General features: G+C 39.2%; 5 protein-coding genes across 5 annotated transcripts; 2 read left to right on the top strand and 3 right to left on the bottom strand.

The window, feature by feature from the left end:
- The first annotated feature begins 430 nt into the window (after positions 1-430).
- LOC138938440 (uncharacterized) lies at positions 431-2,715 on the top strand. The gene is made up of 4 exons (XM_070305396.1): positions 431-559; positions 779-1,107; positions 1,394-1,948; positions 2,091-2,715. Exons 1-4 carry the CDS (start codon positions 431-433, stop codon positions 2,713-2,715), a joined length of 1,638 nt encoding a protein of 545 aa, XP_070161497.1.
- A 167-nt stretch (positions 2,716-2,882) lies between these two features.
- On the bottom strand, positions 2,883-6,653 carry LOC138938054 (uncharacterized). Its single transcript, XM_070304776.1, has 9 exons — positions 5,617-6,653; positions 5,452-5,536; positions 5,068-5,180; positions 4,922-4,979; positions 4,696-4,796; positions 4,411-4,609; positions 4,180-4,322; positions 3,773-4,013; positions 2,883-3,655 (listed from the first exon to the last, which is right to left on the bottom strand). The coding sequence occupies exons 1-9, from the start codon at positions 5,704-5,706 to the stop codon at positions 3,507-3,509; spliced, it is 1,179 nt and encodes a 392-aa protein (XP_070160877.1). The 5' UTR covers positions 5,707-6,653; the 3' UTR covers positions 2,883-3,506.
- LOC138938394 (uncharacterized) lies at positions 6,189-18,304 on the top strand. Its single transcript, XM_070305309.1, has 22 exons — positions 6,189-6,303; positions 7,582-7,951; positions 8,074-8,178; positions 8,377-8,591; positions 8,757-8,972; positions 9,258-9,422; positions 9,487-9,785; positions 10,143-10,299; positions 10,507-10,690; positions 12,475-12,605; positions 12,981-13,265; positions 13,423-13,638; positions 13,870-14,031; positions 14,108-14,406; positions 14,499-14,655; positions 14,885-15,080; positions 15,241-15,530; positions 15,675-15,887; positions 16,175-16,336; positions 16,401-16,699; positions 17,060-17,207; positions 17,433-18,304. The coding sequence occupies exons 1-22, from the start codon at positions 6,246-6,248 to the stop codon at positions 17,618-17,620; spliced, it is 4,515 nt and encodes a 1,504-aa protein (XP_070161410.1). The 5' UTR covers positions 6,189-6,245; the 3' UTR covers positions 17,621-18,304.
- A 7,774-nt stretch (positions 18,305-26,078) lies between these two features.
- Positions 26,079-28,169, bottom strand: LOC138938393 (NAD kinase 2, mitochondrial). Its single transcript, XM_070305308.1, has 4 exons — positions 28,069-28,169; positions 26,790-26,874; positions 26,470-26,728; positions 26,079-26,302 (listed from the first exon to the last, which is right to left on the bottom strand). Exons 1-4 carry the CDS (start codon positions 28,167-28,169, stop codon positions 26,079-26,081), a joined length of 669 nt encoding a protein of 222 aa, XP_070161409.1.
- Positions 28,170-37,227: 9,058 nt separating this feature from the next.
- Positions 37,228-38,250, bottom strand: LOC138938227 (uncharacterized). Its single transcript, XM_070305060.1, has 2 exons — positions 38,237-38,250; positions 37,228-37,756 (listed from the first exon to the last, which is right to left on the bottom strand). Exons 1-2 carry the CDS (start codon positions 38,248-38,250, stop codon positions 37,228-37,230), a joined length of 543 nt encoding a protein of 180 aa, XP_070161161.1.
- Positions 38,251-60,948: the final 22,698 nt, after the last annotated feature.

Genomic DNA, 60,948 nt, shown 5'->3' with positions numbered 1-60,948 from the left:
CGATATATTTTTCAATATATAATTCTTGAAATATATATTAATACAATTATTTGAAAATGTAATTTTTATAAAAAAATATATGGTTTGTTAAACGTGGAACATCCCATCGTAGGAATATCGACACGATTATAAGTATCGATCGATAAAAGTCATGGACTGTCAAGGACGAGAGCACGTAGTACATTACATACAACGCGGGCGATTGTAACTCGTGCATGAATTGACAAATTACACGCGTCGATTGCGTTATCGATCGGTAACCTTTTTCTACGTGAGAAATATTTTGTATTCCGTTAGATAACAGGCAACGAAAACCGTATTCCGACTATCCGAATTTCTAGAATCGATCGTTGTAATTAGGGTCATCTCTATCCTGAATCAAATACCACATCACAGAGATGCTCGCAGCGACCATAATCGCTTTTTAGTAATGTCGCTTTGTCCGTCGTCATCTCATCAGCTTGTCGCAGCGGCAATCGCTTTTCGACGTGCTCGTCGTAAATTTCCGAAGGACTTTGGCCTCGAAAGCACAGTCGAACATATATCTGGAAATATAAAGGTCACTATCCCCATCCATCTATAATTTTTTTTTTTTAACTAAAAATATGGTTACAAGGAAAGTTATTAATGAATATGTATAACGACATTAAATTAGCGTTGTTTAATTTAAAGTTTCTCTTATGCTTGAATCATAGACTAAACTCTTTACTATTTTGATGTCATGTCACCTGTATCGAGAGCGAGATTTATCAGTGCATTTCGGATGCTCCTTTTCCAGGCGGAAACCGCGACAAGCTGCGAAGAGTCCATTAATCAAGCGAAATCGAGCTCTATATTAGTGGGACGCGCGTGCAACTCGAGATCCGATCACGTTTGTCCGGCGAGCGTGCGGAATGGTTGCGATTACAACCATTCCTACAGCAAGGAGAATTCGATCAGCTGTAGTTGCTGCCGGGCGAAAAATAACGGTGAGGACATTTCGGAGTTGCAGGACGAATGCAGCGGTGGAGACGCAATTGATACAGTGCCGAGTAGAGAACGCGAGTTGTTCGTAGCTTCGGATGTCGATCAGAAAAATGAATCTGTAAAAGTGGCTGAGCGGGACAGGTTTGTTTGTATTCGCGATTTCTCGGTTTCGCAATTTATTCATTTATAGTTTCGATTTTTTTTATAGAACATTAATTTTTTATCGAATTAATTAATAATAAATGTACTTATCGTCTCTCACTATTAGTCACTCATATACATTATACAATACATATAGTCGTAGGATATATTTCACATGTCACGATCGCATTATAAATAAGACAGTCTTTTAAAGTTCCAAGAAAGATATGATTACAAACTCTTTTCATCAAATATTAATTACGAGCAACTTTCTTTACGAATACAGATGCGATGAAGCATCGAGAACGACGGACGGTGAGGCTGCTAAAGGAACGAAATGGATTCCGCAATCCGCGCGTTCAACATTCTACCATCATCGCAAAGCGCGCTGTCCATCAGCTGTATCCTACTCGAACTCTGATCCCGTCAATCTCCTCTACGATTTGGCGCCTGGTGAGAGGAAGGACAAGGTTGCGTGCGGCGACTTTTCGAAGGACAAGGGTAAGGATTTCGCGTCGACGAGTTGTCACGAGACGTGCATCGATCTTGACGGCGACGCGGAAGATGGTGTCACGAGTGACGCTCGGGGTCGTCCTGGTCCTGGTATGGAAGACACGTGGATGAAATTGCATAACTCAATGCCCCATCGAAAAATCGTGGAATTGGCCTGGCGATGCCGATGCGAGCATCATCCGCGCAAAGAGACCGTTTTGGATTTGTTGAAGTCGTCGCGCGATCGTTGCTGCGACCGATGCCATCGTTGCGTTCATCATTGCGATTGCTTTCGTCGGCATTGCTGTTGTCGACAGCGCGACAGTTCGTTCTCTACGAACGCAAAAGGGTTAATAAAAGAGATTTACTATAATATACATTTTAGAAAAGAGATATAGAGGACGAGAAAATACGTGACTGAAAGGAAATGAAATGACGCCATGGCTGCAATCTATGTTTAATTCACTCTCTTCGCATTATTCATATTGCAGATGCGAGGTGTGCGGATGCGGCGTCCGTGGTGGAAAGGCTCAGCATAAAAGCTGGCACGATCAGATGCGAGGCGAGAATAGTCGATTGTATGTGGGGCAGTGCTGCTCGAAGGAGTATCCTGGAATAATATCAGCCTCTCGTGAGCGAAGCGACGTAAAACGATGGGAGAAAAACGGGAACGAAAACGACGAAAACGACGACAACGATGAGGACGGTAGCGTGGCCGTTATCAATCACAAGGACTCCATGTGCATCCTCGCTGAAAAATATAAAGTCGGCAGGAAGTGCCGCGGCAAGAAATGCGAGGGTAAGGTGCGATCGGACGATAGGACGGGGCGAGAGAGGGACGAGTGTAACAAATCGTTGACTACGAAAATCATCGATCAGCCGGAATCGTCGCTCGAAAATGCTGTTCCGCACGATAGACCGAGCGTGAAACACATTTGCCGAGCACATTGCGAGTGCTGCGGGACCGCTGCAAGGATCGCGAGAAACTCGTGTAGTCGTGGATGTGGTCGACACGCGCCGCCGGAGGGTGAATTCGACCGATTCAAGTCCTCTTTGAACGAGATGTCTGCTACTCACCGCTGTTCAAGTCGAGTGCCTTGTAGACGTGTCTTCTAATTCAATTTCGTTTCGTATACAAACATGTTTACGTATTTTTACATCAATTTTCTCTTTTCTAGTTATTTTTAGTGTTATAAATATTTCTTTCGCATGAGAAGGAGAGAGAGAAAGAGAGACATTGGAATTAAAAATAAATTAAAATTTATTTCAATTTTTCCTTTTTTATCTACATTTTTATTAAAGCGTGAAATACCATAGCGGTGTGCGCAAAAAATTCAAGCACAATCGCTATACTTATACCGCGTTTCTCACACACTTTTAAACCATTGAATTTTTCTCATAATACTTTTACTCGCGCCGTACTAATGCGAAATAATGTGTAGCGGAGTATTAAAACGCTAAATGTCAAGAATAAAAATTATGCAAATCAAATTTGGATGAGCCCCCATGAAACGCTTTAACTCGTATCAGTCGAATTAAATTAAAGTTACGCAGGCGGGACAGCTTTTAATTCATTTTACTCGTAATACATGTGTCGGGACCATTTCCCGTCCGTAGGAATTTTAAAGCTCGCTACGGAAGCGTGGCACGTTAACGAAATTATCGAACGTAAGCATGTCGAATGCGGGCATTAAATGTCGCGATGTCTCCGGCATTTATTGGGCGGCCTCCGGTGGCAGCTTTTTCGCTGGTCGCGTTATTCGCTGTCTCGTTTCTTTCCACGCACCGTTCGTTCCATGTTAATTGGCTCATCCGCCGGCACTTTTGAAAAGGATTCTGACCTGCGATATTTTCCTCCTTTTTCTGTCTCCCTTTTCCCCAGAAGAAGTTTGATTCTCTCGCCGATGTTAGTCTTGCACGTTAGTTTCTTCACGTTCCGTTTCTACTTCGATCTCTTGGGCTTCTTCCTGATCTTCCGTGCCGTTCGAGTACGTATCGTCGTTTTCTAATTTCGGTTCGGACACTTCTGTGCGAACAAACTCTTGTTCGTTGTATTCTATTTACACATCCGGATGAAAAACCAATAGTTTTTGAATTTTGCAACATACAGCCTCTTTGTAAAATATTAAATTTAAAATTGATATTATTTTGGAAGGACAATGAAAATGACCACCTTCCTCCTTTATGCGAGCATGTGTCAACCGGTCTTTAAGAGTACGCTGAAGTTCTTCGCTAGCCTTTGTCAAGTCTTTTCGATTACCAAATTCCGTGGGAATATCCACGCGATTCATAATTTCGTCGAAAACTTTCTGATTCAAGTTTTTGACAATAGCTTCCGCTACCATCGATCTTGTAGATTCTATCCGCGGTGTATTATAGTTATTCTTTTTTTGACGATACCGTCTGTAAGCTTTCTACATGAGATTTATGATTATTGCCATTTAATCCTACATGAATTTGGCATAAAATATGATACGACTAATATAATATTATATAATGTACTATATATATATATATATATATATATATATATATATATATATATATACATAATAATTTTTTATAATTTAATTTATTTACTTGTATAATAAAAGCAGCTTCATTAGCTTTCGTCTGCGTCAGTCCTGATTCCTCGTACATCATATCTAACCAGGCTACTGCTGGAATGGTGTCTCTGGATTCTATCACGTCATCTTCCTTTTCCTCTTGCAATTGCGTAGTCACTGCAAATAATTACAAACGATCTCAAAAATATATTTTTAATATGTCATCAGTCGAAATACAGATATGTCAATGGAGCAATTTTTTTACTCATTTTCATTTTTAGATTTCTCCTCGTATAGTATCCGCGGTAAGTAGCCTGTATCAGAATAGCGGCTTTCGACGCCTCCGCTTGCGAAGCTCCGGCTTTCCTCAGAATCTCCAGGGTTCTTGTTGCCGCTCGTTGCCATTGAATCATGCCCCGAGACTCGTTTAACAACATTCTCTCGTAATGACCGCGGAAAGCGGCCTGATCGATGGCAGCGAAAATGATTCAAGAAGCTGCGATAGCGATTACGAAGGCTCATTAAGAACTTACGTGATATTGATGCATACCTGTATTATTATGGCAGACTTCTCCGCCTGTTCTAGCGGTGTTCCCGTAGCTTGCAGGATACACTGCAGAGATATCCTGGACTGTTCGTCGCAAGTGTCGTCTGCGAAAAGTCGAAAGGAAGGAATTTCTCTCGTTGCGTTTTGTTCTCGTGTACTTTATAGCATACAAAATTCCGCGTCTACCAGCCGCAGAATTGTTTTTCTACATAATTCACCGTGTAATTACCGTCGCACACCTGGTACGCTCGCATGTCTACCGCGTCCAAGTACGCGCGGAATGCCCTCTGAACAAAAAGGAAGGAGAGAACGAGCGAGAAATATTATATTTAACTGCTAGAATTCCTATCCAGCACGCGACAGTAAATTCTATACCTGAATTCTGGGAGCAGCGCAGGCGATCTGCTCTAAACTCAAGCCGCTGCGATAAAGTATGCCCATGATGGCTTGGCTTCCCAGTAAAATATTATTTACGACTTTCACCGCAACTAGAACCATAATTATATGAATTATAGAACGTGATCCGCAATACACGATTATAACCGCTTATGATTATCATACGTAAACGATTATGGTAATCATTTTCTGTAATTTTTTTCAATTTATGTAATAAATTGTGTAATATGAATTATCTCATATGTATGTAAATATATGTAAATATTACTAGTTAATTGGCTTAACGCTGTAATATATGGTTACAATCGAGTGACGTCAAAAAATTTGACATTGTAAAATTGTTATAAACAACACGGAATTCACCTTTCGCATTTTCTCGCGTAATTAGAAGTGTTTCTACGTAATCGGCAACAAAGCAATAGATGTTCCTCGGTTGCGAGCGTAGAACCTTTACGGATCAAATAATAATTTAATCGTCCTTTGACAAGACGGCAGTAAGAAGTTAAATAATAATTTCGTAGGGCAAACCTCTCGTGCGATGTCGGCGCATAATTCACGCAATCCTTCCGGGACTTTGTATATATGTTTAGCTCCATGTTTCTGAAGTAAAACGTTCATTTTCGTGATTATTGCTTCGACCGAGTTGCTTGAATTTATCGACTCTCGTTTTTATCGCAGATAATACGATATGCGAGAGTTGCTAACTTTTGATAATAACGAGCACATGCTCTTTGATGATGATGAGCTATGTAAGGCGACATAAAATCCAAGTAGCCAAAATCAGGCAACGTGAGCTATTAAAAACATGTTGAGATAAAAATAATAAAAATATAAACACAAAGAAAAAATAGTCCCATTCGTTATCGTATCTGCTACTAGCGGTTAAAGATGTTAAAAGTTCACAAATGAGATCATGTTATCATTATTTCATAAAATATTTTTCGATAATATGTATATTTGTATTTATTTCGATGAATGTCGTCACTATCAATATGTCGTCACTATCATTCCTTTCTCTCTGCCATGTTACCACTCGTCGAAATAATATGTAGATTATCGTGGGGTATTCCGAGTGTCGATTGGGCCTGGCTTAGATCCCACCAAGATCAGTTCCTTGTTGACTATGATCGTACCATGTCGGCGACGCGGCTGCAGATATGAATGTACGCGTTGTATTCTCGGTGATTCTGTCGTTGTTGGCTTTATTGCCATCGTGTGAGTAACTTATATAACGTTCTCATGTAAAACCTTGTTGTCGTTTCTGACAAAATCGCGTTCCACGGAGTTTTGTGTGAAAAACGACCGCGGTTGCTTGTGATTTTGCATAGTGACATGATTTAATTGCAAAATTAAAAGATCATATTTTTATTCAATGCGTTGTATCGTTGTGCAAATAATTGGGCGAGTTATGGAATTTATATAAAATCTAAATCGAATAATTATAACCGAATAATTATTTATAATCAAATATATCGCGCGTACAACGTGCAACCAAAATATTTAACATCATTAAACATGTTTTTAAATAATTCGTTTGTATTAAATATTATACATAATAAATTTAAAACATGCGAAAGAAACCAAGAAACATGATTTCTATCTATGTTGAATGACGATTGAATATTTATAAACTGGAGCGGGGCCACAAATACCCATACTAGCTTACATTGAGAGGCTATAATTAAGATTCGAAGTGATCGTACACTGTATTCATGCATTATTAAACCTTGAATCATACACATATGTGTAAAAGTCATTCTCTTTTTTGTATACATATATCTTCTTTTTTATGAAAGATACGATCAATCAGATTATTAATCAATTTTTTACTCGATTAAACATTATCCAACATTGTTTTCAACAAAATTAAAAAAATAATAAATTATTTATGATCAGACTCTCTTATTTCAAATAAATAATAAAGGACGAATACAATAAGCTAAAGAGCTATACGATCTCTATGCTGAATTCATATATTAATACATTAAATACATAAAAAGCATTTTTAGTCGTTTATCTACCGAAAAGCAAACGCTAGTATCCAGTTTTAACATTCTTGATTTACGCATCATTTAACAGAGACTTATCCTCTGAAAGATCAAGGTGTCACATTTTTATATTAAATAATCGACTATATATGACGTATTAGACATAGGTTTATATTATTGTTTGTCTTTACATATAAAATGTGATATTGCGTGCGGTATATTTTTGATTTTGGGAATACGGAGAATGGCCAAAACCAATGCACCGAAACATATGTTTTTTATGCATTTAATGTATATAATATACGAATTCAGTACAGAACTTTAGCGTATGGCTCTTTAGCTTATTATATGTTATCTAATTGTTTTTGTCTTTCTGTTTTCTTGAAACACGAATAATCGAAGATTTTAATATGGCATTATTTAAATTTTTTCATATATATGTACAATGAAGTATCTTTCGAGAATGTGTAAAAGCATTTACGCAGAAATTATACTTAACTTTTAGCAGCCACTCAAAATGACGGTCGTGTATATGACACTGTGTACAATTCCCCTGATCAATACGTGGCAACCGCAAATGGCCCACCTGGTCATAACAAGAAGGGCGGGGGCGATGATTCTTCCGGACCACCGGGTCATAATAAATGGAAAGGTGGTGGCAGAGGACCACCAGGTGGTCGCGGTCCTCCCGGATTAGCGGGCGGCAGTCCTCCAGGATTAAATAGACATCCTCCGGGCTGGAACGGAGTAAACATCGAAAGACCATCTGAAAATGAGAATACTTATGAACCTCGTCCCAATGAAAGAGATCGTCCTCACGATTCGAATGATCGTATATCCGATCCAAACGGAAACTCGGAAAATCAACGATGCAGGTTCGTTTCAATGAAAAACATTCAATTTCTTATCAATATAAATGGAAAAATAAATGTCTCTTATTCACGTTAAATCACAAATTCAAATATGTGATGAAAAAATTTTAATTATTGTTAAACAGAGACAACGAGTTTCATTGCAAGAGTAACGAATGCCTACCGCAAAGCGTTAGATGCAATCAAAACGTTGATTGTCGCGATGCTAGCGACGAAGCGTTTTGTGTTACGTAAGCTAAATACTTCTTTAATTGCATATGCGTTTTTAATTTGCATGCATCTGATAAACGTACGTACATATGAATTCGATAAAAATAAGATTTTATTTGAACTTTGTTCTCTTTTTAATCGCCTTCTTCATTTTTTCATTTTGTAATATAAATCTCCGACTTGTATTTACGATTAAATGCATATTTGCGGAATTATAGGAATAGATTTAGTGAAAATGGCTGTGTCTTGCCTGAACAACCGGAAAATGGACAATACGAATTGGATGATTGCAATGGTTGCACTAAACGTCCTGGCGATGAAGTTCCCTTAAAAAGCATCCTCACTTACAGTTGTAAAAGCAATTATTTATTGAGCGGAAACAGCATTTCCGTTTGTGTCAATAACAAATGGTCCGAACCACCTTCGTGTTACAGTAAGTTTATTCTGATGATCATATTTATAGTTGAATATATATTGTTGAAGAAAAGTTTATATGATAAAAGTAATTTATTTATTTAATAATAAAAAATTTAAAAATGTATGTTGAATAATATAAAAATTATTATTTCTACCTTCTCTTTATTTATTACTTTCGTAGAAGTCTGTCCACCATTAAACAGCACAAGCGTAGACATTTCCTGCAGCTACAAGGAAGAAACAGTGTCCTGCAGCAAGCGTATACTGCCTGGTACACGAGCTGCACTCGCCTGTAAATCATCTTATAAATTACCTTTAACGAACGATCCGGCTTACAGAGAGATCACGTGTCTTGACGATGGTTTATGGGATCGTCGCCTTTTTCGTTGTCTACCCGGTATTTATCGCATATTTCTAATAAAAGAAGAAAAAATATTGATGAATTAAATATTCTCTTCGCATGCAATTATTAAAAACGTACAGTACAATTTTTTGCTTCAGTAATTAACATTTGTACACATTACAAGATTATAGTTTCGAGATTTTTTCGGTTTGTAATCCGATAGTTTACGTAATCGCTTTATTAAAAAAATATAAAAAGTAAAAATATTTAAAAAATATAAGACATATTTTTTTAGCGAAAGATATAAAAATATATATATTTTTTTTTGTTTACAATTAGAATGCGGAACGACCACTGCACGCGGTAACACTTTAATCGTAAACGGATTCGAAGCTGAAATAGGTAAATTTCCCTGGCACGTTGGTATTTACGCTAAGAATACGGACCAAGAGTACGAACAGATATGCGGCGGCACTATCATTAGTAGCAATCTCATTGTAACAGGTAAATTATCGCGTGTAAAGATGATTAAATTCTTATTGTTCACTCTTTTCGCCTATATTCGCAGCGGCCCACTGCGTTTACGATGAGGTCTACAATAAACTTAGTAGACCACAGAATTATGCTGTGGCCGCCGGCAAAAAATATCGCGATTGGAACGCGAGGGAGAAATACTCTCAGAAGTCGTTGGTAGAGAGTATTCAATTGGGCGGCAGATACATGGGGGCGAGAGGTAATTTCGCCGACGACATAGCTTTATTAAAATTAAGAACATCCTTTGAGCTGACTACTTTAGTGAAGCCAGTTTGTATGGATTGGGACAACGAATACGAAAGGGAACAGCTGCAACTAGGACAACTCGGCAAGGTAACGCTAATCTAATATCAGTCATAAGAGATCGATTGTCGTAATTAATCGCGAGGGTAGCCAAGCGAAAATATATGTATATTTGGTAAACTAAATAGCTATTAATTACATTAACGACATGATTCTGGATTAAACTTTGGTCGCGTGTATGTTGAGACATTGTTTTATCGTGTCTGTGTTAATTGACAAACATACATGCGCACATTTTGGATGGATCTACGTACTATGGAATAGATTATCTAATTTTTGCGGAGTACAGGTTTAGAGAATGGCTTGTTTCGCGTGTTCAGGGAGCGAGGGAGAATCAAACGTAAAGAGAAAATAGAACGGACTCGTGAGCTTACTTCGTGATTTCAGGTGGTCGGCTGGGGCAAAGACATTAGAGGTGAATCCACCAGGAACTTACAGGAAATTGACATGCCGTTCGTGCCGTACCAACAGTGTTTGTCCGCAGTGCCTTTAGATTTCCGAGGATACCTCACGTCCGACAAATTCTGCGCCGGCCGTTTGAACGGTGAGTTCGTGTATGTGAAAATAATTGTAAGATTTATTCATGTAGTTATATATATGAAATTCTTTTGAAATTATCATAATGATTTAATTTGTTGATATAATTTTTGATGATGACAACTCTTTGTTACTTTGAAAGACATATGAATGCATATTTTTTTCATTAGTTTTTCATAACTATACATAATAAAAATAATTATGCAATTGTCAGGTTCGAGTGTTTGCGAAGGAGATAGCGGTGGTGGCTTATGCTTTGAAAAGGATGGTATTTGGTATCTTCGTGGTGTCGTCAGCGTAAGTCCTAACAAAAGAGGTACTTGCGATTACAACTCGTATGTTGGATTTACCTACGTCAGTCGCTTCCGTGATTGGATTCGCGAGGCTTATATCAATGAGTAACAAGATTGTTTTTTGAGGGCAATGAGTTGCTGAATGCATGGAATATGGACATTATCGCATTTAATAATAATGTTAGATGAGTAGATGTGATGTACAAAATAATAGTAAGGAAATATTATATTGGCATAAATAATAATATATCTTCTTTAAAATTTTAATATTGATTGAAAAAATGCAAAAAAGTTACAGTTTTAAAGATTATATGATAAGGGCGGCTTTTTTATTTTGAAAACATGATGTTATGTGAAATTGATACATATATATATATATAAATATCGATTTAAAAAATTATGATATGTATACGAATTACAGAAAGTTTTTGTAATAAAGCGCTGTAATTACTATATTGTGTTGTAACATATATGTTTGCGACGAAATAAATAATACAAATTGTTACTTTTGTTTTTATATTGCTGCATAATTATTTTTTTAATAAGTATTTATCAAAAATGTTAATACCATAAAAATGGAATAATATCAATTTCGTAAAATTTTACACTGTATAGAAAGTTTGAATAATTATTTAATAAATTATAATAATACTTATGTAATTTTATTTTTAAATTTATTTATTATTATTATTTTAAATTCCCTATATAAAAGAAAGCATTGTACGAGTTTATATAATTGTGAAGTTGTCTCAAGTTATTATAATTTTAAAGTTTTTTAATGTCTTTTTTATAAAATAAATCAAACGCTATATACCCTGTGACTTTCCACAATTTATTATAAATTGATTCTTTTAGACATTTTGGTATACAAATCAAAAATAAAATCATCAAAAGATTAATAACTTATAAAATGCATTACAACTTACATATTTAAATATATTGTATTATAAAATATGAAATGTAGAATTATTTAGAGTTAATTAATATTAATTTATCTTAATTTTTCTGCATAATATAAGACAATTGTTTTGCGTCTATAGTAGAATGTGCAGTGTTCAACATGTAACCAGATATTTACATCTTGTTGTTGAGCTGTTTAAATATTTTCAAGTAAACCCTGTGACTTTCCACAATTTATTATAAATTGATTCTTTTAGACATTTTGGTATACAAATCAAAAATAAAATCATCAAAAGATTAATAACTTATAAAATGCATTACAACTTACATATTTAAATATATTGTATTATAAAATATGAAATGTAGAATTATTTAGAGTTAATTAATATTAATTTATCTTAATTTTTCTGCATAATATAAGACAATTGTTTTGCGTCTATAGTAGAATGTGCAGTGTTCAACATGTAACCAGATATTTACATCTTGTTGTTGAGCTGTTTAAATATTTTCAAGTAAATGGTAATGTTGCTCGTAGATTTCGCTGTCGAAATTCATGTTACATAATTAACTTTCAAGAGCATCGAGATAAATCATTAAACATAGGAAAATTCTATTAATCATTATTATATCGATATTAAAATATTAATGTCTTATAGATGATAATTATTTTGCAATTATAGAATTACTCTAAATAATACGCGTAGAATATTGACATTTCTACATTTTACTGTTGTTGTTATCAATTTGCGATGTTGTCATTGGTCGTGTTCAGCAAAACAACTGCTGAGTTGACAGATTGTTGTCTTATCAACACTCTACGTTGATTTATTGGTTCTAAAAATTAATGACGTTCGATTGCTACTAAAACAGTTTGTTCTGCTAAATGCGCCCGTTCTTAATTACATTATGATACTTGACATCGTCGAAGAAGCAATCTGTAGATCATTTGTGTGGATCATTGTGAATATTTATTTGGCTTGACGTATATAAATTCCAGTTCCTTATTATCAATTACAAGAAACGTTTATATATTTATATATTGACAGTGCATTTATAATTATGAACGCATACATTGCATTTTTAGTGACTGTGTCGTTATGGTTAGTTTTGCTGCTATCGCGTAAGTACTTTTATAACATTTTGATTCATATTTTTGCTGTTGTTTCTGGCATGGTTGTGCTTTACGAAATTCGGTTTTAAGAACAATTGTAGAAATTTGCGAGCAAGCATAACAATATATTTTAATTAAAAACTTATATTTTTGTTCAATGCATTTCTCTGTATATTATTGGAAAAAAAGATCGGGCAAATAGTTAAAAATTGACTTATAATATTTATATTTCAAAAATTATACATTTTTACAAGTTTATGTCAAAATGTTTATGTTCAGAAGTAATCGCATTAATAATTTAAATATATATATAGACATACATATGTATACAAATATTTTTTGAGAATGAGTAGAAACATCTACGTAAACATTATGTATTTTTAGCATCTGTATGTCAGGAGACTATTGCCTCGCCAATCCCCTCTATAGAGCCGGAAAGCGTGATACAAATGATTCGAAAATTTTGGAACGTCTGTTTTCTGCCTGAAAAACCAAAAGGTGGACGTTATGAACTGGATGGTTGTGCGAAGCCTTGTGACAAAAGTCCGAATGATGAAGTCCCACACAGCAGTATTCTTATTTATAGTTGTGAAAACAATTATGTACTAAGCGGAAACGAGTTTTCCGTCTGTATTAATCATACATGGTCCCCGTTGCCTTCATGTCTCAGTAAGTTCATTCAGCGATATTCATTATCATAAACATTCATTATCAAAAACATAAGGCAAAGTTAATGTACAAGCAACACTCTTTCCTTGTTTTCATATCATAAAATCAAACAAAATATTAAATTTATCATTTACTTTTGATGTTTCTATTTTTATAGAAGTTTGTCCACCGTTAGGAAGCACAAGCGTAGATATTTCCTGTAGTCGTAAAGGAGAAACAGTGTCCTGCAACAAATTTGTATTGCCTGGTACACAAGCTACACTCGCCTGTAAACCATCTTATAAATTACCTGCAATGTACGATCTAGGTTACAGGGAAATTATATGCCTCGACGATGGTACATGGGATAACAATATCTTTCACTGTTTAGCAGGTATTTGTTATACAGATATATTTGATACAGATTAAAAACAAAAAGAAGTCGTGACAAATTAAACATTTTCCGCGTGTGCATAATAATATTATTTATCAGTAAAGTATGCAAACATCGATTGTTTTTCTCGATTATTGTGATTCGTGATCCATCGGCTTATGTAATCACCGCGATATCACATATCTATCATTAATGTTTTGTTATTAATGTTCTTGTTATTTATTTAATTAGAATGTGGTACATCCATCGCACGCGGTCAACTTTTAATCGTAAATGGATATGAAAATAAAGTAAGAGTACCCTGGCACGTTGGTATTTATGCTAAGCAACAATCGGATAAGTATGAGCAAATATGCGGCGGCACTCTTATTAGCAACAATCTCGTCATATCAGGTAAATCGTCGCGAGAGAGTAATTATTTTACTCTTCATGTTTATTATTCTTTTAAGTTTTTTATGTGCATTCATAGCTGCTCACTGCTTTTATGATGATGGTCTTAATAAAATTAATAACTCATCTAATTATGCCGTTGGAGCCGGCAAATATTTTCGCGATTGGAACGCTATAGATGATCACGCTCAAAAATCATTGGTCGGGAGGATTTGGTTGGGCAAGAGATATATGGGAATGGCAGGTAATTATGCCGACGATATAGCTCTTTTAAAACTAAAAATATCCTTCCGACTCAGTACTTTAGTGAGGCCAGTTTGCATGGACTGGAACAATGAATACGAGAGAGAGCAACTAAATGTACAACAGTCTGGCAAGGTAACACTCATCTAGTGTTGATCATGAAAATTAATTAATTAATTATCTTAACATATTTTAATTAACTCTCATTTCATCAACTTTGTTTTCAGGTTGTCGGTTGGGGTAAAGACATTAACGGCGAATCTACTAAGAATTTGTACGAAATTGATATGCCGTTCGTGCCGTATGATCAGTGTGTATCCAAGGTGCCTAGAAATTTCAAAGGATATATAACGTTAGATAAATTTTGTGCCGGTTATTCGAATGGTGAGTTTATGTATGTATGCATGCGTTGTGAGACATATATTGTGAGATTTAATCGCATTCTTTTTATATAAAACTTGCGACTTCAGATTATCATTGTATTATATAAATAATTGTATTAATTCTTGAATGATATAAATAACACAATTTTGGTGATGATACTATTATGGAACTTCTATATATTTATATTTTATACTTAATACAAATATATATAATCGTATACAATTATCAGGTTCAAGTGTTTGCGATGGGGATAGCGGTGGCGGCATATGCTTCGAGAAAGACGGTATTTGGTATCTTCGTGGCGTCGTGAGCGTAAGCCCACTCAGAAACGGTACTTGCGATTACAATTCTTACGTTGCGTTCACTTCTGTCAGTAACTCCCGTCATTGGATTCGCCAGGCTTATACCAAAGCACTTCGAGACTTGTGAGTCGCCAAAATAGCCTCTTAGAACATTCCGAGTTATTACAATATTGATAATCCAGCTGTATCCGATGCTCGTAATGAGTATTACATATCTTGTAAATAGTTTTCGGCAAGATGCACTTCAAAATACTTTACTAGATCGGAGCAATAATTATTACAGCGTTCCTCAAGAGACAGCCGAAACTGTCTCGTCTACTGGAACTAATATTCGTGTTGAAAACACAAACGCGTATGGATTATCCAATTCGCGTGATTGTATCCTGCCTAAACAACCGGAAGGTGGACATTACGAATTGATTGGTTGCGCTGAATCTTGCAGTAAACGCCCTAATGATCTAGTTCCCGAAATTAGCGTTCTTTCTTATACTTGTGAACACAACTATATACTGAATGGAAATATCTTTTCGGTTTGTATAAATCAGAAATGGACTACACCGCCTTCGTGTCTTAGTAAGTTTATTTTGACAATACATATTTTTGAAAGTATTAACCCATGAATGCAGTAGTTACAAAATATTTTTTTATTTAATAATTTTATAAATTATACAGGATACAATATGTATCATTTATCTTTCTCTATGTTTATTTCCGTAGAAATCTGTTCACCGTTAAGAAGCATAAGTGTAGACATTTCTTGCAGTTATCAGGGAGAAACGGTGTCTTGCACCAAGAATGTATTACCGGGTACAAAAGCTACGTTTGCTTGTAAACCATTTTATACATCTGTAATGGGCGATTCGGCTTATAAGGAGATCACGTGTCTCGACGATGGTCTGTGGGATAACTACATCATTTACTGTATACCAGGTATTTATCATTTACATGGTTCAATATGCGAAGACAAAAATTCGATGAATTAAACATTCTTTGTAGATATTTAAACATTTTATTTATTAGTAACTAGCCATTCTTTCTTATGTTAAAAATCAGTGTTTCTCTGCTCTTCCTCTTTTTCTTTTGGTGTGTATATGTATGTATATAAATAAAAAATTATAATTTTGATTCTGTTTTAGTTTGTAATTTATATAATTGTCAGTTTATGTAGTTGCCATTGTGAAATACAAAAAAATATCAACAGTATTTTGTTTAATTAGAATGCGGGACATCTATCGTACACGGTAACACTTTAAATGGACTCCATACAAAAATCGGGGTATTTCCCTGGTACGTTAGTATTTACTTTAAGCATCCGTATGAAACCAATTTTAGGCTGAAATGCAGTGGCACTCTCATTAGTAGCAATCTTGTCATATCAGGTAAATTGTTGTGCATACGAATGATATTATTCTCGATATTAACTTTCTTCATATATATTCTCAGCGGCTTCCTGCTTTTACGATAACGTTCTCGACAAAATTGAAAATGCGTCCGATTATGCCGTGAGCGTCGGAAAATATTATTACAACTGGGATGTTAGAGAGGATTACGCCCAGAAGTCATTGGTGAAAAGTATCCGAATGGATAATAGATTCTTAGATTTAAGGGATAATTTTATTAATAGCATAGCCCTGTTGAAGCTGAAAAGACCTTTTCAGTTGACTATTTTAGTGAGACCCGTTTGCATAGATTGGAGCAACCAGTACGAAAGAGAACAGCTACAAGAAGGACAAATTGGCAAGGTAATATTATTCAAGTATTACTCGTGAAAATTAATTTATTGATTACTTTAATGCAATTTAATTAATTGCGCAGTTACATGCGGACATTGTAGTTGAGCAAAAGTGCGAACACTTAATTGTTGCTAACTACAATGACGACATAATTTTGAATTAAACTTTGACTGCGCGTTGATACATTCTTTTATCGTGTTTTTATTAATTGCCACGTATATGCGCATTCAAGAATAGATTGTATGAGAAAATGTGTTATCTAACTTTTGTGAAGTACGATTAAAGAATGCTCCGTTTCAGATATTGAAGAATAGAAGAAGAATTATAAAAAAAAAAAAAAAAACGGATATACTCATTTCTTGATTTTAGGTTGTCGATTGGAATAGAAACGACAAATCCATCAATTTTATTTTAGAGGAAGTTAATATGTCATACATATCATATCATCAGTGTTTGTCCAAGATTCCATTATTCCAAAGATCGATCACAAACAACAGTTTCTGTGCTGTGTTGAATGGTGAGTTTATATGAGCAAACAGTTGTAAGATTTATGCATGTTGTTTATGCGTTTTTTTTTTTCAAAATTATCATAATATTATAATGATGGTGCCCATTCGATGATAAATAATTTAACTTTAATAACATAGTAATAATTCTGTCACAAAAAAGAAATGTGTGCACGTTTTCTTTATTAGTAGCTCATCATATTTAAGATAAATATATGTATTTGCACAATTTTCAGGTTCGTGGTCTTGTAATACATATAACGGTAACGGTATATACTTCGAGAATAATGGCATTTGGTACCTTCGTGGTGTCTCGATCTTTCCATCGAATTGCCAAACGTATGTTTTTAGTCATATCAGGGTATCGTTAGACAGTTTTTTTCATAATTCTTTAAATGAATTCGAGATCTATGTAAATGCGTAAATATTTCGAGGAACATGAGTTGTCGAAGGCAAGGAATATATTGCCTTCATCGTCAAGCTGTTATGCTAGGTGAATGGAGTATAAAGCAAGTAGCAGTAATACTATAATATTGCACGAACTCTACATAAAACTATACTCAGAAATTGTTAGTGAAAAGTATTCGGATAAGTGAAGGGTACATAAGGTTGGGAGGAATTTTCGCTCATAACTTAGCTGTATTAAAGCTAGAGATACATTTACAGCTGACTACTTTAGTAAAGCTTGTTTGCATTGACTGGGCTAACCAATACGAGAGACAGCGGCTGTAAGTTGAACAAATTGGCAAGGGAACAATACTAGCCAAGTATCAATCGATTAACTGGTCACTTTAGTGCAGTTTGATTAATTGCGTGACTGCTTTGTAATCGACCAAATGTTTATTCGAGAAACTAATAGTTGTTGACTACATTAATGATTTTGAACTAAACTTTGGCTGCGTGCATATTGCAATATTATTATATCGCGTTTACATTAACTGTGTCATACATTCATATGCATACAATTCCAGATTGGGAAACGACCGAACGAATTATTTAATTCTGTTGAAGTGCAATTATAAAACAATTTGTTTTGCATATTTAAAGAGCACCAAAAAATCAAATAAAAATTTTTGAATGCCATTGGCTAAGTTAAAGACCTTAATGGAAAATTCAACTGAAACTTACACGAAATTGCAATGCCATTCATATCATACTATTTTCTCACCCCTGATAAATTCTATGTCGATTACTTGAACAGTAAATTCGTATGCGCGTATTTTATTGAAGACAAGTTTGTCAGATTCTGATTGTGATGTAGGTATAAATAACATATTGATAAGAATATAAGAAAAAGAGGTTTATAGATTTGTAAGATATAACTAATTTTTATATAAAAAACAACATATTGTATGAGAGCTACGTGAATATGATTTATAAAAGTTTAAGTTTCAAATTTCTTAAATCTACGACATTTGTAGCATATAATAGATAGCTTCAATTATCATATGATTACGACGTATGTTGATGAAAATATAATAATAAAAAATAAACGTGGGAATTATTCTTTTAAATCTTTTCTCACATCGCGTAATTATTTTCAGTTATATAAATAAACATTTTTGTGCATAAAATCCTTTTGAAAGCAACATTGTTTGCACATAGTAACAATTGTATTGCCTTATAATGGCAGTGTCGATCGCGCTTTCATACATTCCAACACGCGTTATACATTTTATTAGTTGCAATCAAAGATGGATCGAACTGTATCGAAACGCAATCGAATGACGAGTGTTGTGATGAATGTTTTACAGGACGGTTTTATCTGACAGAAATCTAAATTAGTAACGTACCGTTTTATTTACAGTAGCATCGCGTCATTCGTAACGCAAAACCCCGCGTCCTCGAGGATTTTCTTTTTTTTTTGTTGTTTCAGTGTGTCGCGTCTCTGTATGCCGCAGAAATTTCCCATTGGTATCAAGATTATCTTCAAATGGCATCGATACCCACATAGACTTTGTTTTGCGAGCTTACTGCCTCCTCGATAAATTGAGTTCCGGAGTTTGATGATGTATCGGTCGCAGCCAGAGAGCTATTCGAGCTTCATATTTCCCACGAATTCAACGAGATCGCGTTTCCATGATGGTTATCCGCACCGTTCGCTAAATAATAAATACTCTGCAACGTTTATTGTTGAAACAATAATTTTGTGTAAATGGATACTTTAATATCTCAGAATCTAACATATATGCAATATGTACATATATGTATAATATTGTACATGTGTGCAATATGTGCGACAGTTTCAATAAGAAAGCGCGTACATATATCTTCCGAGTGCCGTAATATAATACGAAAATGTAGCAAATTCTCATTAGCGGTTAATTATTTAATTAGAACTATCTTAGCGCGCGCATAATATATACTGATATACTCGGTAATATGCAGTAGCGTCAGATACGAACGCGGATACACGTGTTTGTACTTGGGAACCCGCGTTTGGAACTCCCTGCAAGATTCATACATTAACAGGATGTGTTTGTTTGTTCATCGGTAAACTGTGATATGATCATTATACTAAAGGTAGAGGCGGATAATAGAACGCGTACACGCGAACTAGCCCGATAAGGCTCGATCGATATCTCGGAAATCTAGTTTGAGATAGAAGCAGTTTTCGTGCACTTGCGTAATGCAGGCAACATCTAATACAACATCTAATTACTTCGAAATGTTACAATCACGAAGTATTCACACAAAATATTTCGTTATTATCGATTTTATTCTAGAGAGCAGTATCAATTCGTACTTCGATAATTGTTCGTCTTCCTCTTCTTTTCCTCTGGCGAGCGTACCTTTATTAATAAAATCTTATGATATTTCTTGTAAATTTTTTGACGCTTCTTTGAACTCACTTTGTAGAAAACGTTATACAGACCTGGCCAAGGGACGACCAGGTGTCGGAGGTAATTGAAACAGAGCGAACTTATTAGGACGACTCGTTTCCATTTCCTCCTTCGTCGTCACCATCGTCGGCGCGACGCTTTTGTGCATTAACACCGGACGAGCGTTTTAGCGTGGTCCGTTATATCCCGTCCCCGGATCGCGCGCCAGTGTATTTTTCTTTGGGCTTTTAATTAGTCCGGTCATTAATTAAACACATCTCTCTCTCCTTTGGGTACCCGCCGTCGACATCCGGAGCGCGCGCGCGCGCGCTTGTCCTCCTGTTCACCTCTTGCACTTTCAACCCCGTTCACCATCCCTGTTCTTTCGCGGCTATCCATGCATTGCTCTCCCGGCACTACTCTTCCTACCGGGCGTTACCTCGCAACACTTTAGGAATTTTAATTTCGCCCTAACGTGTAAACACGCCGGCGCCAATTTATTTCACCACGGGGAGCGTTTTAAAAGGGAGGTTCGGGCTCGACCTCGCTTCCTCCCACTCGCAGTCTGTTTGCCCTTAACTTTAATTCTCTCTCCCTCTCCTTCTCTGGTCTCCGACAACTAGATGTCCTCCACGATTTATGGTATTGCGGAATAGCCGCGGACTTTGGTGCGAAGGAAATCGAAGGCCATTAAGCATCGGCAGAGGGCATTCGCAAAGATGATTAAAATTTTTAAAAAATTTTGATAGAGATAATGCAAATCTTTCTTATACTAACAATAAGAAGAATTATTATACACAATCATCTTTTTATAAACGTTTCTTTTTCCATTCACGTCAGATAAAGAAAATAATGGCGTACGTACTTTGTAATAATTTGGGGTATAGAAATAAAAAATAATTAAAATATTTGAAACAATTGAATGGCATATGTATAGTATATTAATAAAAATTGATAGTGTCATCACATACATGCCTTTATTGATAAAAAAAAAGAAAATTTTATTACTCTTTACAATAACCGCAGTAATGACCGACCTGATTATCCACCGATGACTTGGCCATTCGCTTGACTCGTACTACTGCGAGAGAGCGTACGTGCTCTGCTCATGGCGGATAAGTAAAATCGCTTTACATCGGATGATTAGTGCCAAGCTTAACAGCGTGGAATAATGCCTGGGATTACGATAATTAAAGAGTGTGATTAGTTTTATTGGCCGACCAGCCGTAATAACGAAAGTCTCCGGTGGCCGAGGAAAATTCTATTTTAACTTATAAATGTACTTTCATATTTTATTCGTCTTTTTCCTCTCCACGTTTTCTCGGCTTCTGCCAAATGAAATTTCCTATGTAACGCGACAATATATTCCGGTTTCCGATAATCCGATAAATCGCATCTTGTCGCTGCTTAATCGCGACGTGATGGGATAAACCGTTTAGTGCCCTTATTTAGCGACATTATATGCGGCTAAAACGGCTCTCTTCAGGTCAAAAGGCTGCGCTTCTTTCAGTTTAGCGATACCGGTGCAGAAAATGGACGAAATACACTCCGTGATAATTTAACCCGAGTTCCGAGCTGGGAATATTTCTTCACGCACTTATCCTCTGAAATCTTTAATAGGAATTCTTTGCGACGACTGCGAGATGACTTAACTCAGTGATAATATTATTGTACTTGGCCTGAAACTTGGTAAAGATTCTTGCTGCGCAAGAGAAATGAGAGGTGTTTCGAGAAAGGGGAAACGGTCAATGTAACTCTTCTAGCGGCGACGAACTTAATCAGCTCTGGAAATTAATCAGCTGAAGGTAATTGGATCTCAATGTGCTTTTCAACTAATTTTGTTGCAATATTTTTAAAAGTGAGTTCCGCCATTGAAATTGTTATTCCGCGATAATTGCTATATGGATTCAATTATGCTAGAGCTGCAACTGTTTCCTATCCCGTCTCTCGGTTTCATAGTCAGCTTCGCGAAACGAAACAAATCGTCCGATCGACATTCACAGAGGATAACGTTGCTATCGATAATCTTATTGTGATTCTCCATTCACTTCGATTTATCGTTGTACCAGCCGAATTCATACATCGCTGAGTTCGAATATGCGGCTTGGCGCATCGATCCAGCCGGCCGCACGAGAAAGTGACTTTCGGCGGAAGAGAGATGAGCGGAAACGAGACCGCGACGATGGTAAAAAGAAGGCTACGAGGGAGGAAAAAGACCGTATCTGGTTCAACTGTTCCGCGAGCGAAAGCACGAACGAAAGGTAAGATAATGGAAAGTCTGGAAGAACGTCGATTCACCGGAGACAGGTGGAGAGACGTAGAATGACAATACTTCAAATTCATTTGCGCGACAATCTCCGGTTCCTTTCCCTCGCGGCTCATGCGCACAAAACTTACCCTTTCTCCTTTTCACCGGTTATCAATAAAATCAGAAATTCGTCTCGCCGGCCTCAAGAGAAATGGAACAAGAGGATTACGTGATAATTGGTGCGCATTTATAGAGAAAAAAAGAAAAAGGAAAAGAGAATTGTTGGCTGTGATTTTAAAGCGGAGCAAAATAAATGTGAATGTAAAAAAAGATTGTCTAGAATGGCGATAACGCGTACCAAATATCTGGAAGAGGGTCGATCAATTGACTCTCCCGACGTTTCTTCGCGACGGAAAGACGAAGATGCAACCGGAAGGAAAATTCGAAATCGTCGCTACGACAATTTGCCGTCGAAACTCATCGAGTACGGGAAATGAGACTCGCTCTCTTTCAGTTTATAGTCGATTTATATAGTCGGTGGTCCTTTCCCCTACCTTGTTCCTTTCTCCTTTCCGCTTCTGTCGCGACGCGTCGAAATAACTCCTCTCCCGATAAATTATCGCCTAATTACGAAGGCCGTAGAACGCAGCGTTTGCACGTGACTCCGGTAACTATAAAGCGCACGTTACGATCATTTCTCATAGTTGAAAAATCTCCGCGGGGTATGAGCTCCGCTTAGGATGGAGGCGGCAGTCGAGTGTGCGCGTGGGCGGTTCTTGATATGCTAAGCAAATTTGACGGCGGATACAGTTTATATGCGGGAAAAGCGCCGTTTCACTCGAATTTCCAGAATGTCAGATCGACTTGGCGAGGGCGTATAGCATAATATCAAGATAATTAAATATAGAGATGATAGTCGAAGGACAGAGTCGTTTTAAAAAAAATCTCTCATCGCATCTCATATTATTATCCAATTCATTTTTCAGCGCGATAACGGAAAGTTATATCGTCATCCTCGCGATATCGACAAAGCGATAGCGCAAATGGCCCTCGACTAGCTCAACGACGCAGCCATTTTTACGCGGTTCGAACGAAACGCGGGGAGAGTGGATGACAAAGTGGACCGATCAAAGCGCATTAGACGCGGCGATTAATCGCCGCCGTTATTTTCCGCTCTTTCGCCACTTTACATCGCGTTACGATCCGACGCACAACCGTATCCGCGCGTGTTAGCCTTTCATATTTTCATTAACTGTCATTATTCTGCCTACGCTTTGCGGCAGTCACCGCGAGCGCGACGTTTCCCCGCGCGCGAAACGGAAGTGGACGATGCACACAGGGCACATGGGTCGTTACAAAGGCGGATCAAATTACAACTAGCGCGGCGCGGGGATTAAAGCCAGAGAAAAAAAAGGAGATAGCGCGTTGCCATGCAAAAAGGTACATCCGCGAATTCCCCTCTCCTTCGGTCTATTCTATGAGAAGATTCAATGGTCCATTTCTCTCTCTCTCTCTCCCTATCTTTGTTTTTCTCTTTATCTCTTTCATTCCGCACGCTAACCATTTCGTAGTTTTCATCGTACTTACATCGAGGTTACCGCTCTTCTACCATCTTCTATTTCCGTTCTTCTTTTTCATTCGCCATTTTCTGCAAACGATTCTTATCTCGTATCCCTCTCTCGGTCTCTTCGGCACGAATTAACGTTCTGCCCATGAATCCGCTAATAAATCTCGCGAACCGCCATTACCACCGTCGGTTCGTTCGAAGGAAGCTAAATCTTCGGATAAGGGTAAATGGCCGCAACCGGTCATCGGTTGACGAATTTATACGGCTCGAAAGGGCTGAAAGAGTAAAAAGAGAGAAAGAGAGCAAAAAAAAAAACGGTACAATTTTGGTACTGGATGGCGGAAGTGAGGCGCGGCCCAATCCGTAGTGATAATATTGATTTTTGCGATTACACAACGGCGAAACGAGTTTGCCTACACGCGCGAATACGTCGTACGTATAAATATACATATATATATATATATATATATATATATATATATATATATATATATGTGTGTGTATATATCGTAAAAGGAGTATTATTTATTTTATAAACTCGCGCGTATACATATATTTGCGCGCGTATCGTTTGCGTAACCGAGCGCGCGTGCATTCCGCGTCGCTTGGTGCCTCGAGCGATAATTCCGCGTTTTAACGCTTTGCTTCATTAATATGTTTATAATGACGCATCATTGGTTGTTAAAGCATTCTATTGTCTTCGTTTGTTTTAAATCACTATTACGCAGTTTATCGGGAGGATTATTAATTAATTACGTCGCGTGATACCGATAATGAATTGATACCAAAAGGATATTCGCTGCTCGCGTTATCGCCAAAACAAGCGGCCGTTGTTTTGAAAATAAAAGAAACGCGTTCGTTATACACGGAGATTCAATAATAGCCGAAAATATAAAATTTGTGGCGATTTCCGTCCGGTTTCATCTAAACTGGATCTTCGCGTCGAAATGTCGGCCGTTGGTAACTTCGGCAGAAGACGACGACGTTCAATTACGAAGTACAAAGGGTCGGTCGACATCGGCCGTTATTCCCGGTTGCCCGTACATTTGTTTGTTCTCCATGAGACCGTCTGCGATGGATCACCATTGTTCTTACAGATTGAGGCTTTCGCGAGGATTAATGAGAATGGTTCGGCCGTTCACTGAAATCCGATTGGGAAGCCCACTCGGATCGATTAATACCGTGTTTTCTTCTCACGCCCGTAGCACGTGGTCGTGTGACAATCAGGCACGGTTACGTGAATAAATAAATGTAAGTACAAAAATGTACAGAATAATCAATGTTTAATAGATTAGGTTCATTTGCGTTGAGAATTTTAAAATTGTCGACGTAGGAATATAATTACAAAAAACTCAGCTCTTTCTTTCCTTCCAATAAGTAGATCAAGTTTAAGAGGATTAGTTTCTCATCCAACAGCGCAAACTATTATTTATACGAGTGATACAAAAACGATTGAGAAATACTGCTGTTGGGAAATTCTTCCGAAGCGCAATTGGCGAAGGACGCTCGTTCTTTCGCTCTCGGTTTCAATGAAACTAAAGTTTCCGGCAATGGATCGGGCATGGAACACGAGGCTTTTACGTTCTCGCGCAACTCTTTTACGGTTACTTTACGCGGCGCTATGTGTCCGAATATGTCGGCGCTCACCTAGCTACCTGAGAATATTTTTGCGCGATATCTTGTGTTTCAAGCGCCCGCAACTTTTGCTCCGAGTGGAACAATGCACTTAGACGATAGGTACGCGCTCTTTTGTGAAACTCAGAGATACAATCCGCGTGACAAGGTGCGCGAGGAGTGCCTGCGGTTCGGCGAAAACCGAAATTACGGGGTTAATGGAAGTCCGGACGAGGGTTGTTCGAGCGCGTTCCCGAGAAGAGAAAGAAGTGCGCGGAGAATAGCGATGGGTTTCGGTTTGTGGATCGCTCCGGGAAAAAGGTGGTCCATTTCTCTCGCCGCTGAAAACAAAATGTACTAAGCCGTCCGCGTCGTCGAGCGCGATAAATCCGTAGGCTTGAGGGAGGCTCTTTTAGTTCGTGCTCGTCTTATGTCATCCTAGATTCAGCACAATGTGCTAAAAGAAATTACACTTTTGCTCTTTTCCGAGAACTGAGATAAATTAGTCCTTTCATATAAATTAAGCTATCTTCAGCAAGTTATTAAAAGGTAGATTAATTTTATTACGCAACGCGATAGAGAGTTGTAATTATTAATATATGAGAGTTGTAATATAATTATTATATGAAATTTATGACAAAATAATATTTTTCAATGAAAATTCAGGTTGAATCTCGAAAGTTGCAGTGCTGCCGTCGTTGAAGGGTAAAGATACACATCCATCGAGAACGAGACCGGCGTCGAAACCTTTCGATTTAATCTTGACTTTATTGCACATTTGCTTTTCTGGAATGGACTTTGAGCAGCGCGAACCCCGATACATCTCATATATCATATATGCCATTTTTAAAGCTTCTGTAATATAAATGCAATATATTTAATGTATTTATAGTATGATATATTTTTGCCGTGGAACAGTTTGCTGGCCTGTATCATTGTTAATCTTCAATCACTAATTAGAATTAAAAAAAACGTCATTGAAGATTCGAAAGATGTGTCGATTGAGCGTTGAATAGGGTTACCTGGGGGGAAGAGAAGATTATTGTGATACTTGAACAACAGTTCGTCAGTCTTTGTCTCATCGAGTTGCTTGCCAGTTGCCATAGCGGCAAGCATTTGAACAGTTTCGGCGGACTGTAAATTCATCGTCCTGAACCAGGAACGAGAACCTGAGCCCGTGCAAACGCAGATACCCGATGACCGGGTCGTAATGGTCTCTTCGTCGTCGGCCTGGATTGTGAGGACGATCGGTCTCGACGCGAAAAATTCGGCCATGAATACCTAAAAGCGAACGGTGTATCAACCGGCGCACCGGCATAGAAATACTTTAACATTTCAGAACCTCGTTTAATGCCAGCCAAGGCAGGATTCTCCGGCGGGGCTGCAGGGCATCTGCTATTTTCCTCTGAGTGGATCTCATAAGTGCGCTGCAAAGATTTCATTTGTTTAGCGCGCCTTTGGAGAAACGTCTCGCAAAGGAATTAATGAGACGCGAGAGCGACGTAGCGGTAGAAAGAGACTATTTGAAGACGCAATGGAATATCAAATGCGCGACAGTTGTATTGTTTTCCGTCAAGAACGCCGAATTAAATTAAATTAAATTAATCGCCGAATTAATCCTTATCGAGTAATCTTTTCCAGTTAATCGATACGCTTTATCACGCGCATCGCGTTATCTCGTAAAAATCGCTTGGTCCACAAATTCAAAAGTTATGACCTCCTTGTGCGTGCGAGTTACAACTATACGTAACCCTTGTAATTTACAAGTTATAACTGCCAAAGTTAGAACACGCGTGAGCTACATTTCGCAACGCAATGAAGACGCATTACAATGTCCTCGCGAAGGCGTGGAATAGGCGATACCTTTGCCGCTTATTTCAAACTTGGACCGCGCATCGCGTTGGAGTAGCTGGTAAATAAAAGTTTAGAGAATGAGGAGAGAGGAAGGAATACCATTCTCTCGACGGTGCTTTAATGTTTCTCCATCTAGCACGGACGGGCTTTTACGGAGAGGATGGGGAGGACTAACGGAATTATACGGGACATTTCTCTCGTCCGGTTACGCGCGCGTGCGTCTCTCCCTTGTCAACCTTATTACTCCTCGTTTCGCTATGCAGCCGCGCTTGCAAAGCCATTCCCTGGCTATCAAGAAGCGTTCAAGCCCTTACCTTTCTGCGAACGGTACGTTACGTTAATGTCGCCTCCAAGACATTTACTTTTTTTCGAGCGTTCGCGAATAAAGGGAACGCTCGTCGTGCTTCGTAAGTCTCTTTTCGTCTTCGTTCCTCTGTTCGCTTTGGCGTGTTAGATTTATTAATATTATTATTCCATAACGCACTTTAACTCGCTCTCGCGACTCAAATGAGGGCTGTATTTTCGAGAGAAATATTGTAGTTTTCCGGGTTGGGCTTTATAAAGGAATATTGGAAAATTTCATAGGTAAAATGTGAAGTACAATTGCGTCGTGAAAAACAGACGAGATAAATAATTGCAATATGGATCTTTCTTTAAGAGGATGTTATTTTCAACGATAAGTAAGATATAAGCCTTATTGACTGGAGCGTTACATAATCTACCGTTTATCTACCGAAGAAAGCAAAACTAAATGCTAATCCGCTCACTCGATTCTTTTTTCACCTCGTGTACGGCTTTTCTCGTGCACGTGAAAAGGTTGCCGATAAAGTCCTTCTCCTGTCATAATTGTACGTATGCGACTTCTCATCATCAGGGTGTAATCTCCCGTACGCAATTTCTCGAATATCTGCACGATGTTTGATCTGCTTTTTATTGGCAGCGTAAAACTACTGCAAGTTTCGAGATGCGGATTGATGCCAAATATTGGTTTCACATTGTTCGTTATCAGCTTCGAGGCTAAGAGAAAAGTACCATCCCCACCGATCGCGACTACCAAATCGGCCCAATCTACGCATCTGCTCGCGTCGCCTGTTCTGTTTAATCACAGATAAAAGTCTCCAATTTAATTACTTCATAATTTTATTTATAATGATTTTTGTTAGAAATTTCAGAAATGGTGCACCAATGTCAAGAGTTAGATTTTCGTTTTGAGGAGAAAGAAGGCTTTACGATAAGGACAGAGTTAATTCACAATGTAACTTCGCAAGAAACGTTACCTTTTTATGATGCGATAACCGATGTCGAGATTATGTAGGACCCGCGCAAGGTCTCTCTCGCAGGCGACCTGCCGATGATGCTCCGCGAGGATCTCGTCGAGGTCTTCGTTTTGCTTTTTCAACCGATCTAACAGTTGATTATTCGATAGATCAGGTTGTATGGCCTTAAGAAATTCGAAAGCGGATAGTTTCGCGATTCCGAGCACCCGTTGTGGCCAACGCAACACGATTAACAAACAACTAGATAATTTCATTTTCTATGTTTCGCTGGTACGCGATATAATTTTTAGCACTGTTTAACGTTAATTTATATTAATTCAGGTTACGTTAACAAATAAGGTTAATTGTCATTGTTCTTAAGACGCCATTGTTGGTTTGCGGTTGATAAACAAAAATTAAAGCGTTTATAAGCATTGCAAGATGTTTACATGTCTAACAAAGCAAATTGCATGTTTTCGGAAGTAATAAATCTGGCAGTTACGTCTTGCGGAAACTGTTTTATTTATTAATTTCTTGAGCGTGCAGCGGACGTGGGCATCTTTAAAGTGGTAAATCATTAGCAGCATCGTTCGCAGCTCGGATTTCCAACGCCGCAGTATTCTGGGCTGTTTTCCAATGGTTCTCGGTGAGTAGCATGTTTCCGCTACTGGTACTCGCGCGACTATATATTTCTCTGCACGATTGACCGCGGCATTCTTCGCAAGAAGGAAGGTTTTTTTTGTAGATTATCTATATTTAACCAGATTTAAAGATACACGTGGCTTTTTATATTATTTCCGCAAACGTTACATAGAGATAAATAAGCGAACAAGTCAAAAAATTTATTCTCTCTTCTGAAACGATAAAAAACGAGAGCGGAACAATTATACCGTACAATTTAATATAAGTTATTCTAATTAAAAAGGTATTAAAATCAATGAGATATAGAAGAAAGAAGGCAAAATATAATTTCAGATATAACATTAATAAATGATTAAAGAATAAAAATATTGTATAAATAAATGTATAAAGATTATACAAGTTACGCATATATTTTTTACGCATCATTTACTCACAAGAAAGATCTCTTCTTAATTTCATTGCGACACAATCCGCATTTAATTCAACCTTGATCAAATTAACGAGCAGTCCTTTCACCGCTATTGATCCGTCTCTCATCGCGCGTGTTTCATGAGGCTATCGAATACAGAGTTCCTCGACACGAGACCGGTTCTTGGTCGGAATTGAACGGTCCAAAGACGTTGAACACGACGTGAGACGTGTCGCACGATGATGGCGGCGGGCCGATGGCGCTGGACACGGCAGTGATTTACACAGGGACAGTTTACACAAGGGTAGTTTACACGCCGGCGGATTACACGACGGCAGATTGCACGGAGGTGGGTCAGACAGCGGTGGATACACGGCCGTGTTGCACGCCGGCGGACGATGAGCCACGATATACACGAGGCACGACAGCGGGTAAAGGAGGTGAAGGGAGGGAGGAACAGCGTGTTGTCGCCCGCGTTTAATCGACTTAGCATGATAAGACGATGGATAGAGACGTCGAGGAGCATTACGTGGGATCCTTCGCACTCTCCTCGATCATTTTTTGCTAAAATTTTTTATCGTGTGTACCTTTGCGAAGAATGACGCTAGCAAGTTTTCTCGCTGTTACTTTACGCGATCCAGCACGGTCGCGTTCCCACGAGTCCTCAGCTTCCACATTGTCATTATCATCGAAGCAACTCGGTTCACCGGCAACCCTTCTCGGCGTTGTTGTCGACATCAGCATTCTCGAATACCTTAACGCGGAAGATGGCGGTGCGCCGTTTCGTCGAGCCGTTTATCGCGCTTCCTTTGCCTCCGCAGGAAGTTCCGTGCTGTGCGAGACGTCGAAGTTGAATAGTAAATCTTCCGACGTCGCCTGTCTGGTATATCCGCTAGAATGACGTTGAGTCTTGTCATTACATAAAGCTCCCCGTTATACGACCGGGACGCTTATTCCAGCGATAGACATGCGCTTAATGCTGCCTGTGTGGCTCACGATGTACTTGGTTGTCGGGAAGAGACTAGTTTAGACCCTCCCCCCTTCTCTTATTTCGGTCACCCGAAATTCGGGAAGTTCGTCAAGCAGATTGCCACGAACTTCGACGAAGTTTTCGTCTCGATGGACTCTCCGAATACAAAGGTTGCTTAAGACGTAAGATCCTCTCGAGGTAAACTTTCACGCATGAATCCTTCGATCTTTGATCGTATCATGCATCTGTTTGAGAATCGTAGAAATAGTCAAATAGCATAATGTGTTTAAACTTTTAAGAAAATTTGAAATTTTACTATACTCTCACTTTCTTTTATTGTAATAAATTGTAAAATTAGTTTTTTTTGGTAAGAAAATTATTTTATTAGCACGTACTGTGTAAACGAACAATGTATAATATCCGATGAAAGAAACACATAGCTTCCGTTTCTCGGCCGATTTTCGAGGCTCGTCGACAGTGCACCCGGCAGGAGTGAGGAACTTCGCGAACTTTCGTGAGGCTTCTTCCATCGCAATCGCCAATCGCGATGATCGCTTTAGAATACAACAACGTTCCCGTCGCGATACAAAGTTCTCCGATTGCCCGCGAGCTCTTTTCGGCACTGTTTGGCTTTTTTTTTTTTGTAGAACGATTTTCCGCGCGCACCCGCCAATTTCTTCTCGCAAACTCTTTCCAAACTGCAGCAAAGTAAATTTGCAAGCGGACGAAAAAAATCATCGAGCAATCTTCGCAGCTGCATTCGACTTCTGTCGCCTTCTGCGACTGGTCATTTTTCCGTTAGGCGTTTCCTTGTGACCCGCATATATTTCTCTTATATTTGGCTATTTTTCTAACTGTAGCTCTACAAGCAATTTGTCATTATTAAACTATATTATAAATTAGTTGTCATAATGCATAATACAAGCTCCTGTGCAAACTCGCATAATCACTCTCTGTCCGCGTTAATATATAAATCGTACGATACATTGTCTTGTCGTCCGACATCAATGTGTCGAGTGTTGCGCGTATATTGTAACTATATTTAGCGCGTTATTAATTTTAATTATTAATATGCATATTAATATGCATATGCATATACACGTCCGACAGGGCGCAAAACTCTATTTGCCATATGCGAGCGGGTTAATAACTAAAATTAGTAGTATATATAATTAGGATTGACGCGCGTCACACTAATACGAACTGCGATACAGATTATGTCATGCATTTATCCATTTCAATTTTTCATAGCCTCCATCATAATATCCGATCTGTCTTACATAAGTCTGATCGCAGTGAAAAATTATGTAAACGATGAAGTGGTCGAAGCTGCGATACGTTAATTTTATATTGCCGATACGATTGATCTCGAATTATTCAGTCAAGTTAAACGTCATATACGTCAATATTATCAGTATCAGTTATATCGCGACAAATGCCTCGATGTCCATGGATGTATAAAATATAAATTACCCCTCGTCGACCACTGATGTAATTGATTCCTTTCGCAGTGTCGATTGTTGTTCCATATTGGACAATTATTGTTGCAATGATAATAGCCCGTTCGAATGTTACCGATATTATTTAAACGCGGATAATAATATTTCATGCCAATCTTACAACGCGTATCGTATGTCACATATAACGAGTTTTCCAATGTTGGTCTATGTTTCCTGTAGCAGTTGATGTTACAATGTCTGAGAGAAGCGTTCTTATTGTCGGTCAACGCACGACAGCTGACATGGTATCCGATTGCGCGCGAATCCTGCAGAGAGGGATGAAGAACGTTACTTAAAGTAGCTTCCCGTGTAGCTGCAATCTGCGGGTTAAAGTACGAGGTGGTCCGAATATCACAGTATTTGGGTTTCCCGAGATAGATGTTACTTGGTATTAAACCTCTACAACATCTTATTGGCTGTAAAATTCTCAGTAACCTGCTTTGATCATCCGGACACATTTTCGTCGCTGGTCTTTCACAACATAATCTTCTTGTTGGCTCAAACGATGTGAATGAGAAGAATGTACATGTCGAAATATCGGGATGTCGTATTTTCTTACATAATGGCATTTTTTCTTTTTTTGTGATAAGATAGTCGTGTTTAATGAGAGTCTTTGAAATATGGCTCAAATCTAATGAATTGATGCTGCGATATTTCGGCATTTTATACTTCAAAGATACAATCTTACTACTATCCTCTCTCAGTTCCTGTGTAGTATCTATAATTAGAGAATCAACAGTCGTGGTCCCAATTGTCATATCAACAAGAACAGGAGGAACATCTTTTTCCTCCTCTTCTTTTTTATCATCTCTAGCAACTTCAATATATTCCTCTTCCTCTTCTTTTCTATCATGTTTAGCAACATCAACATATTTTTTTTCCTCTTCTTTTCTATCATCTTTAGCAACTTCAACGTATTTCTCTTCCTCTTTTTTTCTATCATCTTTAGCAACTTCAACGTATTTCTCTTCCTCTTCTTTTCTATCATCTTTAGCAACATCAACATATTTTTCTTCCTCTTCTTTTCTATCATCTTTAGCAACTTCAACGTATTTCTCTTCCTCTCCTTTTCTATCATCTTTAGCAACTTCAACGTATTTCTCTTCCTCTTCTTTTCTATCATCTTTAGCAACATCAACATATTTTTCTTCCTCTTCTTTTCTATCATCTTTAGCAACTTCAACGTATTTCTCTTCCTCTTCTTTTCTATCATCTTTAGCAACATCAACATATTTTTCTTCCTCTTCTTTTCTATCATCTTTAGCAACTTCAACGTATTTCTCTTCCTCTTTTTTTCTATCATCTTTAGCAACTTCAACGTATTTCTCTTCCTCTTTTTTTCTATCATCTATAACAACTTTAACATCTTTCTTTTCCTCTTTTTTATCAACTTTAGCAACTTTAGCAACTTGAATATCTTTTTCTTTCTCATCTTTTTTATCATCTTTAACAACTTTAACATCTTTAGTGCTTATAATTGCAATATGTTGGAAAACAGCAAAAGTAACTGTATCTAGTATTGATCGCAAAAAGATCGTATCATCTTTTCTCTTTTCTTCCTCATTTCCTCTTTCACTTTTAACAGCAATAGTTGTTAAACCAGCTATAACTGCAGCATTCTGAAAATCACGTTTATCTGAAATTAAGCTTATGCTCGATACTTGACGCGCGATTCCACCTTTACTCGATTTTTCTATTACTTGGACTACTGCAGCTTCGCGCCATTCATCTGTCACATCTAAGTATGTCAAAGGATATTGTAATTCCTGAACAAAGTGAATTGAAGATATTGATACCTGCGAATCCACGAGGGTCTTCCGCTGTATTACGACCGTAGTCGACCGAACGGCCTCCATCGTTACAGTGCTCGGTTTCTCTTGCGCGTAGATGATCGATTTCGCTTTCTCCAATATTTCCTCTTCCATCTTATCCGCCGTCAATGTTATGCGCGAGCTTGAATCTGTTTTTTCGCGTTCAGCTGACGTCAAAGTGTCAAAGATTCTTGTAATCTCGTCAAGAATAAGGTTCGAGTGCCGCCTCTCTTCGCATGTCTTCGCGAAAGCATCGAGTCTTGTTTCCGAACTGAATTTTCTGATCATGATACCGCTTTGAGTCTCGGTACCAACGCATTGCGAGTTGCAGACACGCTCCGGAACAACGTTATCTGCGTAGTCCGCATGTCGAAGAGATACGTCGTGAACAAAGTTCTTTACGATGCTTGAAAAATTTTCACGCCATGTTTTATCGAAATCTTCGGTAGACGTGATTGTGTCGATTATTCTTTGCTTGATTTTATCAACGATCTTTGTATCAGGTATAATCGTGTTATTTATAATCGATGATGACAAAATCTTTTCTTCGGGTTTACTAGACGTACTGATACTTAAATCTCTTATAATAAAGTCCACTTGTTTGTTGTTCTTCACCATTTGTTGTGTGGAATATAATAAATCGTCCAAAGTCTTGTGAAAGAGTCTTCGATTTTCTGACTGATTGAACATTGACAAGTTTTGGTCAGTTGCATTTGGGATATTGCAATAAAGAAAATAATCTGCTTGTCTAATACGGCCGCTTGCATTTTGATCATTTGCCATATTTGTGGTGCCTAATGTATTTATTCGATTTGTACAACAATATTAATGATATAAAATATAGCAGTCTCATTAATATTGTTAATGTTAATTGTATTCAATTGAATATGTCAATACTTAATACGCTAAATTGCAATTTCTCTTTAAACCGAATAAGGACATTATTTTGGATGTAAATTTGAGCTTCATAATTTTCAGATGAGGTTATTCATAATTAACTTATTTGTTTGCGTTGCTATTAATAATTAAAATTTCGATTCAGATAGCTATTTTGATAACATGTGCGCACCTATACACATATATAGAATACATTTTCGGCGCTACACATAGCCAAGGATAGATACATGAAAAATATGAGCACATGTGGAAAAAAAACGAGGTTATACTAGAATTTGAAATATCTGAAGTTGCGAATTTTTTTGTCGATACCTGAAATTTGTTGAATTCGATTTATATCGAAAATCTGATAAGCGAAGGTTTTAATATATCGCAATTGCAACTTAAAAAAAAATTGCTCATTTTACGACTATAGACATATTCATTTATAAGAGAGGATCTGTTGAGAAAATTCTTTAGACATAAATCATGGGGGGATTTCGATATCTGTTTTTCGTTTCGCAAAATGATCATTCAATTCAGACGTTTCTGGATATTCGGCGACTAATGCATCTTCTAAAGTGATTGAGTCATTTGACCGTTTTATTTCATAACAATCTCGTTTATCGCAGATGAAACATTGCACGATTTTTGACGTGGCTGCGATCGTAGCTTGAGGGTATCTGTCCGAATATCGAAACATATCGGTGATGTCATTCAACGATGTTTGCGTTTCTACCTCTTTCCTATCTAAAACATCGTGATCCGACTCCGATTCCAACGTTATACTCATCAACATACTTTTCTTCGTCTCACCGAGGAATTCCGATAAAATCCTCGCAACAATCGCATCGGCTGTTTGTAGCCGAACGTTTATGTTGATCCGTTTTTTATTGCCTTCTCGAGTGATTTGCACAGTAGACGGTTCTACTCGCGTAATCTTCATTTCGTTATCGTGAGTAGTAACACTCGATGGCTCTTTCCTTCCGATGTTTCTCCTACTCCGTTTAAATGGCGCGATAATTTTATTACCGATAATCAGTCGGCGCTTCCTCGAGAATTTCATCGCCGTCTTGCAAAACGCTGATCCCGAACCGGGACGATTCTTTTGCGATTTTACGGATGATACAAGCGACGTCTCACACTTGGAAGTCGACGCTATCGGTTCGTTCGGATTGTTTCGCGAGGAATAAACCGTGGGATCCGTCGAAAGTACTCGCGTAGCGTGCGCGATCTCCGCAATCTCCGACATCAAGTCTCTTTCACTTTTCGCGCCGCCTGCACACTCAGAATTCTCGTCCGCTTCTATTTTCTCGCGAGATCTCGTTTGCTCGGATATCTTTTTTTGTTCGTGATCCTTAGGAATGGATACACTCGATTGAAGTTCACGATGTGACGGGTTACTACGAGAGACATCCGATACGTCTGCACGAATCGTCTGGCGATCAGTAGTTACAGACGATTCGTAACAGACAGCCGCGTGCTGCAAATTTTGATTTTCGATGCGACGTTCGCGCGATTCTTGGATTCTGCTGCAACATGTGCACTTCTTCGAGACGCAATTTCGATGATATTTAATGGACCTCGATTCTTTGCAAATATGCCGAACGGATTTCTGCTTATCTTCAATGCTCTTTATAGAATCTCGGCCGTCATCGCTACCACCTCTGTTTCGAAGTCCTAGATACACAGAATTTTCGAGATATTTAAAGGATCCACTCAAACGAAATTGAGGATATACATTCTCATCGTGATCGTACATCTTATTTCGTGGTAGGAATTCTACAACGTCCCGATATCTGTCATGTTCGCATTCTAAGTGAGCAATTATTATTATTTTCGTATCAAAGGCGAGGAATTTATATCCGACATATATATATATATCGGAAACGAAGGAATATTTTATAATATTGAATATTACACAGGCATTGAATATTACATTCGTATCTAAATGCAAATTTTCGTGTGCAATGGCTAATATAAAATTTGAATATAAATAATATTCTCTCTCTCTCTCTCTCTCTCTCTCTTCAATATGTAAATTCGGAAATTTTCAAAAAAAGAAGATTACTCAAAAAATTATATATAACAAAATAAAATATATTAATTTATCACGCGCAAGCACATAACGTTATTCTGCAGATATTTTAATTTATTTGTAAAATTAAGTATTTTGCTATCATTTTGTCCCAAACATTTGTCCAAAATTTAAAAAAAATGCATTTTTGCTTTCGGGCAATATTTATTTATAACCCATATATTCACGACCGCAGGTATGAAAAAATGAAAGGAAAATCAATAACCCGACAAAATTGAAAAACGGTATGTTTGGAATAAACGAGTGCTCCGCTGTTGTGTCGTCTCTATAAAAAAAGCAACACGTTCTTAAAAAAATATTACATATATTCTGTAAGTAAAAAGCGGAATGTCGACTGTTAAATATAAGCTATGAATTTCGATAGCTCAGTGCAACAGGTAGAGATATGCGGATTGATCACTATTAATCATACCTGTGTAAAATACACAAAAATTTTCATTCTTCTCTTTTTTGGCGTTTCGATGCTCTTGCTCTCGCATTTCGTGGCGAGAAAATGTAACGGCTCGTGGATTTTGTCGCATTGATGCTTCCGCATCGTCGCAATATTCGTTCGCGTCTTCGATCTCGCGTTCTCGACGCACCTCCGATTCTCTTTCTTTCTTGGAGCTTAAATTTTTATCACGTGTTTCTTCGCATATATTATCGGCGCACGAAGACGAACTTTTGACGAGACTCGCGTCAGTCATTTGGACGAGATTTCTCTGCGAGTATTCTGATTTAGATGCGTCTCTAACTACACGGCCGATGCTCGTCGTCGCGAGTTTTACGACATTCTTGCAGGCGTCGTGCACTTGCGACCAAATCTTGCCCATCTGTAAACTCGTCCAAAGAGAGTAATCGCCCGTCTTGCGACGTTTGCCGTCGACGTTTGTATTGTTGCTCCTCGTTTGTGACCTGCAAAACATTTGCGAAACTTTGTTATGTAAAGCGTCTCTCGCGTTTTGCATTATACAGAGTGTCGCAGATTCAATATGCGTCTTTCTCTTGGAAGAAAAGTTAATTTCAAATCGACCAGAAAATCCATCAAAGAGAGAAACGCGACAAATCTGCCATAGTTTGTACAATATATAGCGCAAAATCTATAACGGAGAAAGATTGCTGTTAAAGCTTGAAAAATATTTTGATGTGTTACGGCGTGTTAGTTGAATTTGCAGAACAAATCAGAACATATTTTATTAAATTCCGGGAAAATGTTTGGTGTCAAAAAATAAAAAAATGCTACGTAAAAAAATAGAAATAGGATAGAGTTCTTATATATATGAAAATAGCTTTCACAAAACAATGCGAGGAAGAGAAATGATAGATAGGAAGATTTCGATTCTCTTTATCGGGAATAGATGTGCGCTCCAGTGCCAAAACCAGGCTGGGACTAACGTTGCTTCGCCCATTTGCAGACTCTCGCGTTTTCTTATCTCTTCGCTTTCGCGCAATTGGACACGAATTGTCTCATTCAATTTATATCTGTTAGATGTAACCGGCGTTAGATAAGGTAAAAAAGAGAGAGAGAAACAAAGAGAAAAAAACAATACAATTCATATATCGCGCGGTCATATCTCATTAAAATCGATTCTCACCTAGAATCACGTTTTTCTTTGCAATCTACGCTCGCGCGCGTACCGGCGTTTACAGTCGCGATTCTTTTCTTCCATTTGTAATCCAATTGTTGTTTGACGTCAGTTTCAATGGAGCCTTGTTTCCACCCTGAATTCATTTCACAAGCGAATCCTTCCTCCTTCTCGCGGGATCGATCGGAACGCGATGATTCCAGGACGACGCAACGATCTTCGCGGCATCGTCCCATACGGTCATCTCTCCTCGCGTCCCACGTATCGACGGTGTCCAACGAATTGGATTTATTCGAACATTCGTCGTCCCTCGATATCAGCGTTGTCATCGTCGCCGTCGCCGTCGTTCGCTGCTCGCATTTCCCAGGATGCGTATTAATTTCGCGTCTCGACGGTGTACCGGCAGTGCGCGAATTGCGAAGATCGACGACGCTTTGGCTAGGCTCTACGAATACGCTCGTCCTTGACGAAAGAAAGCATTTCCGGATCGTATTCGTCGAGCTTTGTCTCCCTCCGTCACAATTCGCGCACCGATCCTCGCGACATCGAGAATATCCACTCGTTGAGAATTCAGGCGTGATATTCGTCGATTCGTATCGCTCGGCCTCTTCCCTTTGATGCCTCTCCGAAAGAGCGGAATTTTTGAATCCTCCTGCCATTCGCATCAGCGCCAGAGGGCAACAGTCATGTTGCATATTTATGTCGAGATAGTACTCGCTCGAGTCATGGAGACATCGACATTCCCCCGCGTGCATATATTCGGGATGAAAGCACTCGGCGGTCCAATCAGCTCGCGTCTCCGCATTGAAAACGGAACTGTCCGCATTGTAATCCTCTCGATCACAGATATGATATTCTTGACCCTTGTCGTTAAAAATTGAACAGCAGTGATTCGCGGTATATTTCCTCGCATTCACACACGTTTGTTCCATGTTCAATTCCGGATATCGTACGTTATTAATATCAATCGGCGCACTGTCATTATCATGGCAGCATTTTGTCGAATCAAGAATCTCATCGGGCATACGGGACAATTGTACTAAATTATCCTCTACATACAATTCTCTTCTGTTTAATGTATTTTCCAGTTGGTTCGGTATATTAATAGTCGTATTGACATTTGGACGTGATTTGTTATCCGTTAATTTGCTTTTACGATTCTGGCATTTGCGTTTTGCCGATTTTCCAGCTTTTTTTATTTTACCGCAGTTGTCGGTACAAAATACGGCCAGCACAGAACTGTCAATTATTTTATTCATCGTTCTCTTTCTCGAACTGCGATTCGGCATTAAAGATCGCGAATATCTCCTGAAAAAAATAAGATTTATAAGATTTTGAAGGAATCAACGAATTCTTTTATATAACTTTCTTTTTGTTGCATTTGGCAAAAAATATCATACTTTGATACTGTAATCAACTTCGTTTTAGAAATTAGATTATGCATGGAAATAATATTGATTGTAATGCCACTATGAGAAGTATCGTAAATATCCTTGCTAAGATCTATGATAACTCCTTTAGGCATTTTGCGACGCGTTTTTCTCTTACGATTCGATTTGCATCGAGATTCATCTTCGTTTCTTAGTAAAGTACCATCATTCTTGACTGTTTCCTTGCGAGATTCGTTTCGTATCACACTATTGTAAGATACGCACATTTCAGTGCGGTAATCGTTCGCGAGCTCATCAATCTTCCCCTGATCTAATTCAACGGCGCATATTTCATTCGAAGAACCGTCTCCATAACTTTTATCCAGTAACTCGACTTCGCTCTGTTGCGAAAATATGAATGCCTCGTCGGGATACAAAAACGAGCTATTTTCGTGTCTGCGATTTTCGTTTCCACCTTGCGGCATCTCTGCCACTAGCTTGGCCATCGAAGTTTCCGATCGAACGAATTGCTCGGCATAACGGCTGCAAAATCGATACACAAGCGGATTATTAATACATACGTTTATCTCGAATCGCTGCGCGATAATCAGACAGTTGGATGATCACACGACGACGATTGTCTGCAAAATCTCCGTATCATGGAGTGGATAAAAACAGCGCGCGGATGAGTAATGACTCTTAAACGGTGAATCGTAACGAAGAAACGATAGGGCGAAATCGCGGAATCGCGTTACAACGGAGTAATCCCCCCGTGCTTTAAAACAATAATTATCATGCACGCCCGCTATTGTATTCACGCTGTTATACATTACCGTTGCATTACACTGTGAAATTATATCGTTCCCTCTTACGTTGCCGCGGTGAATCGAATCTCGAGTGCGACATTGAAATGCAAATTGACCGGATTAGAATGTGCACTGGTAAATTTTAAATGTAGCGAGGTTAATTGCCGCGATCGTGCGGCTCTGATGCCGAAAGTTTGGTTACTTGGTGTGGCATTCGGAATTCGGAAACAACGGAGTGTGAGTCACTGCGATTGATGCGAGTGTTATTTCTATCGATGATATACTCGTATTTTCAATTTTTCTTTTTTAAGACGACATCCTGCTGATTCTTTCAATGCTGATTCTCCAATTTTACGATGTTTTACACATTACGTAAGATTTAAAATGCGACGAAATTATTTTCGAAACAGTTTCGCATTAAAATTGATATATACAATATTTTATGTACTATGTACATATGTATATTAATATTTCAAATTCTTTTAAATTTTCATTAAATTTTACGATAATAATCTCGTTTGTCTGTAATTGACGCAGCTAATGCACGCGTGCTAAATTCAAAAAATTTATGACAAAAATATACATTTGCGAAACAGAAAAAAAACTGAATACCCGTATTTTGAGCTCTTTCGCACACGTGTGGCTCTGGCATGCAACAAAATACATTTTTTTCTCCGAATGTTGCAATTTTCCATTATTTACATCGGTATAATCCGACGGCGCGCATCAGGTTGAAAGCCAGCGTAAAATATAATACGCGCTTTTGTAATTTGACTGTCAGTTGCAATCGGTCTGCCCGCAGTAGTTATATTTGCAAAAGAACGTAATAGGCTTTATGGAGAGTATCTTTTTTCCACTATAGACTATATGTGCAATGCAGTATACAATGCTATCGCGCTTTTCTCAATTATTTAATGTACAGATCATTTTCATTGATTTATGAAAATTGTTAGATAATCCAATATAAGAAATATGAGGGGCGGTGATTATTTCGAAGCGATCAATAATAATCCAAGATGCAAAATTTTTCAATACAGACAATGTGTATGACGCAAATTTGAGGCAACAACGTGTGGCATCAGCCAACCGTTTATCGTGTAAGATCGAGCGACATTGTCGCCGTCATTTCGCGCAACGATTTTCCGGCTGCGCGACGAGCGGGTGAATTTTACGTCGCGTTACACCTATTGCGGCTTCACGTATGCATGCATGTACCGACCGACTCGTGCGCTATGGCAAAGCCGAAAAGAGCGACGTGGGTTGACGTTGAAGCGACGGGAGGACTGTCGCGCGCAGTGATGGATGTCGGCAGGCTTAAATTTCGCGAAATTCCGTGCTCTCCACCTTGCTGCCGCTATTTCCAGCCGGTTTCTCATTCTCTCTTTCTCACTTTTTTTCTCTTTTTTTCTCAGCATTTTCCTCTCGCTTTCTCATATTGCGCTGGATAAAAACATATAATACTGACGAAATTCCGAGGGTCGTAAGATCCTTCGTCTAAAAATTCCCATTTCGGCATCCTTCATCGGCTTTTCAAAATTTGTGATCGTTTTGAGTGTAAAACACTGTATATTCAAATCTGCCCTATAGTACATATTGCATCCTTCGGAATAGCTTAATCTATAGCTTGGGAGCGAAATTAGAATCGTTAGAACCAAAGATCAAGGCACTCTCCTTTTTTGTTGGATCACGATGATAGCCTTCCGCTATTTTCCTAGAAAGCGGAATATAAAATTATATCTGTGTCCTGGAAGGGGACATCAGTGCTTGCAGGGTTCTCGCGTATTTTGTAAAGATAATCCATCGGCGTTTTCCAGGCTTGAAATGAGACGTCTCGAGTATGTAGCCCCGTTTCGCCAATGACATCGTCTCGAGGCAGCAGCCATCGTACAGTGGATCGAACTCAGCCAACCCTATATTTAAGGATGATATACTTTCGATGGGCGATGCATAACGATCGTTATGGATTTACGGCTCGGAGGGATCGCTAAAGTGAAAGTACATACGTGCCTTTATTACATATTTAAGCGGGCGGCGTAAAAATTGAAACATCGAGAAAGTCCGGAATACTTTACAAATTAGTTTTCGAGGGTTTTACGAGAGGATACACCATGAAATACGTACTATCTTGGCCACGAGTATCCGTTTGCGTTTCTTTTGCAACGAAATACGTCGTACGCATGAGAGACTTTCGATGGCGGTGTCTATCGATTGTGTTTCAAATTTGATTTTAAGTATACTGAGAACATAACATGAATACGGGAAAATATTCAATAACGCAAACTGATTATATTTCCATATTTCTAAAAATTTTACGTACGAAATATCATCTCTATGTATGAATTTTGTGGTTTACAGTGGTTTCTTTCATATCGCAACATGTACTCATCGGTAGCGAGTGCCATGATGCACACATATGCATATGCATGAGCGCGTGAGTTTCTCTCTCTCTTTTTTTTTTTTTTTGGCAAATAGCGCGAGGGTGCATCCGCACCGTGTATATGATGCAGCCTGAGAGGGGCTCTTGAGACACCAGACAACCCTCTGATGGTCTGGTCACAAGACAACTCCGCCTAAGTGGCGAGTATTATATCTCTCTCGCGCGTTTCAATAGTCGTTCATGCATATAGCATATACGCTATTAACCGGCGTGCAAAGCTGCTCTTCGTCGACACCACCTAAAGTGCGACTCGTAAGGGAAGAATCGAGACGTTCGCTCTCTTTCAACGAGACATCGACCTGGTGTATCATTTTCCGCTGCACTTCAGAGTGGCTTTGAAAGTGTTTCTACCTGTCGAGTGACAAAGAAGCTTTTCTTTACGGCAAGATTATATATCGGATATATAATACGCTAAAAATATTCGTGAGGCGGTTACAAACAAAGTCGACCTAAATCCATAAAAGCAAAATCTTAGAAACTTTTCTACTTTCAATCAACAAAATTCGCAAAAAATGCAATGTGACATTTTCGATACACTATTAAACATACGTTTCTCTCTCCAGTTTGTCGCATACCAAAAAATAATTTATTCTACCAATATATATATGTAATATAAAGTATATCGAAGATTCGCTATAATATTGTAGTGTGCAATAAAATTCCGTTTTAAAGTTTGAAAAAGTGTTACGCAAGAATCGGTTTACCATTGTACGAAACACGTTTTGTGTCTCGTCAATAGATATACCATCGTCAAAGTTTACGGTAAAAGTTTGCGATCTTGAAATTTTGAACCACTGGAGAGGACACCGCCCTTATATTGGGGTAATAGCGGCAGTCGGAAAACTGCAAAACAAAATCGCATTCCTCTTGGGAAATAAACCCACGTCTCTCGATGTCCCTGCCGAGGTTCTATAAAACACGGTCGGCAAGAAAAGATTAAACTGATCGAGAGTTCGTTTACGTCGCGTGTTTGTATCTATAAATATATAAACAGGCAATTGACTTATAATTTATAATTTACAAGTTATAACGTTTCCATTATATATATTCTTTATAGAATATATAAAAATAAATTTATATGATGACTCTATTACGCAAAAAGTTGAGTAGAAAATACTTTAAACTTGTGTACCAAATAAACAAGTTTGTTATGTTTTGCGATCAATATATCTGTCGCAAAAAATAGAATTGCTCAGCTTTGTTAGAAAAATGCACTGTGCAAATGTACTTTTTTTCTCCGCGAGACAGCAAAATAGCGTTATTAATACGCCATCCAAATAAAAAACTTTGGTCGCGAATTAGGAACAACACATAGATTAAAAACAATATTCCTGCGAGAGGCAATGAAGAGATAATTATCCGGAAATTTACCCAAAAATTTGATAAATTATCACAAAGAAAAGAATTCGAGGCTTAGGTTACTAATAGATGTAAAAGAGAGATGGTCATCAAAATGTTTTGTGGATGACGGGTTTTGGGGAAGGATGGGGGAGGAGGGCAATTTAATTACATGAGCGAATGTAAAACACATGATTTTCGTCCTGTAGTATACTAGCAAGAAGGTAGGAATACACGTGAGAAAAAGGAAAAGGTTTAATACTGCAATTCGAATGATACGATACATAGCGAGGGACGAACGGAGCGGAAGGAGAAAACGGTTTGTGAGATCCGATAAGTTGCGGAGACAGGATTGAGAGAATAGATAATCAAGGCCGAACTGCGGAGGTGGACCAGACATGTTAACCAATCAATCGTGTTGGTACCAGAACTGGCAGCATCGACTGTGCGTCGCGTGCGAGGATCCGAAGGGTTCGACGCGAACGCATCGGAGGGCCGAAAGGGGAGCGCTGGATTCAAGGGGTGGAACTGGTACGGATTGACTGGTGCTCGGGCAATTACCTAGACCCGATCTGGCCACAGTCCCCCGAGCGTAATCACCAACACGTGCTGCTATTAGACGTGCACGTGATCGATGCGTTCAGGATGCTGGAAAACCGGCCGGGAGCAATCAGATTTTGTCAGGAAAAGAAGAGAAGAGACTAGAATATACAATATATATATATATTTTTTTATCGATTTTACATTCGAGGCTAGACTTTGAGATAGAATAGTGTTAATAATGATTAAGATTTGTCGTATACATACATATACACATGTATAATAAATGTATGTTACGCAACTGGTAATGTAACAGCAGATGTTACTTAGAAACATTATGTTATTAAAAGCTTTTTTCGAGCTTTTATTTTTAACGAGTTTCGCGTTTAATGGATAAACACACAGTTTCTAGAAAATTATAATTAAATATTCTTTTTCTTTTTTTCTTTCTCTCTCGGGATAGAAGAAATATTATTTTCGCTGCGAAGTACGAACAAATCTAAATTGCTGCCGCCGGTAAGTGGAACGTTTGCCTGCTGCTTTTGTCGAACTAAAAATTTTTGGTTATTATTTGTCGGTCATTTGCGTTCGATGTTTTCCAATCCGTGGAACATTCGCCGATGCACAGCGGAGATTAAATATATTTATTCAATTGGTTTGCGGCTCGGGATTCAGTACATGTGGCATTCGGAGCAATGGCGTTTGTACCGATTCCTGAGGGCGAGTCATTCACAGAGATGCAATCTGGCAGTTTTCCAATTGCAATCCGCGCGATCCACACTGTGCCCGCGGATGTTAAATAAAATTCAATTTTCCACGGGAGGCCCATTTCGTGCGAGAGCCTCATTTTTGCGTGCAACTGATTTTAAATCGTGTGAATCAAGACGAACAATTATTCCGTTCCATCGAGGGCCGGTTGCAAATTCTTGTATTAAGCATAAATGGTGCTTCCAAGGGACTGATTAAGCGAGATAGATTATCGTCGAAATTCCGCTGAAAAAATTTGCCGAGTCATTGGCGGAAGGATACCGTGACCTGACCTAGTTCATCGCCCTCGCCACTTGTTTTGTCGCCAACCCCCGTTGACAAATGAAATCCCCCTGAAATTTAATACCGCTTGTGTGAGGCTATTACATTTCATAGATCGCACTGCGGCGGCCCGGTCATATGTCCCAGCAGGTTTTCTCGTTAAGAAGAAGCTATTGCTAGGATTGTACAACAGGATTACGAGGACGTGGCCGTTGCACTAACCAGAAATTTATACCGATGTTTCTTGCGATGTGTGTTGGCATGTATAAAGACTTCAGTTGTTTCAATCCGCAAAAACCTTCCAGTAATAAAGTACCGGCACGCATGGTGCTTTTCCTCATAAATAACGCTATTAATTTACTCTGTTGGAGCGAATGAGCGAACAGGCGTAATTCATTCAAAGTGTAATTTATTCGTATATATGCCAAAGAATCCTCGCGAATGCTTCAAAACTAATAAATCCTCCCGGCGGGATTTACGCAGCGATGGAGCGCGGACGATCTTTGATCGGTCATTTAATTGCAATCTTGAAACGTTTAAACTATCTCTAATTGAATTTCGCGATAATGACCGAATATCCCCAGGAGAGATTTCATAAAACTGTCGTCGCGCGCGTAGCCTATCCCGATCTATCTACGCCATCTTTCGAGGAGACGATTCGACTTCGCCGCAAATGAAAGGAAAGAAAAAAAGAACTCTCCTCGGGATTTCGCGACGGACGCTGAGCGAGCTAGCTCCCGATCGGGTTTCTGCAAGCTTTCTACTCGAAGGAAATCGGAATTCGTGGACCCGATAAAGTACGTATCCACTTGCTTGCCCTCTCTTCCATATCCGCGGGATTTCCAGGATTTCATTATAGCACCGATCCTTGGCTCTCCTGGTTGGTGACTGTATACGTCGCGCCTAATATGCCGTCACCCCTATCTTCCTTAGTTTCTTCGGCAGAAGTTAAAAAGGTAAAAGACTCTCGTTGATAAAGCGACGCGAACGCGATGCCAATAAGAGGGAAGAGTATAATTTTACGAACGCGATCTTTTCGCGTAACGCAATGGTACGCAGATTTCATTTCTGTTGACTTTATAGTCAATAAAAATGAACAATTATGTGAATAGGGTGATTGGTTCTTTATCAATATCAAAATGAATTAACAAATTAATCAAAATGTTAAATAATGCGATAATCAATTCTGATGTAATTACCATAGTTATAGAAATTACAAATAAACAATGATGTATTTAAATAAAATATTTGCTAAAAGAGATTGATCCTAAGATTAATCAAGCTAATTAGCGCAAAGGGCATATTTATATGTTTAGTATAATCATATATTTCTGTGAAAAAAATGTTCAAAAATTTTCTTTCAAAGCTTCAACTTTTATTGTAGAAAATAAAATCGTAAAAACATTATCCGGCCACAGCTGTGTGCGAATAATAAGTTTATAATCGATCAGTTCACTTGATACTCGGCGTCCTTGTCCGTTTTCCGATATCAAGGAACGATTTCCAGAGAGTAGAGAGTAGCAGCCTTGGATTCCACTCCCACGTGCAATTCGACTCTGCAATTTTGCTTTTCCGCGCGATTGCCTTTTTTATTTTCCTCAAGCCCGTAATTACGCAAGCCACGTTGAGCGTGTCGGCGGAGAGAAACAGTTTCGGCTCGATGCTACACCGACGAAAGCATCTCGTGTAGCTTTCGCTGTCGCCGCCATCGCCGCCGCCGCCGCGAGCTTATCCGCGTACCAAAACGAATGATAAAGAATAATCATTTGAATAGAGCCGTACGGATGAAGGGGCAAATTTAATATGCAAATGGCGGAGCATTACGTCTCTTTTATTCTACTCCGGTCGAGCGAGAAGAGATGCCCGGATGGTGCTGCTTGCGGATGAAGGAAGAGACTGTGGGAAAAAGGCAGCGACGAAGGCGGAGGAGCCTGACGAGGAGAAAGAAGGAGGAAGATGAAGAGGCCGACCGAGAAAGGAACGAAAAGCGAGAGACTAGAGGACGATGAAGAGAAAAGAGAGAACGAGAAAGAGATGAAGAAGCGGACCGAACGAGACGGTCTAAGTAGTTTTGCATATCTGCTTCATTACTCTGAATAACGCGGAGAAACTCTCCTTACACCTGCCTTCTCCCCCTCCCCCTCCCCCTCCCCCTCCCCCTCCCCCGTCACTCTTCAACGGAGCTTACCTCTTTTCTCCCCGCGCTTAACGCGTGCTAATGACCACGTCTTTTTTCGCTGTCCTAATTATACCGGCTACCAATCTTATTCTTTGCTCGCGCTTGAAAAAGCAAAGGGGAAGAAAAGATGTATTTGCTTACACTGACATATATAATACAAGGCGACTTAGCATTCTTGTACTAATTTAATTATATACATCTTGTTGTAATTTTATATTAGCGATTTGAAAGTGACGTAATAGAAATAATTATGAAGCAATTAACTTTGGAGCTTTTGTGCAACTTGTCGAAGAGACGCTCTCGACGATTTCCAAGGAGATTTATTTTAATGGCGGTTGCGCGCTATTGAAAGTTTTGTAATTCTTTTAATCTCACTACGTGGTTTCATATCATCGCCTCTGTCTTCTCGTTATAATGTACTGAAAGCAATTAAAGCGTTCGCTATTACGTGCCTCCGTTGCAGACGTGCCGATATTACGGGCATTTTCCATTTTCGCATCAATCATACAGTGTGTAAATCGCGAAAAATCCGGATTTCACTGATTCACGAAATTATCGTTGCAATTGAAGCACTCGCTTTGTATTTAAATGCGATAAATTTTATGCGACGAATTGTTTTAAATCAGACAGATTCCGAAAGAAAGTATAATGGAAATGCCGCTATCAACTTGAAATATCACGCAGAAATGCATCGCTTCTTTCGGTGAGCATCCAATGATCCATTTCCTCAGGACTCGTTCCGAGAGCGAGTCTCGAAAATTAGGGAATCTGGGAACAAAGGTTACACTCGCCGGTCACGAGAGAGACAATGCTGGCCGGAAGGAAAAAAAACAAAAGTTCCTGTTTCTGTTCACGCCCCTCGTACCCCTTTTATCGTAAACCATCGAGCGACCGGACGATGTAACATCTCGATCGACATTTTTGACATCCTACGCGTATGTGGTAACACTTATTAAATGAGATCAAACTACGATAAAAGTAAATGATATGGGAGAAATTCAGGAAACTTCCCGAAGTGAATTGCAAACGATTCACTCGGTCAGCTGGCGTGCGATCTGAATTTTTGCTCTGAAAGAATGTCCACGGCAAATTCATTTAAAATTGATAAACATCTCCACTTTCGATTTGAAAAAATTATAAGAGAGAATTAAATAACAAAGTATTCTCCTTTACAGATTCTGTACTCTCTTTTTTTCTCACTTTTTTCTCTCTCTCTCTATAATATTATATATTTTTGAAGATATCGTTATATATAAGATTATAAGCATAAGATTTCCTCTCTCTTTTTCTTTAACCTTTTCTCTTATTCTTTCTCTTTCTCTTAACTGCATAAAACTATCTACAAAATGGACAAGAAATCTCATATTACTTCGTAGTCCATTTGCGGAGCATTAATGGAGGAATAGCTGAAAGAGTGCTACCAAAGATAAAGAATAAGGACATTCTTTTTTTGGTAATAAGCCAAAGTGGATCTTGCGGTTTGGGAACACTTTGCGAGTCGTCTCCCTTTTCGCGAGTTCTTCTCGAATTTTCCGCCCTTCGTCGGTTCCAAGTCTAATGTAATCAAGACCCGCAGACCCGCACGAAAACGGGGCCACTTTCGGAACGGACGCGACTGGGCGCGTTCGACGCCATTGCCCCATGTCAGGTCGAGTATAAGTCACTTTGCCGATACTCTGATCCCTTCCATGCGTAACAAAGTTACGAAGAGCGAAACGTGCGACCGTTAAACCGCGCGGTCAGCGGGGACGTTGATAGGATTTTGCGAGCGCGACTCGTTGCATTCGTCATCAATGCGATCGCGAGGATTTTTATGCGCATTATAGAAATTGGATGTTAATCAAAGGGTCGGATTGAAAGCGACAAAATTTTAAAAATCTATAACGTGTCTTTTTCTCTGCTCCACACACAGGCTTAGCGAGTCATTTCTCATATGTACAGAGAATTCTTTGATTATTCGAAATAGTTTTTTATTAGTAAAAATATTGATAGAGTTGACAATTATTTATATTAAGTACTTTTGTAGTCACAATTCAATGTATCTTTACTTTTTATAATTTAAAAATGATCGATTTCTCGATTTTATTAAAAAGATGTTAATTATAAATCTATGTTATATGAATCAGATCAGAATTCATACATAAAAGAAATGGCTCTCTCTGTATTTCATTTCTTATTAATTCTAAATAAGATAAATATCTATTAAATTTTATATACAATATATATATATATTCGTTTAAATAATATTGTATTATGGTATCAAACTTTACGGTATGTGTCAGAATTCCTCACAAATAATTCACTGGCCAGTTAGGTTCCGATCGATAAACCACGTCTGACGCTTCCCAATTTTCCATTATCAACCGGTTCGATTACCTTTACCGGGATATCGTTCGCGTTTCGGGTTTATCCGCTCGTTCCCAAACGTTAATGCCATTCGGTCGTGTTCCAAGTGTGCTTTCGGCGCGTTGCTCGCTCCGGGCTGGCGGCGTCGACCGTTGTTGAGTTGCGAGTTTATCGTGCCATGCCGGGAGCGCCAGATCGAGGACGAGTCTCTCGTTGTTATGCGGACGCGCGCGCGTATCGCGTAACGCGTCCGGAACTTTATGAGGATCTAACGGGGGCGCGATACGGCGCTCCCAGGTATTCGTCATGAATTTACGAGGCACGACGAGCGAGCGAGCGAGCGAGCCGAAATTCACGCTCGCAACGTCCATTCCCTGGGAATGCGAACACTTGTATTCCTTGGCATATATTGTATTACGCCGGAATAAAATCAGTTATCTCCGCGATTTTGTGCCGTAGTCGACGTGCTCCTTTCGACGGTAGCCTCTCATCCTGTTTACATCGATGCCCTTTATCCCTGTGATCGGGGATCTCTTCTCGAGGGGAAGAATCTCAAGGTTTGAATATACGGGCTTATACGACAGCGTATCTTTAGGATTCAGAGGACTTCGCGATGTTCTTTCGACAAAACTCGACTTGGATGTATTATTTACAATATGATCGTCTATAATTTTATGTAGAGATTTTCAACGAACGATTGCCGTGTAATTCATGTCTTCGGAGATAACGCGAATTCTTCGAGGAATATTTGATATTTGGTCGGATTTACCGATATTTATCCATCGCTTCGATAGGCCTTTGTAGAAAGAGGGGAAAAGCGAGTCCAAGCGGTCAAGGAATTGAGAACTGAATCCTAAGTGATTCTTCAAGAGACGGGGGAAAAATACTATCTTGGGTAATTTGTGTGGGAGATGTCGAGTGTGTGTCGTTTTCCTTCCAACTTCCTCGCTCTTTTCTTATACTTATACTCGATCCTTCTTTCTACGCTTTCTCGCCGCTCCCCTTGCGCAAAATCTCTCTCATGTATCTTGCCCTTCTTCGAGTATAACTTACAGACGCCATTAAATGCCAGGAGCAGGTTTAAACCTCCGGGAAACCGTCGAGCCCTTTTGTACCGGGGTGTAAAGATTTCGCAGAAGGCCCGCCGGAACGAGAGGCTCCGGCCACGAGTGTGCCACCCTCTCTTGTAACTCTGGCCGCCCCTTTTGTACCCATCTACCTCCTTGTACGAAATTTTGACAGCCGTCTGCCTGCGCGCAAAAGAGGGCGTCTTTCGTCGCAAATGCCTTGTCGGCCCTAGAGAGTCCTTTAGCAATTCGTCTCGCGACTCTTCAGAACCCGCGTTGTAATCAAACTGTTTAACGCACTCGGCGCATCGTTCGCGAAATCTGCGTTAGGCGTATGACACCGCGATTATTCTACGGTAATGGGGTTTATTGTGTCGCGCGCGAGTAAATTAATTAGACGATGGAAAATATTCTAGAACAATTGCGATTGTCAGGAATCGAATTATCGTTAACTTACAATGCGTAAATTTATTGTCATCTACCTTTTTCCTCTCAAATGTTTCGAAATACGTGGAACACGATCTACTTTGATCCGCGTCTCTCGATTATATGAATTTCAGCCGTCGCGTTTGAAATTGCGATTGTATCGATTCATTCATATTTAAATTCAACGCGTAGGTTTGGCGAAATCCTATTATCGGCCGACAAAGCCGGTACCTTATATCGGGCCGGCGCGAGTGACATCCATTTCCGCGTACTATTTAAACTATGGGATGAATTAAATTGGATGCCTATATAAATCCTTGGAATCTCCCTATGTGTACCGGCTCGGGCCGCAGATGTTTCTCGGCGATTGTCCCCATAAAAAAGGCTTCCCGTAGTCGTAAGCGATAAAGCAGGCAGTCGGATGGAAATTGAAAAGTGTAAAGCGGCTCGACATGTTCCGTTTGTTATTCCATTTCGGACTTTGACGATTTGGAATCGTCTTTTCGAAAAGAGCGCGAGACAAAAGTACGAATCTCCGTTATTTGAGACGATTATCTCCATTTTTCTACCTTTTTTTCGGATTTTTATTACAACTTTTAATAAAAATTATTTTGTTATCTTTTCCTGTCTTTTTTCGAGGGTATCTCGATCAGCTTGTATCATCGTCGGGGTATCTTGTCGGAGCTACGATTCTTGCACACAGCCTGACGGGGGAAAATTTAGAAGATGGAGGAATAAAAAATATTGATCTTGTAACGCGTGTCTTTCGTAAGGGTTAGCCTATATTCCCGAGTTTTGTCGACTTTCCGTCCTAAATCAACAGAGGCCGACGCCTTGCCTTTCGGGGCGCCGTGTTGACATCGTCTTTTTGCCCCCGTTTACCTCACATTTACGCTCCCTGGCAATGTACGCCCACACGCCGGCGAACAATCTCCGTCGGTGGAGCGAAGGCGAACTCCCACTCGCGTAAAAGTCGATTGCGTGCCGCTGAAATGCGCCGATGGAACGTCGAACGTTGGCCGGAGTTTCTAAAGAAACTTATTTTTCCATCTAAACGTTTCTCCACACGAGGCACGACAGCCGACAGATGTTCGCTTCCAGTCTGCGCGCGCGTTACCCAGATTCTAAGAAAGCGAGTATTTGCATTACAACGTTCCCATCTCGAAATTTTCGAGTCTCCGCAAACGTCTGTGTCCTGCGTTTTTTAGAAGCATCGTATTTGTGCGATTCTCGTATAACGGCAAATCGCAAATTTTTCCATTTTCCACGAGATAGCTACGCCACGCGAATTTTATCCTGTATCCTATATCCGATTGATAACAGCGTCGCATTATTTGACGTTTAAAAATTACAGGAGAATAGCTATGCCTTTGGGCGATGATAGATGTTAATATCTAACAACGGCGGCAGTTAGGTCTGCGTTAACATACGCTTTAGCGGCGCACGACGTATGATTGTCTAACCAGTTAATCAATTTCACATCCCGTACGGCTATTTTAGCCGTACACACGTCCGTCCGTTTGCATCGCGAGGACAATGAGAGTCGTACCGTGTAATGGGACGACGGATCCGACCACCGGCTTGTAAATCATAAGGTTTTACTACTTAATGATGCTTCGGTGCGCCGCGTAAAGTACAATTGCGTCGTGTCTCACAGAACTGCATATCGTAGCGTTGATAACGAGAACGTGATCTTACGATTTGTGAATGTTAAAAGAAAAGGTAATGGAATTTTCTGTACAATGTTCGAAAAAAGTAATCTTTTTATTCAACGAATTATTTTATCACATTCAGTAAAAGGTTTATAATAAACTATCTCCCATTTCGAATTTAATGTCTTATATCTTTTTATTAGGATGTACAGCGTGTATCGTACATAGCAATGAGAATCAGCATCAACGATACGTGCAAGCCTCGTATATGGCTGAAACGTGTGCGCGCACTCACGTTCACGCTCTCGCGCGTACGTGTTGCCACACGCATGCGGGATTAATTTTTGCCCGTGGAGTGGTGATAGCGGGACGACTAGAGCCACTTGAGACATACTCATTCACACCTCATTAAGTGCATCGTGCGTCTTCTTTTCTAACCGCCACGTCACTCCAAGTTCTCTTTCGCGCATGCAATTTTTCTTAAGCCTCGTCTGAGGAGAACCGTCATCCTCGACTTTAGCGAACTCACGTGTCGTAGATTACTCGCGACTGGTGCAAACGAGAAATGTCACGTAACTATATTTGAGTTATCGTCTCACAATGCAATTTTTAAAGAAAAAATCCTTTGAAATAGCTTTTGAACAATCATAAATCTATCGACTTAAAATTTGTTTCGTGAATTCAATCTTCTTTTATTGAATATTCACTAAACGTTATTTACTGGCGTACGTTAGGAATAATCCTGCGCTTGAAATATACTAACGCAACTATTTGCCAGTAATCTCGGAGCAGACGATGAATTTGCAAGCGGACACAATCGAGTTTAAAGACCGAAGAATCGACCGACCCCGACTAAGTCGTCGCGTCGCCATAGATGCGTTTCCGGCACTCGAGAATTAGTAAATTTTATTAAAGCTCTCTCTATACTTCTCTCTCTCTCTCTCTCTCTCCAACTCATACTACTACATGCTGATTAGTTTTCTAGCGAATCAGCCGCAGCGACGGCGGTCGTCCTCGAGCCATCCAATCAACCGACCAACTAACCAACGTCCGAAGCTCCGCTAATCGTCGAGAATCCCTCCGCATTATCCGCGTAAGCCGCGGTACTTTCGACTGTATCTAATATTAATGAGAAATTGTAGGAAACCGACTATATACCGGCTTAATCTCCTTAAGATCAGAGACCGTCATTAAATATTTACCGCGGACGCGGATAATGGTGTTCTGTATGCCGGCATTGTTTCGTCGCCTCTGATGAGCATATAATTAATAAAAGCAACGGTGGGATCCTCGGGAAAGAAACGAAAAGCGTACTGATAGTTCATCGCGATGGCGGCGGGAGTGCGCGGCGAAGAGACGCCGCCGGAAATGAGCATTTGCACGCTCGACGGAGGGAGCACGCGGCTCTGAAAGAAATTGAATCCTTCGGCGAAATCACCTGTTAGGGTCGCCGTGAAAAGAATCTTGTCCTATGTACCGTCTTCAAAGGAAAGCGAGAAGAAAGGATGAATCTCCCCGCGCTTTTCTCGCGTCAAATTGGCACTCCCTGTCCGCCGCCTGTTTCCCGCCTTATCGCTCGCTCACTTTCTCACTTTTTTCTTTCTATTGCACGATATTGTAAAGAAAATTATTATCTAGAGCTTGATAATTAAGGATATTAATCTCGTAAGGATATTAATCTCTAGGATCATCTCGGCGTCGCGTGTGTAGAATTAATGTTGAATCGTTTTGCGTCAATCGTTGCGAATGCTGATTGTTTTTTTTTTTTTTCTTTTAGCATCTATTCGATATATATATATATAGAATATGTATCGTAGTATAATATTATTTAAACGCGATCAAACTTGATGCATAGAATAATTCGGAATTGTTGGAAGCAACGTTCGATACAAACGCTCGATAATAAATTGTAAAATCGAGCTTTATGTGCGACTACTTTGGCGAGTGTTATGCCACATTTTGCGGAATTTCGTCCAGCGGTACGCGTTGTACATCAAACTCCCCTCGGAGAAATTTCCAGCGGACGTTCGATATCGACGCGATTCGCTAGGTCGGGATATAATGGCCGAGCAAATTCCAAATTGTGATATCCCCGAGCGCGTGTTACGTCACGTGTCACGTGTCCGTGATAACCGACGGACTCGTTATCATCCGCGTCGGTACGGGATCGACGGGCATCGCTGGCGCGGTGATCTCAGAGATCTATCCAAATATACAATACCGTAACGAGACGACGGGATGCGCTAACGACCACGCGAAATTAATGATGCTCGTCTGAACTATCGAATAACAGTACTTAGGCTCTCATTACCCGAAGTATACCATTACCGACGCGGAAGGTTAACGAAGGACGCCACAGATTATCTATCTTTCGTTACGTTAATATCACGTTGTTATATACCATATCCACGTTGCGTAGATATTAGCATTATTTCTGGAAATGCGTAAATAGTGTTCTATTCTCTCTTACATAAGATTATGTTTTCGTTCAATACACATCTCGACGTGTAGCCCGCATCTTAATGCAAAATGTGTATATAATTGCTAATATGTACATATATATATATATATATATATATATATATATATATATATATATGTTTTATATAATAAATTCGTAAATCGGCAAGTCGCGCTGAAAATTAACTGCTAGTTTCGCAAAATTTTTCACCGCCAGCCGAGGCGCGACGTCGAGCCGCTGTCAAAACCGGAACAATTTTTCTCGATCCGACGCGAAGAGCTCGTATATTCCGAGTACGGCGGCGATAAAATTTAAAATGTACGACGACACCATTGCGCGCCGCCGCTGCGAAGTGGCTTTAAATTTCCGTTATGCGCCTATCCAGTTATGGATTCCTTTCTGACCCGCCTTACGCCCATCATTTTTAACTCGCCTTCATCATCCCTTCCGGGCGAAAAGTGCAATGCTCTTTCAATACATATGCGTCGATGCTTAAGCATAATATTATGCGCAATAATTAACGATAGTATATCGATTTCGCGTAAATTGTAAACGTTTACAGCATTTTCATATTCATAAAGTTTGGTCCATTTATTATACAAAATAAATTATTATTTTGAATCTGACATCGTTATACAGAGAATTGTCTGTTTTATTAATATAAAAAAAAAGAATGATTCTCGTCATTCTCGTGTGTAAGCAATTTGAAATGTTAGCTATTTGACAATATACGAAGGAGAGAAAGAGTATCTAATTTAATTAATTCCGACATTCAGTGAATATCAATTTAGTTTCACAGCATATTGAATAAGCGACAGCTTTACTTTCAATTGAAGGTATAAGCGCACATATCTGGCTAAATATAAATCAGAGCAATCCCATGACAAATCCAAAGGTTCGATCTGCAATTAAACTTGTACCGGCAAAACTTGTTAATATGCGCTTTATCGCTGATATTAAATTGGATAATTTCTATTGCTCGAATGTAATATCTTTTGATTATTATTTTGTTCCGTTTCATATTTAAAACAGAATACAGAATTTTCAAAAAATCTTCAGAAATTATTTCTATTGTTTTATGATAACTTAATTTCATTTGTATGTACATATGTGTGATGTGCTGTATTTGCGCTCTTGTTATGCTAATATTTAAAATTTTTTTTATCATCTAAAATTACTAATAAATTCTAATATCTCGAAATTATTAATAAATTTTAACAATAAGTATTTGCTGACTTTTCAATGTTTTACGATCAAGTTGGTGATCAAAAGACGAAATAATTTTATCTATTCTAAAATAGAATGCATTCTACTGTGAAAAATTTTAAATTATTATATTAATCTTATATATAATTACCGAGTGGTCCAGAGCGATTCCTTGAGAAAATTACATAAATAGTCGTTTTGAACACTCTGTATATTCTTGTGTGTTCGGGTGTCATGCGTAATGTCGTCTGAATTGATTTAGTGTCGAATTCATTACTATCGCAGACAGACACATCGTTGATCAGACAACATTTCTAATTAATCCCGGAATAAACAAAATGCTTCGTCCCGTTTTGCAAATATGCGTTAGCCCTAATTAACGATCAAAGTTAGACGCGACAATTTGCACATGATAGAAATTGAAGCCGATTGACAATGACCTGTAATCAATAGACGTAACGTGTAAAAATATTTAATATTGTTAGAGAGCCACAGACTTTATTTTTAATTATTTAAACGCTAATTTTTTTCGGTAATGCCGAAAGTTTTCATGAAATCTGCATAGTTGACAGTCTCATAACTTAATTGGGCGCTACCTTGGGTCCAATTTAGTTTTACGATCATTAATCATTGTGATTATTTATATCAATAATGAATATATTAATGCGAATAACATCAATAACAACTCTCTCGATTGCGATAAGAGTGAAAGGGGAAAAGGGTCAGGGGAATCAGTTTCGCACGAGCTTCTCGCAGATAGGACAAACCGCGACTCGCTTTGTTCGCGATTTATCGATGGGTCGGGTACAAATGGGGTCGTTCCTATCGCGCCATTCTGCGCGCGATGTAGTGCGACAGCGCGTTCAAAAGCGTCATTTCGATTTCACACCGTCGATTTCGACTAGCGAAACGATCGCTAGACCGTGCTCGCGTTACAATGTGCCCAGTTCACTGTTTACCGACGTTCGTATAAGAGCGGATAGATAGCGTTTGTGAAGGGCTGGGGAAACTCGTCAACTCGGTTTTGTTCGGCTAACGAATTTGAAAAACGACACGAATCGCCAATGGAAAAAAAATCTAGCGTTCCGCCCGACAACCAGACCACCCTTTCTCTGTAGTTACAATATCTCCAGCCAGTATCAAATGTTTTCTGAATTTTCTTGCGTTGTAACGTTCTCTGTAGATTACGCGGATACAATTACATTTCTCTTGGAACGATCGTAGTAATGTTTTACAAGGGGAGTTCAGCGAATTAAATCCCCGACAATACGCTTGAATGCTCGTTGCTGAACGTCACTGTAATCCGTGCACGATAGAAACGACGTGATAATCCGCGAGCAGTAATCAGCAACAAGGTTGTAAATAGTGAAAAGGGGATCTCTCTCTCTCTTTCTCTCTCTCTCTCTCTCGTAGCACGTGTTTCCTTTTAATGGCACCGACGTACATACATATGTATATACGTCGGTAAAGGGTGAAAGCGGAGGGAAGAAGAGATACCGCATGGTGCATTATGCGCCCTTATTGTACCCTTGGCTCTCTCCCTTTCACCGTGCCTTACAAACAATCCTCGCAACAGTATAACCCCATTAATAATCGCTATAAATATTCATCCGGCTAGTGATTTACGGGTTGACCGCGGATATATGATAAAAAAGTGTTCTTCGCGAGAAATTTTAATGCCATTTCCTGCGGCGACCATTACGGCTGACCCGCGCTCCTTTCTGCTTTAGCCGATATATTTTACTTTCGCGGGGGCGAAAATTAAAAGGGGGTAGAACGTACTTACCCAAGTACGGCGGATATGTATGTGTATATATACCAATATATATAAGCGTATACTTGTATATACGAGGGTGCGTTCCTTTTAATAACGGCGTCTGCGACGTAATAAGGCATTTTAGGCACCTGAAACAGTATTTTCGGCTGTAATACTCCTCGCGAGCCAATTTCGTCTTGGGCTTATGTTGCTAAAAGATCCTCTTAAATCTTAATTATAAGCCACGATAATACTGCTGGGTTTTTTAATACGGCCAGCGTCTTCAGGTTATAAAGTAAGCCTACCATATATCACGAAGAATTTGCCTCAGAATTTATCGCTGAAAATGGTTATTAGGTTGGAATAAATTTATTTATGCGATGCTCACGCACACACACCTGTATACAGACTGTATAAAAATTTGTCATTTGCGAAATATATTCCTTCTTTTGTATAATTAATATCTCTCAGATAAAAAAATTAATATCTCTTATATACATGTATATGTGTCATTTTGACAATTGATATTCTTGCAAAAGCAGTAATTGAAAACGCGAAACAATTATATATATATATATATCTTTTGACGTTTAGACTTTAAGATCTTAATACAGTTTATACAGACGAAATTATCATTTTTGGTCGAGACACGGAGTTAGCTTCATTATGTAATTTAATGACGCCTTTAATATCAAACGTTCGCGACGTCGTCACTACGCGAACGAGCACTATTTGTATGACTAAATTGGTTGGGCGTTGCTAAAAGGGATGTCGAGAGGAGCGAGATGCTTGTTCGTACAAGCCACCCTCCTCCGGTGAGAGAGAAGAGGGAAATTCTCCGGTGGGGTTGGGCGCTCGCAGAAGTTGAGTTTTCTGTTATTACCATCGTGCATCTATGAAATTGCACGTTACCCTCAAGGAAACTTCGCACGAAGATTGAGGTATTCATAAAGATATTAATAATTGACTTGCGCAGTACGCTCCGACATAGCTGAAGGCGTATCTTAGCCCCGCTCGTCAAATATTCGTTGATACAATTATCTTTTGTCTATTTAAAGGTCTCTTAATATCTTTTCACCGCCTTTAAAAATTCGCATAAGATATATCTTGGAATTATAATTAATAAAGCAAACCTCTTTAAGCATGTAACGTTTCTAGCTAAGTCTTTTCTACGTGGAAAGAATTGAAAAAGGAACGAAAAAGAAAAAAAGCATTTTATATATCGCCCAACCAATATTAATTTCCCGGCAAAGTGCGCGAGCTACATTCTGCACGCAGTTAAATCCGATAGCAAACATTAATTACGGTCGAGCTAAAAAGCCCTTAATCCGGCATCGCGCGACCAAACTCATTCGCGCGAACGGCCGAGGCGATAGGATAAGAGAAACGAGGACATTTGGGCTAAAACTCTTCGTCCCACGAAGCGGAAGCGCCGTCGTCTCTCGAATCTCGTTTAATATAGCGATCGCGCCGCTCCTTCCATGTATGTACGCGGTGTACCTATGTACGAGGGGGGCACATACGAGGGATGCACACGCCCGGATACACGTGCGTACACGGACGAGCGCGCACGACCAATCGCTTTAGAGACGGTCGGTCGACGATAACGAGGCCGCGGCGGCAAAGGAAACGGAACATCGCGGGATATGCGTGCGGAATTTTTCATGCAATCCTATAAATGGAGAGCGGAGAGCGCGGCGCACCGCGGCCATCCTGCCGGGTCCATATCACCTCGGCGGATTCCGGGCTCGCGCAGTTCTGCCCAGGGTTCTGATCGCGACCAGCGTGACCCAGCGCCCAGCACCGGCTGGGTATAGTATACGACGGGTACGGCTCCTCTCGTGCATTGGTTGCACGTCCCATTGCGCAAATGCGCCATTTGGATTCCCACCGACGAACGCGCACGCA

This window comes from Polyergus mexicanus, unplaced genomic scaffold (assembly GCF_030449975.1).
Source record: "Polyergus mexicanus isolate NDT 795.1 unplaced genomic scaffold, iyPolMexi1.0 SCAF_12, whole genome shotgun sequence".
Lineage (NCBI taxonomy): Eukaryota > Metazoa > Arthropoda > Insecta > Hymenoptera > Formicidae > Polyergus > Polyergus mexicanus.
This window is presented reverse-complemented; position numbering and strand designations above follow the sequence as displayed.

Excerpts from the sequence above, each read along its gene's own strand:
- LOC138938440 (XM_070305396.1), top strand. The coding sequence starts at position 431 with ATGTCGCTTTGTCCGTCGTCATCTCATCAGCTTGTCGCAGCGGCAATC. Across the intron at positions 560-778 it reads ATATATCTGGAAATATAAAG|GCGGAAACCGCGACAAGCTG; the intron begins GTCACTATCCCC and ends CTCCTTTTCCAG. Across the intron at positions 1,949-2,090 it reads TTCTCTACGAACGCAAAAGG|ATGCGAGGTGTGCGGATGCG; the intron begins GTTAATAAAAGA and ends TTCATATTGCAG.
- LOC138938054 (XM_070304776.1), bottom strand. The coding sequence starts at position 5,706 with ATGAACGTTTTACTTCAGAAACATGGAGCTAAACATATATACAAAGTC. Across the intron at positions 4,980-5,067 it reads GCGCTGCTCCCAGAATTCAG|AGGGCATTCCGCGCGTACTT; the intron begins GTATAGAATTTA and ends CTTTTTGTTCAG. Across the intron at positions 4,014-4,179 it reads AAGCTGCTTTTATTATACAA|AAAGCTTACAGACGGTATCG; the intron begins GTAAATAAATTA and ends AATCTCATGTAG.
- LOC138938394 (XM_070305309.1), top strand. The coding sequence starts at position 6,246 with ATGAATGTACGCGTTGTATTCTCGGTGATTCTGTCGTTGTTGGCTTTA. Across the intron at positions 7,952-8,073 it reads TCGGAAAATCAACGATGCAG|AGACAACGAGTTTCATTGCA; the intron begins GTTCGTTTCAAT and ends ATTGTTAAACAG. Across the intron at positions 17,208-17,432 it reads TTTCTGTGCTGTGTTGAATG|GTTCGTGGTCTTGTAATACA; the intron begins GTGAGTTTATAT and ends CACAATTTTCAG.
- LOC138938393 (XM_070305308.1), bottom strand. The coding sequence starts at position 28,169 with ATGAGAAGTCGCATACGTACAATTATGACAGGAGAAGGACTTTATCGG. Across the intron at positions 26,875-28,068 it reads CGAGGTGAAAAAAGAATCGA|CGCACTTATGAGATCCACTC; the intron begins GTGAGCGGATTA and ends AAATCTTTGCAG. Across the intron at positions 26,729-26,789 it reads CTTGGCTGGCATTAAACGAG|GTATTCATGGCCGAATTTTT; the intron begins GTTCTGAAATGT and ends GTTCGCTTTTAG.